The 72,089-nt window shown below is 45.4% G+C and overlaps 2 protein-coding genes across 9 annotated transcripts; both read left to right on the top strand.

Moving 5' to 3' along the window:
* Positions 1 to 24,542: 24,542 nt before the first annotated feature.
* On the top strand, positions 24,543 to 47,017 carry LOC136541711 (uncharacterized). 8 transcript variants are annotated; one of them, XM_066533735.1, is made up of 19 exons: positions 24,543 to 24,758; positions 26,759 to 26,977; positions 27,183 to 27,249; positions 28,535 to 28,718; positions 29,809 to 29,861; positions 30,450 to 30,538; positions 31,723 to 31,959; positions 32,562 to 32,626; positions 33,457 to 33,517; positions 33,595 to 33,712; positions 33,784 to 33,865; positions 33,956 to 34,028; positions 34,100 to 34,161; positions 34,299 to 34,394; positions 34,712 to 34,866; positions 35,513 to 35,609; positions 35,727 to 35,804; positions 42,020 to 42,123; positions 46,742 to 47,017. In XM_066533735.1, the coding sequence occupies exons 1-19, from the start codon at positions 24,752 to 24,754 to the stop codon at positions 46,752 to 46,754; spliced, it is 1,860 nt and encodes a 619-aa protein (XP_066389832.1). In that variant the 5' UTR covers positions 24,543 to 24,751; the 3' UTR covers positions 46,755 to 47,017. The 8 variants fall into 8 exon arrangements, with proteins under 8 accessions (XP_066389832.1, XP_066389834.1, XP_066389831.1 ...); XM_066533737.1 differs by lacking the exon at positions 46,742 to 47,017 and adding an exon at positions 42,220 to 42,558; XM_066533734.1 differs by lacking the exon at positions 46,742 to 47,017 and adding an exon at positions 42,215 to 42,558.
* Positions 47,018 to 50,683: 3,666 nt separating this feature from the next.
* On the top strand, positions 50,684 to 52,128 carry LOC136541710 (aquaporin PIP2-6). The gene is made up of 3 exons (XM_066533733.1): positions 50,684 to 51,399; positions 51,507 to 51,647; positions 51,733 to 52,128. The coding sequence occupies exons 1-3, from the start codon at positions 50,791 to 50,793 to the stop codon at positions 51,841 to 51,843; spliced, it is 861 nt and encodes a 286-aa protein (XP_066389830.1). The 5' UTR covers positions 50,684 to 50,790; the 3' UTR covers positions 51,844 to 52,128.
* The last annotated feature ends 19,961 nt before the right edge of the window (positions 52,129 to 72,089 follow it).

Genomic DNA, 72,089 nt, shown 5'->3' with positions numbered 1-72,089 from the left:
AATTCATATCTCTCATTCAGATCAAGACACACCAGGAGGATTAGATCTTGACCTCTCCAATGTAGTAGATTAGTAGCTCGGGAGTGAGGGTCAAGTTGGGTTCATGCTCAAGTTCTGGATCTAGTCTTGGAGGCTCAGCAAAGTCTTGTATCTTCACTTCTACATCTTGTAAGACTTATTATCAATTTATCATATTCTTATCTACGTGGCTATGTTTACTTTGAATATATATCTTGCTTAGTTAAAGGTTATCAATACTTTTATGTGTGGGTTCATAGAGCGCTTAGCTTGCTAGTTTACCGGTTAGGCTAAGTAGCCGAGTCTCATGTAAGCATGGTGCTTATACGATGCTCTGCCTGTGAGTGCACCCTGTTCTCTGGTTGGGTGGTAGCAGCGGGAGGTGACAACCCCGTCTATCCTTTGTAGTCCACTCCGAATTGAGCAAGTTCTTAAATTGTAGGACCGTAGTCGCGTTAGTAGAGTTATCTATTGTGGGTACTCTACCGTCTAAGCGGTGTCCCAAAGTGCACAAGAGTAGAGTTAGTCTTAGCTATAGTCGGGTATATATACTTTGATCCTGTAATAAGAATATCATAGGTGAAAGGATCAAGATGCCAAAGAGGGGGGTGAATTGGGCTAATTCTAAATTTTTGCAATACTTAAGTCCTACACTTTGCCCATTTCACTCCTTGTGCCTCAAATATGTTTTTATTGTTTTCCCGCACAAAAGTTTTGCACCCTAGGTTCCAATCCTACTCTAGCATGGTAATTCTAGGAATATAAAGACATGAAATGAATTGCTTAAATATAAATACTTAAAGTAAAGAGAGGGAAAGGAACACGACGATGTTTTCCCAAGGTATCGGAGAGTCGCCACTCCCCACTAGTCCATACCCCCCTTAATAGTACGGCCAGAGGAAAAACAAAATCCTAAACTACTCTAAGTGTCTCTTCAACTCCAAATGACACTTAGAACTAGCCATCATTAACCTTGTCGTCCATCCTTTAAAAACTAAAACGAATTCTATCGATGGGGGCATGAAAACCATAATTGCCCAATCAATTTTCATTACAATGACCTAACTTAAATTGCCTCTACAAAACATACGTTAGTCATAGTAATCTCGTGTCATCATTAATCACCAAAACCCAACTAGGAGCCTATATGCTTTCAATCTCCCCCTTTTTGGTGATTGATGACAACACAACCTCGAGTATGTAAAAGAGATGAGTGAGGTTTTTAGCATGCTTGGTTCATATAAGCTTTTGATAATAAGAACAAAGAGGTTAGACATGCTTATATGACCCAAGCCAACATGGTGTACTCAAAAGATATGAATTAAGCATGAGTAATGAAGTAAAGCTCATTTGAATCGGAGTAAAACGTGAAAGCAAAGCAAATGAGCATAACCAAGTGACATGACATATATACATATATCAATGTAGAGAACACACATGTCACATAAGTCTCACCATCACATGTATATAATATAATGCATGAAAGTAAACGTGAATGCATAAAGTATCACACACAAAAGACCAAAAGAATCGAATCAAGACCATCTCACATGCTCCCCCTAGATCTAACATACTCGCTCCCTCTCCCCCTTTGGTGTCAAGCACCAAAACCTAAGGGTTGGATGGCGAGACAGGAGCAGTCGAGTTGGGCACTGAGGTGCAGTGAGAGATCTGAAACTGAGCTGCATCATACTCTGACCCTGAACTCTGAGCGGTATGACCCTCTTTAGCTAGAAGTGAAGGTGAAGCAATTAGGGTCTGCTCAGAAACTAGTGTGGCCTATGACTTTGGAGGTGTCACTGTAGGAAGTGGAGCCACATCGGCCTCTATCACTGATGCTGAAGCCTCAAGTGTAGGAGTGACTATCTAAGGTGGCTTGGATGATGCAATAGACAACGAAATCATCTCAGTAGTCTTGGTAACTAGAGCAGCTATGGTAGGGATATGGACTCGCAACTCTGGAGATGTCAGCTGCCCTATAGGCTCACTGAAAGTAGCGCCGAGACTCCTAGAGACTGAGGTGTCCGTCACTAACATTGAAGAACTCTAAGATGAAGTAAAGCCCATAACAATAGGAGTAAAGTGTGGACCCTACGTAGTCACTGGTGAAGCAAGCACTAGGACACCTGCTCTGTAGGTGCAGCAAACAGAGTAGCTGGTTGTCCCTAACTCTGAAGCCCACTGGGCTATACAGCTAGAGTCACTTGAGTGGTGGTGGCAGGCTGGCCTATCTGAGGTGCAGACTACTGAGCAGCAACCCCAATAGTAGTGAATACATGTTGCATAAAGCCAAGTAACTGCTGCTGAATCATAAGCTGCTACTACTGCATGGCCTACTGCTGCCGCTGAAACTCATCCTGTCATGCCTAAACCTGAGCAAGTGTAGCTGCGGTCTCCTGTGCCTAGCATGCCTGGTCCTATCTCATCCGCTCAAGTACTGCTTGAAGTGTTGGGTCAGTCTGCGACGGCTGTGGTGGAGCTAAGCTAGAGCCACTAACCTCTCTGTCATGTGGTCGAGGAGCCATCTATGGAATCGGCTAATAGTCATCATCTGAGCTGTCACTCGGGTCGCTCTCGACCTCATCTTCCTGCTGTGCATCAAGCTGCTCCTCCTCTGTCTCTACGATGCCTCTGATGATCTCATCTTGCTGAGCTGCTATCTCTGGTGCCTTCAGGCAATGACTAGGCTGGCAAGGTGTCCTTGCACGACTGTGACATATCATCTGGCTCAAGTCATAATGTGGAAACTTAGTAGTAGCACCTATCCACTCTGCCAATGTCTCTGGGGACTTGTGAGAAACTGCCTTTTGTAGTAAGAAAGTGATCCAATGAGCATAAGGCAACTGACAGTGACCTCTAAAGCCCTCTGCTAGTGTGTCCTCCATCTCTGAGAGCATCACATCCTAAATATCAAAGACAGTCTGAGACACCAAGTGATACACTAGCCATAGCTGAATTCGAGTCAGGCCCTCGCTGTAGCCCATCCTCGGAAGCAGAGTCCTCCTCATAATAGCATTATGGAGCCGAGCAGTAGGTGTAAGGTCATGTGGTGTCCTGCTTGACCCCTTGCCAAATGGCTCTGTGAAGCATGGTCTGACAAGATCTGTAGGTGGCACAAGTCCACCGTGAGGGCGTCTCAGAGGCTCTGACTATCCATAGCATACCTCGTGAAGGTGAATAGGTGACTCTAGAATCCTCAGTATCTCTCTGACCCTTGAGCTCTGGAGCCTATAGTCATGGCCTTTGAAAGCAAAGTGAATAAACCTGTGCCTTGGGTCAATCCATAGAGAGGAATAGAACTCACGAACCCATGATGGAACATAGTGACCAGTCAGTCCAAGAAGATCTATCAAGCCTGGCAGATAAGAAAGGTGAGGATAGATCTGCTTGCCTGTAGCTGCAACTAGAGACTCTATGGAGCAGACCCAATGAGATCTAAAAGCAACACCACTATAGAGATATGCATTATAGAAGTCCTCTTGCAACATAGTGTAGAAGTGCTCTGAGGCACGCTCATCCCGCCTCGGTAGAAACCAATCCTCAAACTGTACGAACCATAACTATTGCACCTATCTGGTTGTGGCTGCCCTTAGATCAAGGTGAACTATCGGAGGTGGACCCTATGGTCTAGGAGGTGGATAAGAACCCTGCCTCTGTGTCTCAGGCCTCGGTGACACCTGAGTGCGTGTGCGACTGGAGCATCAAAGCTGTGGCTGTGCTACCTGCTCTGCCTCCTCAACCTGACCTCCCTATTGAGTGTCCTCTTTCTGCTCTACCAGCTGTGTCTACTGCTCAGTCACCCCCTGAGTCTGACTCTCGTCTGGATGAGGGACCTCTGGAGCCTCCTCTAAAGAGACATGCCGTCCTCCAAGCATGATAGTCTCAGGTGGACTACCAAAACTAGTTTCAATCCTCTCGACGGTGGCCCTCTGAGCTGGTGACAACTGATTGCCTAGGCAAATGCCACCCCTAGATCCACCTCTCTCTGCACACTCTGCGGTGGCTACCACTGTTGTTGCTCTCTCTGTCTCAACATCATCTCTCTTGCGCTTCTTCTTTGTTGTCGTTTTCACCTTTCCTTTTTGCTGAGGAGTCAGGTGAGGCGGAGGCCTTGGATCACTAGGACCACCCTTGACATTCTTGCAACGTGCCATCTCTAAAGCTAACAAGAATCACTGACACTCAAGAGGCTTGGCCTCAATCCATACTCACGGGCTTGGCCCTGAGTAAAACTGCCACTGTCAAATCAACCACAAGAGCACCGACTCGCTACATGATGGAATAGATAGGAAATATAAATAATCACTATATTCATCTAGAGGCGAGAAACCCTAAGAAGCAAGTAGTATATGAGAAATTGAAATCGATAGCTTGCTACCTGATGAAATCTGATGATCCAGCTATCGACAAGCAAAGAATAGGATCATGGGGCACCACTCAGAATCAGCAAGGTTGCGCCTAGGGCTAGGGTTTTGGCACCTAGATAGAAATCATGATGGTGCAGTCATGATGGCGTGGGCACAATGGTGCGGGCACGGTGCAGTGGTGGCATGGTGCGGGTGAAAGCATAGGCGTGGGCACGGCATGGTGGAGCAGAGCAGCGTGGCGGCGGGTGAAGGCGCAGACACGGGTGCGGCGTGGGTGAAAGCGTAGGCATGGGCATAGCGCGGTGGTGTAGAGCAGCGCAGCGACGGGTGAGGGCATAGGCGTGGGCACGGCGGTGGAGGCACGACATAGCTTGGCTGCGCGAGGTAGGCACTAGCGCGGCGGAGCAGAGCAGCGCGGGCACGGTGAGGTGATGCGGCAGCGCGATGCAGGAGGTGTGGGTGCACAAGCTACGCGATGGCGGGACCACAGCAGCGTGATGCATGCGGCATGGGTGCGCGGGCTACGCAGGCTGTGCGATGGCGGGGCCACGGTGGCCGAAAAAGAGCGAGGCAGCAGTGATTAGGGCAGCAGTAGCGGCACGGCGTACGGAGTAAGAACATAAAGAACGATATGTATGGTGGCCCGCGCGTGATAGAGAAGAAAAGGAATTTTAGATCCACTCGAATTCAACTGACCGGACGCACCGGTGGCAACGACTGGACGCTGCCACCCAGAGTCCGGTCAGCAACAGAGAGGTCCAAATCCCCTCAAGTCACGACCGGATGCGTTTGGTGCCCCATGATTGGACGCACATAGAGTCCGATCGATCCTGACATCTTCTTGTTTGTTTGATCAGACGCAGGGCCATCTTCACATCGGACGCTAGCGGAATACTGTTCAGCGTTTGGTCACCATTTTTAGCAAATCTTCAAAGTTCCTTCGCGCTGCCTTTTCCTAATCAAGTCCCAACTTCAATAAGACACAAATAAACACCAATTGGGACTGATCTGAGTGACCTCTCTCAAGCCCTCAAAATTTTCAAAGTATTTTACCTTAGTCTATAATTCTTTTTAGGAAAATATGTAATAAAAGGGGTGAGGAGCACCATGTGACCACACAAGAGGATTTTATGACCAATAGAAGCTTCAAATGCTCTCCCTATTTGTGGACAAACACAGCGGGTGCTCAAAAGATAACCAAAAAATGACAAAGCAACACACATGCACATGCAATGCAATACTTGAGAGTAAGTCTAGTTGCTTGTCAAGTTTGATCCAAGGTTAAGTTCTTCATATGCTTTTTGGCGGTTATCTTAACCATGTTAGACAAGCCCTAAGTGTATTACTAAAAAATTAAACATGTTTTATATTACAATGCAATGCAAGGGACAACACAAGCTCATTTTTTAGTGAAGTTACTAAAGTCAAGCACATTGAGCTCATTCCTCAACCGACAAAATGTAGCCTCATCTAGCGGTTTAATGAAGATATCCACCAATTGATCCTCGGTCCTTACACCTTCTAGTGATATATAATTTTTTGTAACATAATCTCTAAGAAAATGATAGCGGATATCTATATGCTTGGTGCGAGAGTGTTGAACCATATTATTAGCAAGCTTTACCGCGCTCTCAATGTCACACAAAAGAGGTACCTTTTCTAGAACTACACCATAGTCTAGCAAAGTTTGCTTCATGTAAAGAATTTGTGCACAACAAGCACCCACAGCAATGTATTCCGCCTCGGTGGTGGACAAAGCCATACTATTTTGCTTCTTACAGGACCAAGACACTAGTGATCTACCAAGCAAATGGCACCATCTGGATGTGCTGTTTCTATCAATTTTGCAACCGACATAATCCGAATTGGAATAGCCAACTAGTTGGAATCTAGCTTCTTTGGGATACCAAAGACCAATGCTTGGTGTGTGCTTAAGGTACCTAAGAATTCTTTTAACGGCAACCATATGAGCCTCCTTAGGATTAGCTTGAAATCTAGCACACATACACACACTAAATATGATGTCAGGCCTAGATACGGTCAAATATAATAAACTACCAATCATAGAACGGTAGAGAGTTTGATCAACCGATTTACCTCCCTCATCTAGGTCGAGATGTCCATTAGATGGCATTGGTGTCTTGATTGGCTTACATTCATCTATTTTGAACCTCTTGAGAAGGTCCTTGGTATATTTTTCTTGAGAGATGAAAATCCCCTCTCTCATTTGCTTGACTTGAAAACCAAGAAAGAATGTAAGCTCTTCAATCGTAGACATCTTGAACTCCTTTGACATCAATTCACCAAATTCTTTGCAATAGTCTTCATTTGATGATCCAAATATGATATCATCAATATATACTTGACAAATGAAGATCTCTCTATCAAGCTTTTGGTGAATAGTGTGATATCGACCTTCCCAGTGGTGAAGCCCTTCTCAATGAGGAAATCCCGAAGGCGCTCATACCAAGCTCTTGAGGCTTGCTTAAGCCCATATAGCGCCTTGGACAACCTATAGACATGATTAGGATATCTAGGGTCTTCAAACCCAGGATGTTGATCAACATAGACTAGTTCATTTATGAAACCATTTAAAAATGCACTTTTAACATCCATTTGATATAATTTTATTTCTTGATGGGATGCATATGCAAGAAGGATATGAATGGCTTCAAGTCTTGCAACTGGTGCAAAGGTCTCTCTAAAACCCAACCCTTCAACTTGAGAGAACCCCTTTGTAACTAGTATTGCTTTGTTCCTCACAACAATGCCTTGATCATCTTGCTTGTTGTGGAACGCCCACTTTGTTCCAATGACTCTTGCACCTTATGGTCGCTCTTCAAGTGTTCAAACTTCATTACGGGTGAAGTTGTTCAACTCTTCATGCATGGCATTTCTCCAATCCAGATCTTAAAGAGCTTCTTCTACATTTGTAGGCTCAATGCTAGAAACAAATGAGTGATGTTCAATAAATGAAGTAAGTTTTTGAGAGCAGGTCATTACACCCTTTGAAGGACTCCCTATGACAAGATCTTGTGGATGTGCTTGTAGTATGGATGAATTTCTTCTATCAACCACTAGAGGGGGAGGTTGTGGAGCATCAACATCTTGAGCTTGTGCAACCATTTGATCATGGGAGACATAAGTATCTTCATTCTCCACTCTCCCGTCTTTATCATCATCTTGTGGCAAATTTGATAAAAAGGGTGGATCAATCACTTGTACATCATCTCCATCATCTTTGGGCTTGATGTCTCCAACCAGAATGTTCTTCATGGCCTCCCTCAATGGTTCATCACCTACATCATCAAGATTCTCATGTGCCCCTTGGGAGCTGTTAGATTCATCAAATTCCACATCATATGTTTCTTCAACCAAGCCGATGGCATGATTAAATACTCGATATGCTTTGGACTTTGATGAGTAACCAATAAGAAAACCAATATCACAACGTATTTAGAATTTCCCTAGGTGTTGCCGCTTCTTGTAGATGTAGCATTTGCAACCAAACACCCGAAAGAATGAGACGTCCAGCTTCTTCCCAATTAGTAACTCATAAGGGGTCTTGCCAAGAAACTTTTAAAGAAATAGGCGGTGAAAGGATCAAGATGCCTAAGAGGGGGGTGAATTTGGCTAATTCTAAATTTCTTTGAAATAATTAAGTACTACGGTTAGCCCAATTAACCCCTTGTGCCTAGAAAGTGTTTCTATTGATCTACCGCACAAAAGTTTAGCAACCTATGTTCTAATCCTACTCTAGCATCGCAATTCTATGAATGTAAATGACAAGAATTGAATTGCTCAAAGTAAATGCTCAAAGTAAAGAGAGGAGGAGGAACGCGGTGATATTTTGCTGAGGTATCGGAGAGTCGCCACTCCCCACTAGTCCTTGTTGGAGCACCCGAGCAAGGGTGTAGCTCCCCCTTGATCCGCGCAAGGATCAAGTGCTCTCTATAGGTTGATTCTTTGACACTCCATCGTGGTGAATCATCCACAACCGCTCACAACTTGAGTTGGGTCATCCACAAGCTCCGCCGGATGATCACCAAGCTCCCAATCACCACCAAGCCATCTAGGTGATGGCGATCACCAAGAGTAACAAGCACGAACTCTCACTTGACCACGACAAGCCTAATGAGAAGGGTGGATGCACACTTTGCTACTCTTGATCTCACTAATGAGGGCTCTCTTTGGGATTCTCAAATCTCAATCACCTTACTAGGACCTTGCTCTTCTTGGCACTCTCAAAGATGTTTCTCAGCTGTTGAAACGATCATGTAGATATCACTATCACATAAAAATAGTTTGATGCATAAAAGTAAACACATGTATGCATAATAGTGTATCACACATAAAAACCAAATATAATAGATAAACTAAGCTCCCCCTAAGTCTAACATACTCGATCCCTCTCCCCTTTGGCGTCAAACACCAAAACCTAAGGTTCGGTCGGTGGGGCTACAACGGACGAGTGGGGCGCTAAGGTGCGAGGAGCGAGCTGGAACTGTGTGCCACAATCATCTGATCCTGAGCTCTAAGCTGTCTGACCCTCTGTAGCTAGAAGTGACACTGAAGCGGTCTGGGTCGGATCAGGTACTGGTGTAGCTTGAGACTCTACAGGTATGACTGTAGCAGGCGGCTCTGATGATGCAACTAAAGAAGGGAGCGTCTCTGTAGTCCCGGTAATAGGTGCAACTGTGGAAGGACCTGGGACATGAAGATATGGCAAAGTAGGCTGTCCTATCAACTCGCTGAAGGTAGCACCAAGGCTCCTAGAAACTATGGTATCTAGCGCTAATAGCGAAGAAGTCTTAGCCGGTGTGAAGACCATCTGAAGAGGTGTGAACTACGGTGCTGGCACTAGCGAAGCAAACCACTGGGACACCTGCTCTGTAGGAGAAGGAAACTGTGCTAATGGTTGTCCCTGACTCTAAAGCCCACTAGGCTGTAAAGCTAGAGTCATAGAAGTGGTGGTAGGCTGACTAAGCTGGGGCGAAGGCTATGGCGGTGGAGCCCCAATAGCTGTCACAACATGCTGCATAAACCCAAGTAACTACTGCTACATGAGAAGCTGCTGCTGATGCATGGCCTACTACTGCTGCTATATAGCTTGCTGCTGTTGCTGGATCACCTGCTGCTATCGCTGGAACTCATCCTGCCGAGTCTAAAACTATGTAAACATAGCAGCGGTCTCCTGAGCCTGGCGAGCTTGATCCTGCCTCATTCGCTCAAGTATGGCAAGTAGAGCGGGGTCTGTCTGTGGTGCAGGTGGAGCTGAACTGGAGCTACCAGCCTCATGGTCATGTCATCGTGGAGGCATCTGAGGGATATCCCGATAGTCCTCATCTGAGCTGTCGCTGGGGTCGCTCTCGACCATCCCCTCCTGCTAAGCATCTAACTGCTCCTCCTCTGTGGTTACAATGCCCCTGATAGTCTCATCCTGCTGGGCTACAGTCTTTGGCACCTTTGGACAATGGCGTGGCTGGCTAGGTGTCCTCACTACACTATGGCGAATCATCTAAGTCATGTTGTATGCGGGGAACTCTGTAGTAGCACTACTATACTCTGCCAGCATCTCAGGTGGCCTCACAGTAACTACCCTGTGGATCAAGAATGTAATCCAGTAAGCATATGGCAGCTGCCTATGACCCCTAAACCCCTATACAATAGTATCCTTCATCTCTGATAGAAGGAGATCCCAAATGTCAAACACAGTCTGCTGCATCAGAGAGTTTAGTAGCCATAGCTATATGCAAGTCAAGCCCTCATGATACCCCATCCTCAGAAGCAGTGTCCTCCTCATAATAGCATTAAGCACTCTAGCAGTAGGAGTGAGATCACTGGGTGTCCTGCTCGACCCCTCACCAAAACGCTCTGTGAAGCAATGGTGGACTAGATCTGTAGGAGGCACAACACCGCTGTGAGGGCATCTGGGAGGTGCTGTCTATCCATAGCAAACCTCATGAAGATAGATGGGCTGCTCCTAAAGCCTAAGTATCTCTCTGACCCTAGAGCTCATCAGCCTGTAATCTCTGCCTCTGAAAGCAAAGTAAAAGAATCTATGATGCGGGTCAATCCAAAGTGTAGCATAGAACTCATGGACCCAAGATGGAACATATAAGCCTGTCCGTCCAAGTAAATCTGTCAGCCCTGGTAGGTAAGATATATAAGGGCGAATATGTTCACCAGCTGCTGCTATAATGGACTCAATGTTGCACACTCTCTGAGATCTGAATATTGTCCCACTATTAAGGTATGCATTATAAAAATCTTCTTGTAGTGGTGTGTAGAAGCCCTCTAAAGCTCTATCATCCCTCCTCGGTGGGAACCACCCCTCAAAGTCCACAAATCTGAGCTACTGCACTTGCTTGGCCATGGCGACCCTCAAATCTAGATGAGTCACTAGAGGCGGACCCTGTGGTCTAGGTGGCAGACGAGAAACCCTCTGTTGTGTCTCTGACCTTGGTGTGACTAGAGCACGGGTACGACCAGAGCGGCGAAGCTATGGCTGAGGTGCCTACTCTGTCTCCTCGACTTCTCTCCCTCCTGAGTTTGCTCTGCTAACTGTGGCTGTTGTTGTGACTCCCCCCGAGGCTGACTCTCATCAATAGCCACATGTGTTCTCCAACCATGATAGTCCCAGCTGGACCACCATGACGGTGCTCAACCTACTCAAGTGCAGCCCTCGTAGATGGAGAAAGCTAATCTGCAATAACAACACCACTCCTAGCACCTCCTCTCTCTGTGCGCTCTGTGGCTGCTCTCGCTGTATCTGCATTAGGGTACTTGCACTTCTTCGTCGTTAACTTCTTCGTTGCCTTGCCTTTTGCATCTATAGGCTGGCAAGGCAGGGGGCTCGGATCCTCATCACCGGGACCTCCTCCAACATTCTTGACATGAGCCATCTGATGAAGCTAAAAAGAACAACTACCCTAACAAGAATCAACTGCCAACTGTCACTTCCGAGGCTTGGCCTTGATCTGTACTCATGAGCTTGGCCCCGAGTTAACTAACAACTGCCAATGAGACCACAACGACACCGACTTGCTGCATGATAGAATAGATAGGATGTACAAATAAATACAATATATCTAGAGATATGAAACCCTAAGAAAGCAAGCAATAGATACAAAATTGGAAATGAGGGCTTGCTACCTTACGAACTGGCGAATCGACGAGAAGAGGAACGAATCGAAGAATCACCGGATCGGCAATGCGAGGCAAGGGTTCCGACGAGGCAATGCGACACAGTGGTGGCTCGGCTAGGTAGTGTGGCACTAGGGCATGAGCGCACGCTGGTGAGGTGGGGCGCAGTGGTGCTAGGGCACGACATGGGTGCGGCGGCGTAGGCACGCTGGTGAGGTGGGCGGCGGCGGTGCTGGAGCATGGCACGGGCACGATGGGTAGGCAGGGCACGGCGGTGCAGTGCTGTGCCGTACAACGGCATGGGCACGGCGCAGATAGCGTAGACCTGGATGACACCGTGGTCACTAGCGCAGGAAGGCGTGGCGAGCGGTAGCGGCGTACGGACGCTGGAGCAAGGTAGCGTAGGCAGGAGTGATGCGGGGTTAGGTCATGGCATGTACGGCGGTTATAAAGGGTCCTCAACAGAACAGATAAGGAAACAGAGAAGAATCTGGATGCCGCCGCCTAGAGTCTAGTCGATTCTAGAGAGGTTCAAAACCCCTGAAATCACGATCGGACGCGTCCGGTGAACCCTGACCGGACGCAACCAAGAGTCCGGTGCAACCTATCTCCTTCATCTTCGATAGACCGGACGCTGAACCACCATCTGATCAGACGCTGAACAGCAGAGTCTGGTCACTCCATCGCAGCAGGTTCACCTCCTGTGAACTGACCGGATGCTGGACTTCAGAGTCTGGTGCAGCGTCCGGTCACTCTTTTTCTAGCAAATCTTTAAAGTCCTTTGTGCTGCCTGTTCCCAATCAAGTCCCAACTTCAATAAGATCCAAATAAACACCAATTGGGACTGATGTGAGTGACCTCTCTCAAACTCTCAAAATTTTCAAAATATTTTGCCTTAGGCTATAATTCTTTTTAAGAAAATAGGCAATAAGAGGGCAATTGAAGATAAACGACAAAGCACCATTCATGCATATGCAATGCAATACTTGAAAGTAAATCTAGTTGTTTGTCAAGCTTGATCCAAGGTTAAGCTTCTTCACATGCTTTATGGTTATCTTAACCATGTTAGACAAGCCCTAGGTGCATTACCATAAAGAAAACATGTTGTATATTACAATGCAATGCAAATGACAACACAAGCTCATTTTTAGTGAAGTTACTAAAATCAAGCACATTGAGCTCATTCCACAATCAACAAAAAGTCGCCTCATCTAGCGGTTTAGTGAAGATATCCACCAATTGATCCTCGGTCCTTACACCTTCTAATGAAATATCATTCTTTGCAATATGATCTCTAAGAAAGTGATGGCGGATATCTATGTGCTTGGTGCGAGAGTGTTGAACCGGATTATTTGCAAGTTTTACCGTACTTTCATTGTCGCACAAAAGAGATGCTTTTTCTAAAACTACTCCATAGTCTAGCAAAGTCTGTTTCATATAAAAAATTTGTGCACAACAAGGACCCATGGCAATGTATTCCGCTTCGGCGGTGGACAAAGCCACACTATTTTGTTTCTTGGAGGACCAAGACACAAGTGATCTACCAAGCAAATGGCATCCTCCGGATGTGCTTTTTCTATCAACGTTACAACCGGTATAATCCGAATCGGAATAGCCGACTAATTCAAATATAGCTCCTTTGGGATATCAAAGGCCAATGCTTGGTGTGTGCTTAAGATACCTAAGGATTCTTTTAACGGCAATCAAATGAGTTTCCTTAGGATTAGCTTGAAATCTAGCACACATACACACACTAAACATGATGTCGGGCCTAGATGCGGTTAAATATAACAAGCTACCAATCATAGAGCGGTAGAGAGTTTGATCAACCGTGTTACCTCCCTCATCTAAGTCGCGATGTCCATTAGTTGGCATTGGTGTCTTCATTGGCTTACATTCATCCATTTTGAATCTTTTGAGAAGATCCTTAGTATACTTTTCTTGAGAAATGAAAATCCCTTCTCTCATTTGCTTGACTTGAAAACCAAGAAAGAATGTAAGCTCTCCATTCATTGACATCTCGAACTCTTTTGACATTAATTCACCAAACTCTTTGCAAGAATCTTCATTTGATGATCCAAAGATAATATCATCAACATACACTTGACAAATGAAGATATGTCCATCAAGCTTCTTAGTGAATAGTGTGGTGTTAATCTTCCCAATGGTAAAGCCCTTCTCAATGAGGAAGTCCCGAATGCGCTCATACCAAGCTCTTAGGGCTTGCTTAAGCCCATATAACGCCTTGTACAACCTATAAACATGATTAGGATATTTAGGGTCTTCAAACTCGGGAGGTTGATCAACATAGACTAGTTCATTAATAAGGCCATTTAAAAATGCACTTTTCACATCTATTTAATATAGTTTCATTTCATGATGTGATGCATATGCAAGGAGGATACAAATGGCTTCTAGTCTTGCAACCGGTGCAAAGGTCTCTCCAAAATCCAAACCTTCAACTTGAGAGAATCCCTTTACAACTAGTCTTGCCTTATTCCTCACAACAACGCCTTGATCATCTTGCTTGTTGCGGAATACCCACTTTATTCCAATGACTCTTGCACCTTTTGGTTGCTCTTCAAGAGTCCAAACTTCATTGCAGGTGAAGTTATTCAACTCTTCATGCATGTCATTTATCCAATCTAGATCTTGAAGAGCTTCTTCTACCTTAGTAGGCTCAAAGCAAGAGACAAAAAAGTGATGTTCAATAAATGAAGCAAGTTTTTGTGAGCGAGTCATTACTCCCTTTGATGGACTTCCTATGATGAGATCTTGTGGATGAGCTTGAAGTAGAGGTGAATTTCTTCTATCAACCATTTGAGGGGGAGGTTGTGGAGCATCAACATCTTGTGCTTGTACCACTATTTGCTCATGGGAGACATGAGTGTCTTCATTTTCTACTCTCCCATCTTTTTCACCATCTTGTGGTACACTTGATGAAGAAGGAGGATTGATCACTTGTACATCATCTTCATCATCATTAGACTTGATGTCTCCAATCGGAATGTTCTTTATAGCCTCCCTCAATGGTTCATCACCTACATCATCAAGATTCTCATGTGCTCCTTGGAAGCCATTAGATTCATCAAATTCTACATCATATGTTTCTTCAACCAAGTCGGTGGCATGATTAAATACTCTATATGCTTTGGACTTTGATGAGTAACCAACAAGAAAACCAATATCACAACGTTTTTGGAACTTCCCTAGGTGTTGCCACTTCTTGTAGATGTAGCATTTGCAACCAAACACCCTAAAGAAGGAGACGCCCGGCTTCTTCCCATTGAGTAACTCAAAAGGTGTCTTGCCAAGAAACTTTTGATGGAATAGGCGGTTTGATGCATAGCATGTGGTGTTGATAGCTTCCGCCCATAGAGCTTCGAGAGTGCTATACTCATCAATCATTGTTCTTGCAAGAGTGATCAATGTCTGGTTCTTCCTCTCAACTACACCATTTTGTTGAGGAGTATATGTTGCAGAGACCTCATGCTTGATCCCAATTTCATCACAATAGGCTTCTATGTTTGTGTTGTCAAATTCTTTGCCGTTATCACTTCTAATCTTTTTAAGCTTCACTTCAAATTCATTTTGTGCTCTCTTGGCAAACTTCTTGAAGCATGATGCAACTTCGGATTTGTCATGAAGGAAGAATACCCATGTGTATCTTGAATAGTCATCAACAATCACAAGACAATAAAGATTTCCTCCCAAACTCTTGTATGTTGTTGGTTCGAATAAGTCCATGTGAAGGAGTTCTAGCACTGTTGTGGTTGACATGAAAGCTTTGGTTGGATGAATATTTGCAACTTGCTTGCCGGCTTGACATGCACTACAAAGCTTGTCCTTCTCAAACTTCACATCCTTCAACCCTCTCATCAAATCATTCTTCATTAGCTTCTTGAGTGAGCTCATCCCAACATGACCAAGTCTTCTATGTCGTAGCCACCCAAGTGTTGTTTTGGTGAATAGGCAAGTCTTCAAATTTGCATCTTCAGAGGTGAAGTCCACTAGATATAGGTTGTTGTATCTAAATCCTTTGAATATCACTTAATCATCATCCTTCTTAGATACAACAACTTCCTTCTCAGTAAACAAGCATTGGAAGCCAAGATCACACAATTGTCCAATGGATAGCAAGTTGAAGCTCAATGAAGCAACATATAGTACATTTGAGATAGAATGATCATTTGTGTTTATACCAAAATTTGGAAGAAGATGTTATAAGGACCCGAAAGCTCCCAAGATCATGTCACCAAGAAATCAATTACGTGCAGATCAGGACCAGCTGATTCAGATGCAGAAAATGGAATCGGCTTTCCATAGATAGCGCCAGCAGATAACAACAGAGGCTACGTTCGGCGCCAGGACGAAGCATGCCGGACTCTACAAAAAGGGAAAGATTAGAGTCCAAGTTATCTTAAATTAGGAATGTTTTCTCTAGGGTCAAAAAGTATAATAAGTCATGCTTAGACAGGAGTCATGCACAGGGCTCGGGTATAAATACCAAACCCCGACTATTATAAAAAGGAATCAATCAATCCAAATACAAGTCAATTACTTTTTTCGGCTCTGGCCACCCCTTAGGAGTAGGAGTAGAGTAGATCTCGGTGAGTTCTTCAGCGAGTATGGCTGCATTAATCCGATCGACCTCCACTGCTTGTCTATAAGTATCGTCATGGTTTATACCTCTGTTCGTATGGCTGCATCGATCCGGTCGACACCCACTGTGGCTCTAGTATAAGCTAGTTATTGACTCTTATTTAATTCAAGTATGGCCTGTGTGATTCTGCCTCACACCCTACTGCTTGAATTAGATCAAAGTCAAGTTATCGACTCTACCTTAGAATGGTGGTCTTTGGTAGATCATTAAGTTACCGATATTGCTTATTGCTTTCATTATTTATCTAATTACAGCAATATCATTCTGCTCGATTGAGATTGATTTATATCGGCCTTATATCTTATTTGACCCATCATTTGCTAACCTAAAACTGATCCAATCTACACCTTAAACGATGAGTTATGTCTTATCGGCTGTTTTATATCAATCTTGATCGTGCATAACGTGCGGTTAAGGCATGTTGCGTCTTGAGTAGATCTATTGGCTAGAGAGAACCATTCCACGACCCATTATCACGGCCTATGTGATTCTGCCTCACACCCCACTATTAGCACCATGGAGTGGGGATCGATATTTAGTTGATCTATTCCTGGTAAGGCATGACTTTAACTGTGCGTTATGCCTGAATCGGCTGTTTTAGCCGATATCGAGCACTTTCACGAACAGTTCATATCATGAGACCGTTGAAGTAAAGATAGGTTGAAAGATATGTTGGCCCCATGATCTTATTATTGTATTATGGCCTGCATGATTCTGCCTCATGCCCCATTGATATTAGTAATGAGTTAGGGTCATTGAGTCTATTGTTATTTCTATGGCCTGCATGATTCTGCCTCATGCCCCCTGGTCATGATGATAGATGAGATCTAACATGTTCATTAGATTTATATTTATTAAACGGTTAAGTGGTGTTGAATTGTTTCTTTATATAAAAAGGGGTTCGGTTAATTATAATCATTGGCTCAGCACAAACCGATCATTGTTGACATCTTATTGCCATTGATTAATATCTGTTCAATTAATGATATTTATCCTAAATGATAACCAATTCTTCTTACACAACCCCATGAGCTCTAATTGATTTATTCTCATGAATATACTAGAATCGACTATTTAGTCGATCTCCTTTCATATCGGCTCTCATAGTCGCACATTCGGGACTATCCGGCAACACTAGCAAGTTCTGCCCTTAATTACTGATGAACTTTCTCTTCTTGTCAATTGCAGGGTCAAATTGACCGGCACGTCTTAGGTGGATCACGCAGGATCGACCACCCCTACGCTGAAGCTAGATGGATCTGCTCCATCGAGCGGACCCTTCTGGCTTGCTGCGTGTGTCCTCGGCACGGGGCAAAAATTCTGTGTCGACACACGTTTCTAGCATGCTCGGTGGGACCCCACAATCGTCATGGCAGTTCACAACAACGACGACATCCTTATGCTACATTATGAAGATCTGCCTGATGGGGATAAGGGTATCATCAGCAAAGCTATAGAAGAGTTTCAGAACACATGTTTATTGTCCTACACCAAAACACATGACAACACAATTGTTTAGAAATTTCTACTACCAAGAGTTCTGTTACACGGGCAGACGAACACAAATGAAGCTAAAGACAGGCGTTTCTTTAAAGAGATTGTGGACAAATCTATTAGTGATGCCATATCGAGCCATAATGAAGCTTTCATGGATATATTCCATAACGCCTTGCAAAAGGCGATTCATGAATTTTCAGTTGGTCAAGGCGGACCGGCTTATTACAACATTCCAGATTCGTCGACCCAGGGGACCAATCAAGTCGGTACCAGCCATTAAGAAGCAACACCAGCTGGTAGTGGTGATGTCCAGACAGTTCAGGGTTCATCTGAACAAACTCAAGGAACTACTACAAATCAAACACAGTACCATCCTAGACCACTAGTACAGCATGTGCAACAGTTGACGGGCCAAAGTCGTAACTAGGTGATCAATTTTGGCACATCAGGCCACATACCATCGTCCGCTCAAAAAATAGCACCGTCAATTCAAAGGATCCGTAGAGATATAGATCCTTATATATATAATTAGAGACTTCAAGCAGCAAGCTAGCAAAGGACTCAGCAGATTGAGATTCCATAAGGGTATCACTATGGCACATATTATAACACCCTCCATATGATGCCAAATCCAGGATATCAAGGCACGCGGAATTTCAATTCACAAATGGGCCAGCAGGTACAGAGGAATCCAAATCCATAAGCTGATGAGTTATTGCTGAGGGTGACTGAGATGATGAAGAATTAGTTCGGTCTGAAGCCAAAAGGGCTGACCTTTTCATACAAACGTCCATATCCAAAATGGTATGATTTGGTCGCTCTTCCAACAAATTATAGGCTTCCAGAATTCGCTAAATTCACTGGCCAAGACAGTACAAGCATGATAGAACATATCAGTCGATATCTTACACAACTGGGCGAAGCGTCAGTTGAAGATGCCCATCGAGTTCATTTCTTCTCTCTGTCCTTATCAGGGCCAGCCTTCACTTGGTTTTCATCATTGCCAGTCAATTCTATTGCCAATTGGGCTGACCTGGAGAAGAAGTTTCATACATATTTTTATACTAAGACCAGAGAAAAGAAGATTATCGATCGACAACCATAAGACAGAAGACTAATGAATCGGGCACTGAATTTCTTTAGAGGTTTTGAGAGACTAGAAACTTGTGCTTGTCCTTAAACTTGGCCGATGATCAACTAGCTGCTTTGGCTGTTCAAGGAATGCTGCTGATGTGGAAAGAAAAGTTGCTGGGATAAGAATTTGACAACTTGGGACAATTGGCTCAACGAGTAGCAGCGCTTAATAGCTAATTTCAGAGTATGCGCAGAGATACCCGGTTCTAGAAGAATACCTTAGTAGCCAAAGCTTATGATCCATATTCAGTCGATGACGGCTATGAAGATGAAGAAGAAGAGATTGCTGCAGCTGAATGGAATTGGGGCAAGAAGACAGTGATGATGCCAAATTCTTGGGGAAGAGGAGTCGAGGAGAGCTATGACTTTGATGTCACCAAATCAGATAAACTCTTTGATTTCTTGCCGGAGAAAGGGAAGATCAAGTTGCCCAATGGTCATGTCATGTTGCCCCCTGATCAGTTGAAGAATAAGAAGTTTTATAAGTTTCATAATGCTACATCTCATTCCACTAATGAATGCAGAATCTTCAGGCAGCATATACAGAGAGCTATTCAACAGGGGAGGCTCAAATTTGATACGCCTCAGAAAATGAAAGTTGATGATAATCCTTTCCCAGGAGATCAAAACATGGTTGATGCTGGGCTATTCAAAGAAAAAACCAAGGTCCTAACATCAACCAAATCAAAAGAAGCTGGAACAGTCGATCCTAAGATGCAAATATCGGCTGACGAGTATAGAGAAATTAGGAGACATTATACCGAGCAAAAGAGCCGATACAAGTAGGGGAAGACGTTAAGAGTAGAGACGACAAAGCCGTGGGTCACATCTCGGATTCTGTTGAATAAATGGCAGCGGCAGAAGGAAAAGGATTATCAGAGTCGGTTAAAAGATCAAGCATACCAGCATCAATTGAAGCAAGAAAGGTATGAAAGGGAACAAGCCGAATTACATTGGAATTGTCCTTTCTTCAGATATTGCTAGAATGAAGGTTTGAAGTTGCCTACTAGACATGACTGTCTAGGATGCAGCAATCAATATCGGGAGTATAGGCAGTCTCAAACCAACCGCCGATCTATCCATGCTCCAGACGCATATCATCATAATAACATGGATCGACGCTTAAAAAAATAAAAGTGTTCATGATCGGCTTAGAAAAAGAGTCATTGATCAGGACTGGGCTGATCATGAAGAAGAAGGCACTGAAAGAAGATATGTGTGGCAGGAAAGCCAGTGGTGCCCAGGAGGTTTAACAAGAAGCCAGAAGAGAAGGGTGCAACACCTAAAGAATAAAGAGATGGAACAGGCTCAGGCATCCGATAAGACTCAAGTGTGGCGTACCAAATAGATAGCCGATAGAATGCAACCATTGGCTAATATCCAAATGGCTTTTCTGTTGCCAGCGAAATTTAGAGCTCTGGCAGATCAAGAAGTTTATTTGGATTTCGATGAATCAGAGTAAGAGGAGATAGTTGCCAAGTTGACGGTTGTACATCAAGCAATATTTGATAAGCCAGTCAAACATCGACACTTAAAGTCATTATATATGAAAGGTCTTGTCGATGGGAAGCCGATGAACAAGATGTTGGTGGATGGAGGTGCTTCTGTCAATCTTATGTCTTACACTACTTTTTGTAAACTTGGCAAAGGACCAGAAGATCTGATGGAGACTGACATGATGCTTAAGGATTTTGGAGTTAATACATCTAAGACCTGGGGGGCAATAAACGTCGAGCTAACAATCAGAAGCAAGACTCTGCTCACTACATTCTTCATCATCAATGGGAAAGGGTCTTACAGTTTGCTCCTCGGTCATGATTGGATTCATGCAAATTGCTGTATACCATCAACCATGCATCAGTGTTTGATTCAATGGCATGGGGATGATGTCGAATTGGTTCACGCTGATGAGTCTGTGAGTATCGCAACAGCCGATCCAGTCTTTTGGGAACTAGGAGACTTCGAATGTTTTTCTGACAAGTCATGGGAAGGAGGCTTCATTAAGATCAGCAATGAAAGTCAACAGCCAATGCAAGCGATCGGCTCTAAAAGCTTGTTTTAGTAGAAAAATCACGACTTCACGTCGGCCATTGGATTAAAGGAAAAATAAGCGTTGAGTCTTGGAGATGGATTTAGGCCGATGTATGTGAATGCTGAGTCAAAGTGTGAGTGCAATTCAGAATTAATGGATTTCTTAAGAAGTTCTGTTTCGCTTAATAGGATGATTGACCTGGGTTCATTAACCGTTCGACCTTTGATATAAAAAGTTCTGTGGTACATTATCCTGACACCCGGTCAACATTTGATAGCCGATTCTTGTGGAGTGATGTGCATGTACATCTCATATGCATTGATCTTCCCCAATATTTGAGTTGGTGTAGCGGTGAAAAGATCACTTTGATGAAGCACCATCACAATATGCCCATATTTGTCAATGGGGAGGACACTCAAGATTTTTTTTACAACATCGGAGGATTGTATTTGTGAGTCCAAGCCCATTGACTTCCTCTACAACATTCAAGCATGAATACATCTCATTGGCACTTTCTCTAGGAAGCATCTCAAATGAATTAATCTTTTTCATCACAAGGTGATAGTGTTCCTCACACTCACTCTTGGTTCCCTCATGGAGCGCACAAATGTCCGACCATAGTGCATGGATGTCTTTGTAGTTCCGCATACGGTTAAAGACATCCTTGCAAAGGCCTCTAAAGAGGGTGTTTCTAGCCTTTGCATTCTATTTCTCATAGTTAACCTCATCGCCTTGAAGGTTGGCGGGATCCTTTGGTTTTGGAAAGCCTTGTGAGGCGGCTCTAAGAATTCCAACATCTAAAGCCTCTAGATATGCCTCCATGTGAATTTTCCAATAAGGAAAATCATCTTCCTCAAAGATAGGAGGGGGTTCATCCTCGTGGGACATCTTGCTCTAGGCAGTTAAGCCTAATTTAAGGAGCACGAGGCTCCGATACCAATTGAAAGGATCAAGATGCCCAAAGGGAGGGTGAATTGGGCTAATTCTAAAATTTTGCAATACTTAAGTCCTACACTTAGCCCATTTCACTCCTTGTGCCTAAAATATGTTTCTATTATTTTTCCGCATAAAAGTTTTGCACCCTAGGTTCCAATCCTACTCTAGCATGTCAATTCTAGGAATATAGAGACATGAAATGAATTGCTCAAATATAAATGCCCAAAGTAAAGAGAGGGAAAGGAACATGGCGATGTTTTTCTAAGGTATCGGAGAGTCGTCACTCCCCACTAGTCCTCGTTGGAGCACCCGTGCAAGGGTGTAGCTCCCCTTTGATCCGCGCAAGGATCAAGTGCTCTCTACGGGCTGATTCTTTGACACTCCGTCGTGGTGAATCGCCCATAACCGCTCACAACTTGACTTGGGTCATCCACAAGCTCCGCCGGATGATCACCAAGCTCCCAATCACCACCGAGTCATCTAGGTGATGGCGAAAGGTGGATGCACACTTGCTACTCCCTATGCACTAATGAGGTCCTTAATCTTGGATTATCAAATCTCAATCACTTCACTAGGCTCTTGCTCTCCCTTGCACTCCAAAGATGTTTCTCAGCTGAACAAATGGGTAAGAAACCTCACATGGACCAGATGGAAGTGTTACCTGCATGGATCTGATAGACAACATTGGTGTAGAGTTCTTTCTTAACCTGCAAAATGGAAGACTAAAAAAATGGACCTAGGTCCACTAGTATTAGCAGTCTAGAAAGAAGTGTTGCGGAAGTATTTAGCCTTGAGGACAGCAGTGAGGAAAGGATTTTTGTTATTCGCAATGTCATAGGCAGCATGAGTGAGTAGACTTCTGTTAACAGTATAAAGTTCTCTGATGCCTAGACCACCATTTTTCCTTTTGCTGGCAAATGTGCTCCCAACCCCTAAACCCCGGCCCATCAGAATCTTCTGATGACTGCGTTGATTTTTTCCACGAAATTCTTGGAGAAAAGAAAAGTGGACATGTAGTAGTCAGGGATGGAGAAGAGAACAGATTTAATGTAGGTGAGCCGACCAGCGTGATTGAGCTTGTTAGCTTTGACCGTAGTCAACTTGGCTCTGAACTTGTTGATGATAAAGGCATAAGCTCTGTTCCTGTCATTGTAGTTGAAGATGATGGGATGACCAAGGTGCAAGGTGTTGGGGAGGAGATCACGGACATGGAAGATGTCTCTGATCTGAGCTTTGGTGTGGCTGTCAACGTTCTTACTGAAGAGGATAGAGGACTTCTGGAGGTTGGGAGTCTGAGCAGAGGAGTTGCAGAAGTCTTGAATGATGCGACGGTATATGGCATGAGATGCATCACGTAGAGAAAAAGAGATAAGACAATATCTATTTTGTTAATGTTGTGCATGTTATCATATTAACCTTTGCTCCATCCCTCTTAATAAGCCTTAATCTATTTGAAAAAAAAATGAATCACTTATATGTATTGATAACAAAACACTAAGAGCAACTCCAGTAAAAATCCTTAAATCATGATTTTTATTTTTGTTTTGTGGACTTTTCTCACTTTTTAAGGTCCACCTTATCATCTACTCTAACAGGAGCCTTTAAATCCCTTATAGTAAACCCTGGCATATGGGGTTAACTCCTTATTCACCTATATCTATCATCATTAGAATCGACTGAGCTATAAGGTCATGGGGAGGAAGGCGAGGAGCATCGGGGACGGCAAAGGAGAAAGGAGCCATGGCAGGGTCGAGTGTCTCGCCGTGAGGAGAGGAGCCGTGCCGGACGAAGGGGCTCCGCCAAGGAGAGAGAAATAGGACGATGACTGGGTGAGTGGAGGAGGGGGGGGGGATATTTTCCAGGAAGAAGTAGAAAACTTTCTACACACCTCTAGAGATATTTCTATAAGCTCTAATATTTTATTTGTATTCTTTGTATCATAATCTATTTATAGGTGTTTTTGGATTTTTAGAAGCTTAGAGATATTTTTCTATGGTTTCAAAGCCTTACAAAGTATTTATTGCTCTCTTCGTTTTAGTTTTTTAGATACATTGCTTTATATATGTATCTAGATAGAAAAAGCAAAAACATCTTATAATTTGGAATAGATGGAGCATATTTTCTAAAGAAAAAAGACAACAGTTCTGAGAATTCAGGGTAATATGTGTTGTTTTACTTGAGAAAAAAATCAGATTAACGATGATAATTCAATGGGATATAATATAAGATACAAATGCATGTAATCGAATGACTTAGGGCATGTATGGCCCAGCCGCACCTTCTAGTACGGCTACCTTCATAAGCCTAGCCTTAAGCATTTCTCTCTAAAAAGGGTAATGACTTCAAACCTGGCTAGCTCCTATAGTGCGACGGGCGGTAGGTTTTTAAGGCTTGGGTTCCTCCTCCACAACATATTGCACTGTTTACGTAAGGTGTTTTTATCTCTCTATTTAGGCCTCGTTCGTTTCTCGTCGTTCCTGCCAGAAATGATTCCTGGGAAGCTTGGCCTATACAAATTGTATAAACGTTCCGGCCAAAAACGGTTCCATAAAGTCATTCCCTGCGTACTGAACGTGGCCTTAAAATGATCTGCAAGCTAGAAAAAACCACGATTTAGGGCTCCTCCCACCCCTGCTCTCTCTAACACTGTAGCGCGAAGCCGAAGCCCACGGAGCCGGAGCCCAACAGGGGCTTTAGTTGGGCCGAGAGAGAGAGAATTTTCCTCTCTGTGGCCTCACTTCTCCTCAGATCGATCGTGAAGGAATCACGGCGATTTCACCGAATTTTCCCCTGCGACTTCCTGCTGGCGGTGCCGCACCTCAGCTCCACCGATAACTACAGAAAGTACACCCATCGGCTCCAACGACCCCTCCACCGCTGCTCCGCTTCCCTCCCTCGTGCTCGCCGCCCCCACTGAGCTCCAAGCCGAGGAGGCGGCCTCCGCCAGCGCGCGCAGCCATGGCAGGTGAGTTCATCCCCACTTCCTCTACTGCTCCCACTTCTCTAATCCGTGCTGCGGCGCTGTATAGCTCTTTCGATTTGTTCGTCCGGGTCGAATAGTAGGCGAACCCGCTCCCTATAAGCCTCGGAAGGTTCGGGAGGGTACGCGCGTGGGCTTCAGATATCGTAGCTGAACAGGGGGCCTACATGTGGACGTTGTTCCTCTAGTAAGATGTCTCGGAAATCAGGGGAACTGTTTGGAAGAGAAACTGAAATATTATTTTGGTATTATTTGACTAGCAGGAGAAAAACCCTTAGCATGTCCAAGTCCAATAAACATGGTCTAAACTTAGTTTTTTTTTTTTGGGAAATTTACATATCATTTTAGGCAATAATGTTTATTTGTATATATTTAAAACATTGCTCTAAAAATTGTAGAATGAAGCCCGGAACTTTAAACCTAAAACTCTTTCTCAGCCTGTTCCTATGTACTCAACGTCTTTAATTAAAAGAGAACAAAAAACAAGTTAGCGAACTAGTCCACATTCGGCCTGACCTAGTAACACGTGTCCCACACAGACCTTAGGTCCGAAAACTTAGGCCCGGGCCGTGAATTTGCCGTGACAGGCGGCTTGCGACCGTTGTCGTATTTGTTATGGACTCTTTGAATTAATGTTGGCCTTTAGATGATCATAACATCTAATAATGTTGGTTGAGTCATGGCTAGCCTTGGGAGAGGTGCAGGAACGGCTCGAAGGAATGGCTTATGGAAGAATTTCTTTTAAGACTATGTAGAGAGTAGAGATTTGAATACCACTCTTGCCTGTTCCATCCACAATTGCTTAAAGGATAAGTCCAAATACTGGCTACAGAAAACTCAATGTTTCCTTTGGTTATAGTAAAGGATAGGATGATGCCTACCCCACCCTGTGCCCTTTGTAAGGGGAAAGAGAAGAATGAGGTTGGACACCTTTTGCTGTCTGTCATTGAGAACAAGGAACCTAAACATTGGTGTGCATTCATTATGTCGAGAGAACATTCTTTGCTAGGCTAAGCACACCTTTCATTCAATATTTGTATCAACATGTCAAAGAAAAGATTAAGCTAGCAGTTTGTTAAGATACCTTCAGGCTCTGAATTGTTGATAAGTGTACTTAATGTGACCGAATATTTAACATATTTCAATATGTATGCTGCTTCTCGTTAATTGTTTGTTTCTGTGGACTGAGTACATGATCCTTGCTTCTGTCAATTGGTTATGCTGGTCCATTTGACCTAACACCCAATGTTACTGGTTATGTTTGAAATTAAAAGGGCAGAAAGTTTGCAACAACCTCTTCAATATCCTTCATTATGTTTGTAAATTTGTTTAAATAAATTACTTCAGAATGATACCTTATTAGAAGACTAGTAGCTGTTGATTTGCGATGCACCTTTCTAGTTATATGAGGTGGCTGGGAGCAGCATTATCTATAATAATGTCAGTAACTGTCAGAGGATTGTGGAACAAGGGGATCAACATGAACACGCTCTCACTAAGAGTTGGATGTAGAGAAGAAAACACAGAATATCTATGGTGGTGCATGTGTGGTCCAAAATTCGTCTGGTCCCACATGAGGTCCCTTTTCTGTTTTGATCAATTAGCGGATTTGTAAATTGAAATCAACACTTCAGCCTTCACGTGGTGTTGGTCCTATAGGTTGTGAATATATCCGCCTCTGCCCAAAGAAGATGTTCATAATCATGATGCATATTCAAGTGAACCATTCCACCCTGGCTAAACCACATCCCATGAATAAAAAGCACATTAGCTCACTTGTACCTAACTATCCAAGTTCTTGTGCCAAGTTGAGAAAAAAAGTTTTTTGAAAGCAAGGGAACAAATTTTAGCGATTTGCATTTAGCTGATGAAAATTTATGTATTCATCCATGGTATTTGAGAACAAACGAAAACAAACCAATTATCTTGTACAATATCTTAATTGATATTAGAGGGAGATCTGATAGATTTGGCAATTTGTGCAGCGTTATCAGCGAAGACCATACAAAATGCATTCTTGGCACAACACCCACGGACTAGGCATGGTACAAGATATCCCAGTGACTTTTGTTCGCTCAATACCCGCAGCTCGCATTCCTTCCAGGAATGTAGATTGACAGTGGCTGATTCTTCAGCCAAATGGTTAAATACCACATCGACACTATGGACTAGCTTCAACAAACAAGCAGGCATTAGCTGCAATGGTGTGTTCTAGGCTCTCATTGATCAGGTTGCTCACTAGTGTTACGTTAGAAATTGTTTTTGCTTGTTCACTTTGAAGATTTTATTTCAGATAATGTGTAACTATCAATGTCAAATCACAGCTTGGGTCCTTATTTTAGGTATTAGTATGTTTAATATGCATGCATGTCCAAGTGTGAAATATTGCTTACAGTAACTTCATTGCAGCTGCTCAAGGTGGCACCGTTGCCCCTTCCTCTGAGAAAGTTGAGTTTCTGAAGCTTCAAAATGGCAGGTATATAGGTCCTTTGAGGCTTTGACAATCTAATTTGTTTACAGTGATATAGTCTCATTTTACTTTGTAAATATAATATTAGAAAAATTAGGACTGAATGTTGCATTTTAAATACCATGTAAGTGTTACTGAGTTGCTCAGCTGTTTTGACAAAGGTCCTTTTGTGAGTGTTAATTGCTCAGGTGTTTTGACAGAGGTTCATTTTTTTTGGTATTTTGTGCACAGTGGTATGGAATGGTCAGAGTGGACTTTATGACATTAATTAACCTAGTAACAGGGAGGGGCTGGGACTGCGAGTTCATATGCTCCCTCGGTTCAATTTATAAGGCGTACTCTAACATGGCACGGTCTCCTAAATTATACTTTGATCATTTGTTTATTTTATATTATATTGTCTATGATTATAAGGTTATGATTATTGTAGTACATTTTATTATAAATCTAATAGTATCAAGTTTGTATTACAATAGTTAAAAATTGCTGGCCAAATTATTGGTCAAAGATTATAAAGTTTAACCATTGACTTATGCGAAATGTCTTATAAACTGCACCGGAGGGAGTAGATGCTGTTAGTTTTGTGTGTTTATTTTTTTTCAAAGAAAGGGGCTATAACTATGTTTATAGAAGGTAGTAATAAAATACCTTTGAGCAATAAATTAGTGTTCTTCTGCAGAATATTACAGTTTTACAGATATTCAGCAATATACAGTTAAGCCTTTTGCTGTTTGCTTGCATGGATCATTATATTAGTAGAAATCATACAGATGAAGATATGTGTTAGCATGTGCGATACATGTCATGCATGTTATCCTATGTTCTGATCCGCTCCTCTTTCGACATGAATTAATTACTTGACACTGGTGTTGGCAGGGGCAATCGGTGCTCTCAGTTGAAATTCTTATTTCTTCTCTGTTAACCTGATGTATTTCTGTCTTATGCAATTTTGTAAAATCTGACACCAAACGCAATACCTTCTTCATTCCATGGACCATAGATAAGAACCATTTGATCTAATTTATGGGCCTTTGATGATCTATTTGGAGTAATGCAATTATTGTAAACTATAATGTGAAATTTGGTAGAACAAAGTTGATGCCATTTAAAAATAGCTTTATTTATCTTTTTTTAAAATAATAGCTTTTAGAGACAGCTATGTTGGGACTGACTACCACATTTGTTAAAAATGCTAATGAGTGAATCAGTTAAACACTTAAAAAGATGTTCTTAGTTTGTTTTAAGTACAGTTTATATATGAAATGCTTTTATCGAGGCTCTTTTTTGGCAGTGATATTCGGGGTGTTGCTGTTGCTGGGGTTGAAGGTGAGCCTGTCAACCTCACGGAACTGGTCACTGAAGCTATAGCTGCAGCTTTTGCTGCATGGCTGTTAAACAAGAAGAAAGCAGATGGTTTGAGACGTTTAAGAATCTCTGTTGGACATGATTCACGAATTTCTGCACATAAATTGCAGGTGGATCCTGTTTTTTGTTCATTTAATTAATCTTATGAACCAAAATTACACATATTTTAATCCTTTATTATTGGGTACCAAAATCCTGTTTCAACTAGTGATAGTTCCATAGTTTGGCCTTCTTCTCCCACAGGGTTATAACAAGCATCTATAACCATGTGACAAATATTTCAGTACTTGTATGTTTGTTGTGTTGCAACTTTCTTCTATTGATAATCAATGAAAGTCACTAGTATTTGTTTCTTTTTTTTTCCACAACGGCAGAGCCGAATTTCATTACTTGACAGCAACAAAATTACAGAAGTTGTTTTAACCGAAAACTAGCTCCATGTCTAGCGAAAAGCCACATTGGCATGAACACACAGGGTTCACCCAACTGGCACAAAACTCTAGTATTTGTTTCTTGGTGGCAAGTTCTTGTAAATATGAAAACTGGGCAGAATCCCTTCTTACATGAAGGCATGTGCATGCTTAAATTGAATTTATGGTTTGATGTTGGTGAAGTATAAGCAAATTAATCATTTTTCCTCGTTAGCTTAGGCTTTTTTGTTTACCTGGTTGGTGCATGAAACTCAATATGGTATAAGGGTCAGAGTTCTCAAGTTCGACATTGGCAGGGACAATTAAATAAAATAATTGAAGCAGGCTCCTATTTCAGCATTTGCCTAAGGAAACATGTATATGTCTGTTTGTTTGGTGGTGTGTGTGTATGGGGTGTGGTGGTGGTGGTGGGTTGGGGTGTGTGGGTTGAAATATAAGTACACCATTCGACTCAAATAGATACATTATGCCTCAAGGCAAGAGTTGTCTTCTTTGCAGTAATAGATGCATTATGCCTCAAGGCAAGAGTTGTCTTCTTTGCAGTTTATTACAGGATTAGGCAGTGATCTGATTTAGATTCACCTTGTTAGTATGTTCTACTTCTAACTCTTTTTTTTTGCATTGTTTTTATAAATAATTAATTATAAATGCATCTTTATGGTAAAAACAAAACAAAAAATATTCAGATTTGACAAGTTTACGATGTTTGAGCAGCACACGTGCCATTTGTTTTTTGTGTTATTAGCTACTAACAAGTTATTGTTGTCAGAATGCAGTTACTTATGGAATCACTTCTGCTGGACATGATATCCTACAGTTTGGGTGAGTTGAACCTTTATTTTTGTTTACATACATTTATGCAAGATCTTCTATGTTTATAGAGCCATTCAAATTTAGACACCAGAAGCGTGTTCTTTGATTCCCTCTATCGAGTTGCATGCACCGACCAGTTCAACCCAAAAACTTAAGCTGATAGGGAAGATGGGAAATTCACTTTATATTCCAACACTCCCCCTCACGTGGAGGTTCCCTCAGACCTCAGACGTGGAATAGGAGCGGGCAACAATTATTTTATTTAATTGTGCCTACCAGGATTTGAACTCAAGGCCTCTAGCTTTGATACCATATTGAGTTGTATGCACTGACTAGTTCAACCCAAAAGCTTAAGTTGATGGGAAAGATGGGAAATTCACTTTATATTCCAACACCCTCGTCATGTGGATTCTTTCCCTGATAAATTGCACACATCAATTCTTTGGAGTCCACAATGAATAATTCTAACCATACAAAATGGTTTCAATAGCTTCTCTGCTTTGATAGTTTCCTCATAACTTCGTTACCTAATAATCTAACAGCTCAAAACAAGAAGACAGATATTCAGTTCTGACAATAGATTATGCATATATGTAGATTGGCTTCAACACCTGCAATGTTCAACAGTACACTTACAGAAGATGAGAGAAGTCATTTACCTGTTGATGGAGCCATAATGATAACAGGTATTTTCTGTAGTTTGATGTGGACCATTTTAAAACAAATTTCTATGTACAAAATTGCAAGGCCTTTGCAAAGGCATACAAACTTGCTACTTGCCACATGAGTTATGTCACTAACACTATTTTTCTTCATCCATTGGAGTTTCGTTTATTTAGTTTGAGCATGGTTGATCATTGTTACTTTGTAACCTGATTACCTTGGATGGTCCAACACTTGTTTGATGTGCCAAACTTTTTTTTAATTGCGCCATGCAACTAAACGGGATTCATGACATCCATAATTGCCAGTACTTTAGTGGATGTTTCTGAGAGAACTTATATATCTCCTTATGCGCAATGGTGGGACTTCAATATCTCTGATTTTCTATCTTGGTAACAAATGACTTCATCTGGTTTCGGATTTAAGAAAATCAGCTCATTTAACTCTGGTATATGTAGAAATGTAGAACCTGGCCAGATGTATCTTTTGACTTATTGCTACCTTCTTAAATCAAATGAGGCATCATTGTATCATAGAAAAAGTCCAATTTAGCCCACTCCTACTTTTAACGAGTTCCAATTTCTGTCAGCTATTAGCGCTCACTCTGAACTCATTTCAGAGATGATTATTGTTTGCTAATCAATTCACTGCTGAACCTTGGTGCCGGTCTCTGCCAGGCTGCTTGGATTGCTTCAACTTTGGTTTATGCTTGGATCTTTGATTTGGGTACCCTTCAGGATGCAGAAATCCAACTTAGCATATTCGTATATTACTTATATATTGTTTGATTCCTACACTGGCTTCTTGTGGTTTTCCTATGTTATCCAATCCTCAATTCTGCACCTGCTTGTTAGCTTTCCATTGTGATCCAAACATTCCCTATAAATGTTATTGGATGCCAGGAGAAGTTTTAGGTTCAAAAGGAAGATAAATAAATGCAACTTAATTGATGATTTTCATATGTAGTTTCATGATTATTGAGTATGTTCTATTCTTCTCTATAATCTTTGTGATATTGTGATTATATGGAGTTACGGACACATGGTATTATAAAATGCACATCTACTTATGAAGTTTGTTGTATACATGTGTGCTCATTTTTTGCAGCTTTCTGTTCAAGCCACAAGTTTATACCATTTTCACTTTTCACAAAGTGTTTGGAAATTATATAGGGGAGCTAACTTTTTGGGATTGTTCTACTTTACAGCAAGCCATCTTCCCTACAATCGGAATGGTCTCAAGTTTTTTACAAGTGATGGTGGGCTAAATAAAACTGATATCAAAGATATCCTGGAGCGTGCTTCCAAAATATATGAGGAATCTACACATGGTAACCTGAAAGAACAGGGGGAAGCTTCAAGGGGAGTTGTGGCTAATGTTGACTACATGTCAATTTATGCTTCTGATCTTGTACAAGCAGTTCGTAAATCTGCTGGAGACAAAGGTGCTTTCATGTGCTATATTTTAAAACTAATTTTTGACTTACTAGACTAGTACACTGTTGGATTTCTTGTCTGACACATTAACTTTTCATGTCCAGTTATCCACTGACAATTTCTTCAATCTATTTGATTACTTTTGTGTGCTCAATCAAATTCAGTTAGTTATACCTTTTGTCCTCCACTTGCACTTTTTAGCCCCTTAGGGCCTGTTTCGATAGAAGGTGAGGAGATCCCCTTCCATCTAAACAAGCCCTTACGATTTGTTGCAATACCAACTTATTGTTTGAGTTTTTCTTTATCTTATAGTTATGATTTGTAGACACCATCTTATTTTGCATATACACCATGCCAATTTTCAACATTTTATATTCTTAGCTGTTTATTTTCTGCACTTCTTTACAAACAGCAGAAATTATCTTTTTGTTTCTGGGTAATCAATTTCTACTAGTGTTCAAACAAATCTGTCCATGTGGGTGATAGATATAGTGAAATTTTCTGAAATGATTGAATGTCAAACATTAATATGACACAACTTATAGCCTTCAGGGAAACAAACAAATGAAACAACTTATGATGGTTATGTTTTTTTTTTCTTTGGCCTTAGAAAAACCATTGGAGGGACTGCATATAATCGTTGATGCAGGGAATGGTGCTGGTGGTTTTTTTGTGGTAATGTGTTACACTTCTAAAGTCCTGTACCAATGTACATCTTTTAGCCTTGGTTCATTTGTTATGTTGTATATCATTACCTGCGGTCAAATGGTTGATCAGTCTATTGAAATGCTTCACACTCTCCTCTCTGCAGTTTAATATAAGGCTCTGTTTGGCATTGAGATGGATTATTGAATATTGATGATATTGTTTGGTGGAACTTCTTTTAAAAATACTAATGTTGGCTAACTGTTTTTATTCTAATCTATCTTGCATATTAATATGTTTCATCTTACACAACACGTGTGAGAAAATCAACAACTCAGCAGTTGTGTAACACATTTTATCTAGACTTAATTGGATTTCCCTAACAATCTATGACATCTTCGTTATTTGCTTCCTATATTGCAGCCTCAAAAAATAAAAGACTTAATTGGATTTCCCTAACAAACTATGACAAAAATAAGTGCAGCATGGCACAGCAGCCGCAAACAGACCCTTAATGTAACAGCTAGAGAAATCAAATTGTTTAAGTTTGAATTTTCAACCATTCCCCCCCTCAGAACACGCAATTTCCAACCATGTAGGATAGCAGATAACATTAACATTCAATTTTCATTCAAATGTTCAGTCGAGAATTTCAATCTGCTCTATATAAAGCAAGTCGGTATCTATCCATTTCTAAAACTCCATCCTAGAGTAATTTCCCAATTCAGAGTTCTACATTTTTCTTTGCTTGATTTTCCTTTTACAGTGCCAAACTCTCCACTGAATACATAGGAGTGATACTCCTGAAACAACTAGCTATTGATAAAAGAATGGTTTTATGTTTGTGGTTTTTGTATCAGGATAAGGTACTCAAACCATTAGGAGCTGTTACTACTGGAAGTCAATTCCTTGAGCCTGATGGTAATAGCTTATTGTTTTCTTCATGCAATTATAATACTTTTGGCCTTTCTCCCATTTCTTATACACCACTTACTTAGGTTTGTTTCCCAATCACATTCCCAACCCTGAGGACAAAACTGCAATGATGTCTATTACACAAGCAGTTCTTGATAACAAGGCAGACTTAGGCATCATATTTGATACTGATGTCGACAGGTACAATATAGCTAGTCTTTGAGGTTCTGCTGACGTCTAACAGGTTGGAGCCTAAACCTTACCTTTTGCAGGTCTGCTGCTGTTGATTCGAGTGGTCGTGAATTGAATCGTAACCGATTGATTGCTTTGATGGCTGCCATAGTTCTTGAGGAAGTAAGATTCTTTTCTGAGTTGCAGTTATAATGTTTTATTTTGTACTACTTTATTGATTGCCACTAACTAAGTCCATTGCTCTGGTGCTAGCATCCAGGAACTACAGTTGTGACAGATAGTGTGACTTCAGATGGATTGACTGTATTCATTGAAAATAAACTTGGTATGTACTGTTCATAATGTCGTGCTTTGGTTGAGTAAATAATCATTTACTTATCTATTTTTTTTCTTAAGGAGGGAAGCATCACCGTTTCAAACGAGGTTACAAGAATGTAATAGATGAGGCTATTCGTCTGGTTAGTTTACACTTTTCTATGTAATCGAGTTAGTCCCTGGATCCCCCCCCCCCCCCCCCCCCCCACCACCACCACCACACACACACACACAAATTAACTAGCAGTAGGATGATATTTACAATATAGAAAATTTTCAGAATTCTATTGGTGAGGAGTCACATTTGGCCATGGAAACAAGTGGTCATGGAGCACTGAAAGAGAACCACTGGCTTGATGATGGAGCATACCTTATGGTAAGGACCGTTGGTCTACTACTCATTGAACTTTGCGAACAATGCAAGGGGGAATAATATGAAAAATGGATAATCACATCAACATTTCATGCATGAGGAAAGTTTGTCTTTTGTATTACCTGGTAAAGAAGTTTGTCCATGATGTTATGTTCTTCACACATTCAATCTATAAATGATAGATGTATGAGGCTAGTCCTTGTTAGAGTGACTCATATTACTTTTAAAATTTGTGGCGTTCTATTTTTCGTGGTTTCATCAAAAACTAGGACTGCATCTTCTTTTGCAAATATGAGACTTAAATTTCTCCTTTCCTTTAGGTCAAACTTCTGAATAAACTTGCTGCTGCTAGAACACTGGGTTCAAGTATTGGTAGTAAAGTTTTGACTGATTTGGTCGAGGGTCTTGAGGAAGCTGCTGTAACAGCTGAGATAAGATTGAAGATTGATCAGAATCATACAGATTTGAAAGGAGGGTATGTTAACTCTGAAGTGTTTTTTGGTTATTTCTCAAGGACATCATTTGTGCACTAGTAGTTTTCTAGTATTGTGCACTTAAACAGAAACGATCTTTGTGAATGAATGGTAAGTTAGCTGAAACATGAGATGTTCTTATTGACTGCAGTCGGTGAATTTTTCTGGAAACTGAAAAAAAGAAATATGATAGGTATCGTTTTTGAATTTTCCATAACCAAACGTGTAATCCTTGATATTGAGAACTCAAGTTCACATATCCCCCTCATTGCTCATAGTTGTATACCTGTTAATCTTGTGATTTTATCTAAGCAAACCAATACTACAATTCTCTGACTGAATGCATCGTTTCTGGCTTATGGAAACATCTAAGTTTAGTTAGGGAAACAAGCTGTAATGTGAAAATAGGATTGGGGGCATCAGTTTACTCCTGGTAACATATTCCTTTTTGGATGTTGGAGGTGGCTATTGTATAACAATGTTTAGCTTTATTATAAGACTAATAAAACAATGGGTCATTATAGGTAAAATAGGATTGGGGTGACAGTAACTCAATTAAATGCTTTGCCCCTTTTGTTTGACATGTTATCACAGTGGGTCGTACAGCCTGTGAAGATTTTAAACATTTGTGATTTGATTTCTCTACAGGTCCTTCCGTGACTATGGAGAATCAGTCTTGAAACATTTAGAGAATGCAATCAGCAGAGATCCAAATCTCCATAAAGCCCCTAAGAACTATGAGGGCGTATGTCCATATTCTTTGCTTTGTTTTTCGAAACTTCAATATAGATCTTGATGTATAATTTTTCTTCTGCGAGAAAGCTGGATTTCTGCTTATTTTATGGCATACTACTATACACAGGTAAGGGTTTCAGGATATGGTGGTTGGTTCCTGCTGAGGCTCTCTCTCCATGACCCTGTTCTTCCCCTAAACATTGAGGTAGTTCTTTTCCTCTCCTTTGTCAATCCTTATAATGAAGATAATTGAGAGTCATGTGATGTGTGTCATGTACGGTCAAACGTACACCAGACGCCGGCGAGCGCGTGACGTCCGGCGCGCAGCTGAACGCGCGGCGGAGCGTGCAGAGCTGAACCGCGCCAGGCAGGCAGCAGGCCAGAGCGCAGGTCAGCCTCTGATGGAAAGTGGCTAGGCTAAGTTAGGAAAGTAGAGTTTTTAGAAAGTCCTACAATCAAGGAGCTCTCTCCATTTGTGTTGGCAGTGGCCTTATATTCCTATGTACTCGTTGCTATCAGATTAATCAAGAATTCAGTCATCTTCTACCTCCATTCTCTTAAGCCTGCGGTTAGGGGGGAATAACCCCAACCGGAGAAGACGGCCGACGGCTACGAGCTACGTAGCCGAGGCCCTGCCAGTCAAGGGTTCGAAGCTCTTGACAGCTTGGTATCACGAGTCCGGCGATCTTCGCCTTCCTTGTCGCTGCCTGCAACCCCCACCACCACACCACCACCATCACCAGCCGCTTCCACCACCTCCATCAACATGTCTGAGCCAACCCTCGCCGACGTCATCAAGATGATGAAGGACATGCAAACCGACATCTCCAAGTTGAAGGAGAAGTCCGAGTCGTCGTCCTCCAGCGGCGCCATTCCTGAACGCCCTCGCGACACCGACCGCCCGCCGAAGTTCCAGAAATGGGATTTTCCGCGGTTTGACGGCAAGACCGATCCTCTCCTCTTCCTCAACAAGTGCGAATCGTATTTTCGCCAACATCGTTCCTCGGCGGAGGAGCAGGTGTGGATGGCCTCGTACAATCTCGAGGGCATCGCGCAACATTGGTACATCCAGCTTCAGGAAGATGACGGCACCCCGTCATGGCGCCGGTTCAAGGAACAGCTCAACCTGCGCTTCGGGCCGAACAGCCGGTCCGCGCCTTTCTTCGAGCTCACCGAGTGCCGCCGCACCGGCTCGGTCGAAGAATACTCCAACCGGTTCCAGGAACTCCTACCCCACGCAGGTCGAATGGAGGAGGCGCAACGGGTCCAACTCTACACGGGGGGGCTGCTGCCGCCGCTCAGCCATTCGGTGCGGATCCTACAACCCCCCACCCTCAGCGCCGCGATGAGCCTGGCGCGGGAGGTGGAACAGCTGGAGGTCGCCCGAGTCCAGGCGGCGGCACGGCCGGCGGCACGCGGCCTTCTACCACCACCACCGCCTCGCCCAGTGCTCCAGGCGCTGCCAGCACCGCCGACCCCAGCAGCGCTGCCTGCGCTGCCTGCGCCACCGGTGGGTGGCCATCCGGGCCGAGCCGAAGGCAACAGGCGCCTGTCACCAGAGGAGATGGCGGATCGGCGCCGTCAAGGCCTGTGCTTCAACTGTAATGAGAAATATTCTCGTGGCCACAACCGTTTTTGCAGGCGCATCTTCTTTGTGGACGGAGTGGAGATCGACGAGGCCGGGGACGTGGCGGATCAGGCCGGGGCTGAGACCGACGCTCCCTGCTTCTCCCTGCAGGCCGTGGCCGGGATCGCGCCGGGGGACACCATGCAGATCGCCGTCACCCTCGGTCAGGTCTCCCTGGTGGCGCTGCTGGACTCGGGGAGTACCCACAACTTCATCTCCGCGTCAGCAGCGCACCAGTCGGGCATTCCGATCCAGCAGCGACCCCGCCTCACGGCTATGGTCGCGAACGGAGAGCGGATCACCTGCGCCGGCGTTCTTCGCAACGCGCCACTCCATGTCGCGGGCGAACCCTACCCGGCTGATCTCTTCGTCATGCCGTTGGCCGGGTACGACGTCGTCCTCGGCACCCGCTGGCTCGGCGCGCTGGGGCCGATAGTGTGGGACCTCGCCAGTCACCGCATGACGTTCCAGCGCCCGGGGCGCTCCATCTCCTGGACCGGCACGCCCAGCATCAGGGAACCAGCGGTGCGCACCACGACAGGGGGAGACGCGCTCCTGGAAGCCCTCCTGGACTCGTTTGGGGGGCTCTTCGCAGCTCCTACAGGCTTGCCCCCCAAGCGCGCCCACGACCACCGCATCCTCCTCAAGGCCGACGCGCCGCCGGTGGCTGTCCGGCCGTACCGCTATCCGGCTGCCCATAAAGATGAGCTGGAGCGGCAATGCGCCGCTATGATTGACCAAGGGATCGTGCGCCGCAGCGACTCCCCGTTCTCGTCGCCGGTCCTCCTGGTCAAGAAGCCCGATGGATCATGGCGCTTCTGCGTCGACTACAGAGCTCTGAACGCCCTCACCATCAAGGACGCGTTCCCGATCCCGGTGGTGGAGGAGCTGCTCGACGAGCTCCACGGCGCCAAGTTCTTCACCAAGCTCGATCTACGGTCGGGCTACCACCAGGTGCGGATGCGGCCGGAGGACGTGCACAAGACCGCGTTCCGCACCCACGACGGCTTGTACGAGTTCCTCGTGATGGCGTTCGGGCTTTGCAACGCCCCCGCCACGTTCCAGGCATTGATGAACGACGTGCTCCGGCCGTTCCTCCGGCGGTTCGTCCTGGTATTTTTTGATGACATACTCATTTACAGCAAGACGTGGGCAGATCACCTCCGCCACCTCCGAGCCGTCCTCGACGAGCTGCAGCGACACCAACTCTTCATCAAACGCTCCAAGTGCTCGTTTGGCGCGCCATCGGTCTCCTACCTCGGCCACATCATCTCAGCCGCTGGAGTGGCCATGGACCCGGCCAAGGTGGCTGCCATCCACGACTGGCCGCCGCCTCGCTCCGTCCGCGCTGTCCGGGGATTCCTCGGCCTCGCCGGCTACTACCGCCGCTTCGTCCACAACTACGGCACCGTGGCTGCCCCGTTAACGGCCCTCCTCAAGAAGGATGGCTTCGCCTGGGATGATGCAGCCATGGCTGCCTTTACAGTACTCAAGGCGGCCGTCTCGTCCGCCCCGATCCTCGCCATGCCCGACTTCAGCAAGCCCTTCGTGGTGGAGTGCGACGCGTCATCCACGGGTTTCGGCGGGGTGCTGGTCCAGGAGGGGCATCCAGTCGCTTTCTTCAGCCGGCCCATCGCGCCCCGACATCGCTCCCTCGCGGCGTACGAGCGTGAGCTCATCGGCTTGGTCCAGGCCGTCCGGCACTGGCGACCATATCTGTGGGGGAGGCACTTCGTCGTCAAGACCGATCATTTCAGCCTCAAATATCTCCTGGACCAGCGGCTTGCCACGATCCCCCAACATCATTGGGTTGGCAAGCTGTTGGGCTTCGACTTCGAGGTTGAGTACCGCTCGGGCGCCACGAACACCGTCGCCGACGCCCTGTCCAGACGGGACACGGAGGAGGGCGCGCTGCTGGCCATCTCAGCGCCCCGGTTCGACTTCATCGAACGGCTGCGGCAGGCCCAAGCAACCGAGCCGGCCCTCGTCGCCATCTACGACGCCATTCGCGCAGGCACCAGCGCTGCCCCATGGTCCCTTGTGGGCGGGATGGTCGCCTGGGAGGGGCGCCTCTACATCCCGCCTGCCTCGCCGCTGCTGCAAGAGATCATGGCAGCAGTCCACGACGACGGCCATGAGGGCGTTCACCGCACCCTGCATCGTCTACGCCGAGATTTTCATTTTCCCAACATGCGTCGTGTGGTGCAGGAGTTCATCAAGGCATGCTGCACGTGCCAGAAGTTCAAGTCCGATCACCTGCGACCGGCCGGTCTCCTCCAGCCCCTACCAATCCCCTCGGGGGTGTGGTCGGACATCGCCATCGACTTCATCGAGGCGCTGCCCCGCGCGCAAGGCAAGACGGTCATCCTCACTGTGGTCGACCGCTTCAGCAAGTACTGCCACTTCATCCCGCTAGCACATCCGTACACGGCGGAGTCGGTGGCACAAGCATTCTTCGCTGAGGTGGTCCGTCTTCATGGCGTACCGCAGTCCATTGTATCGGACCGCGACCCTGTCTTCACGTCAGCCTTCTGGACCGAGCTGATGACGCTGACCGGCTCCAAGCTGTTCATGTCCTCTGCCTTCCACCCGCAGACCGACGGGCAATCGGAGGCAGCCAACAGGGTCATCGCCATGTACCTTCGCTGCTTCACCGGTGACCGTCCCCGACAGTGGCTCAGGTGGCTTCCGTGGGCTGAGTACACCTACAACACGGCGTATCAGTCTTCGCTCCGCGAGACGCCGTTCCGGGTGGTGTACGGCCGCGACCCGCCCACCATCCGCTCCTACGAGACGGGCGACGCGCGCGTGCCAGCAGTGGCGCAGGAGATGGAGGAGCGGGCGGTCTTCCTCGACGACGTCCGCTACCGGCTCCACCAAGCCCAGGAGTCCCAGAAACGCTCCTACGACCAGCACCACCGCCAGGTCACGTACCAGGTTGGCGACTGGGCGCTCCTCCGCCTCCGGCAACGGCCGTCGGCAACCTTGCCACGTTCTACAGCGGGCAAGCTTAAGCCCCGCTACGTCGGCCCCTACCGCGTCGAGGAGATCATCAATGACGTGGCTGTCCGTCTCCAACTCCCACCCGGCGCAAGGATCCACGACGTCTTCCACGTGGGTGTACTCAAGAAGTTTGTGGGTGCTCCACCGGCAGAACCCCCAAGTCTGCCGGCTACGCTGAACGGTGCAGCGGTGTCTGCTCCTGGCCGCGTCCTGGCGGCTCGTTTGGCCAGAGGCGTTCGCCAAGTCCTCGTCCAGTGGCAAGGCGAACAGGCGGCGTCTGCAACATGGGAAGATTTCGACGACTTCCGCGCCAGCTTCCCCACATTCCAGCTCGAGGACGAGCTGGCTTTCGAGGCCGAGAGAGATGTCATGTACGGTCAAACGTACACCAGACGCCGGCGAGCGCGTGACGTCCGGCGCGCAGCTGAACGCGCGGCGGAGCGTGCAGAGCTGAACCGCGCCAGGCAGGCAGCAGGCCAGAGCGCAGGTCAGCCTCTGATGGAAAGTGGCTAGGCTAAGTTAGGAAAGTAGAGTTTTTAGAAAGTCCTACAATCAAGGAGCTCTCTCCATTTGTGTTGGCAGTGGCCTTATATTCCTATGTACTCGTTGCTATCAGATTAATCAAGAATTCAGTCATCTTCTACCTCCATTCTCTTAAGCCTGCGGTTAGGGGGGAATAACCCCAACCGGAGAAGACGGCCGACGGCTACGAGCTACGTAGCCGAGGCCCTGCCAGTCAAGGGTTCGAAGCTCTTGACAATGTGCGCATACTATAGGCACCAAGTAACGATGATGCGATTAAACTGGGGCTTGCGGTTCTTGCTGCTGTGAATGATTTTTCAGCACTGGATGTGACGGCACTGAACAAATTCGTGCAGCAGTGAACATAGGGACATTGGCATCATTCTGTGAGCAGCTTCGCATGGTGTCTTACTCGGCCCGGTCATGCGTGGCACGAGTATCATACAGAAATATACCTGTTTACACAGACTTTTTAGTCTGGGAAGGACAAGGGAGGTTCCAGTGACTTTTCTTCTAAGATGAATTTTTCGTGTTTATACCAGCTATCTGATTAAGAATATGAGTGCGTACTGGTGAGGCTGGTCTTTACCTGAGAATAAGATTTGAGTTACCCGAATAAGATCAGGAGGCTTGCTGTGATGTGAGGCCATGAATTTGGCAAAAAGAACCTCTCGATTTTTCATTAACGTTTTCACCTTGATTTGAGTTACCCATTCGCTATTCTTTGTCAGTGCCTTATCGTAACATTTCTTATGTCTCTGCATGAGGGATGCCGCCGAGCCTAATATGGCTTTATATTTACCTTTTTTTTGGAAGAAGATATATGGTAGAACACATTGGAATTTTTCGGATAACCTTTTGCTTTCTTTACGAAACCCTGGTAGGATACAATAGCAGCACACCTGTACAGTCTAAAGAGTGTTCACCGTATTCTCGCAAATTTGCTACGTTTCGTTGTAAAAGAAGAGCCCGGACGTATTACAAATTTGTCGTTTGGTGTAACATGAACGCCACCGACCGCGGATGGTGGCATCTGACGTGGACACCAGGCAAGGCATGTGCTGTACAAGTCTGGGCCCACGTCCACCGCCTCGCCACTGTTAGCTGACAAGAGAATCTCGAACTTGTCCATGCACATGCATGTTAGTCTCGTATTCAGTACAGCTACTCAATTGACCTAGGAATTTGTTGTAAACGTTTTCTTCATATAGACGAAGGAATTTGTGAAGTTGTAAACGTTTTCTTAGCAACGTTTACAACGTTTTCAGGCATCTATGAAGGAATTTGTTGCAGTTATATATATGCGACATCTAAGCTTTGTCCAGGAGAGCGATGAGGCTGCAAGGGAATTTGTGAAGTTGACCCATCTCCAGTAAGACGCTCGTCAGCAAATGCCCTCCAATATCATCTTCACAGTATCTTTTTTATTTGGTAGTGATCCATGGAAGCTAACTGCATGCTAGTACAGAGCGGCATAACGAATTACTAGCATGAGTGATCAATCCATTGGAAGAGACAGAGCGGGTGAAGACGGCCAGGAAACACACAAAGATCCGAGTCATGCATCACGCTACACCTCACAAGCTTCAACTGCTCCGCTAACTCATAAGAATCCTACGCAAAAGCCGGCTGGGGTCGTCTGATCCTTTCGTTTTGGGACGGTGCAAGAACCTTTTTTTCTTTTAATGACGAGAAGCCTAGGCTTAGGACTAGTTTGCTAACTTGCTGCTATTTCTTACGTTCCATTGAAAAGCTAACTAAATGTATAACAACAGAGAGAGAGAGCTAGTGCCTTGCTTAAAAGTAATCATGCCGTACGTGCTAATTAACCCTGCATGATTTCGAGAAATAAGTGAGAGTAGATCTTGTGGGCAGCAATCAGTTATTGGACTACAAATGTTTTCCATCTGTTTTTTTTTTCGGCGGGTACTCCTTCCATTCAACATATGAGGTGCCGCAATGTTTTTTACGGAAGTGAAGGGGATTATTATATTAATACTCAGCAACGGTACATCGCTAAAGTACATATAAAAAAATCTAAAGTAAAAAATAAACATTATTCTTACTAAGCCATTTCATCTTCTTCCCTGGTGGCTTTGATCGCTACAACTGATGCTGCAGATGGACGTAACATCATCAAACATATAATCCTCCTCATGCCAAATCTGCTGCCAAACCTTAAAACGTTGGACATATCGTAGCCCACAAGATCCAACATTATGAATCAGACCAAAACACATCTAAATCAATGAAAAAACATCGGTGATTGAATCGTCAGGTACAGGGCATGCTCCGTGGCCATTGATGATGAGGTTAGTGACTCTGAGCGAATATCTCCGTGGGAAGTGCCCATGAGCACACTTGTCCTTGCAGATAGTAACCACAAACTGATCTCCTGCCGATGAAATTGACTCCCGCAACAGCAACCTTGTTGTGGCCATGGTCAAAGTCATCACAGATAACAAGTTCCCAACCAAACATCATTGATGATTTATGTAACAACCCAAGTTTTCCAATAACCAAAAATCTAAACTTAAAATTTTTTTTCCAACAAAACCCATGTATGGTGAGTGAGCATACTAGGAAACCACCGACATAGTTGCACAAGTAGAACCCAAGGTAGAATGTTTGAGCATATGCATTTAATTAACAACATGAGTTGCTTCTTTTGGGATTTATGCTTGTTAATAAAATTGTGACCAACACCTTTTTAATTAAACTTGATGTGTGTGCTTCCAAGGCTCTAGCCCAAATGAGGACCCTAGTAGACCTAGTGGGCCCACCTAGACTTGTATACAAGTATGGGCTACACTTATACGAGTATAGAAACCCTAGAATGGAGATGGGAATAGAAATTAGAAAATAGAAAAGGAGAAAGGGAGGGCAGGCCAAGCAGCCGCAGCAACCCAGCTGCAGTAGCCCAAGCCAACCGCAGCCGGCCCAGCGTCGCGGCCCACACCCGCGCCCGCGTCGCGACGTGCCGCTGTCGTCTTCCCTGCTGCAGCTGATGGGTGGACCCCGCCTGTCATCCCCTTCCTCGCCCTCTGCTTTTGCACCGAGTAGAGCACGACGCTGGAGGAGGGAATCTTCCCCGCCTAACCGCTCGCAGCCGTCCGCCTCCAGGCCATTGGGCACCAACGCACGGATGGACGCCACGTCCACGATCCGCGGCGTCTGTGCCTCCCCCAGCCCGCGCCGCGCCGCGCGTGACGTCCGCCGCCACGGCCCCACACCGTGACGCCACCCCGTCCTTGCCTTGATCGCCCGCCGTTCGAATTGGGAGCACTAGCGTCCCCGCAACCACCCCGCGCACCCCAAAACCCTAGCCTGGGAGCCCCGATTGTCGTACATGTACCGCCTCCATTCCTTCCCGCCGTTCACCGCCATCGCCATAGCCGCGAGTGGCTATATAAGCTGCCCCGGTGCCCTAGCGCCTCTCCCATACCCCGCTGCCACTCCGTGGCACCGCTACACCCACGCCAAGCCAGAGAAGAGAAGGAGAGGGAAGGAGAAGGAAGAAGGAGAGGAGCCAAAGCCGCTGGAGTTTCGTCCATGGCCGCCAGAGACGAGGACGACGCCGGACGTCTTCTTCTTCGCTGCGGATCGGCACGGCACAGCTACCTCTCGACACGGCCACGACTCGCCCTGCATCGCTATCGTATCTTCCCCGCCACCACGGTGAGCTCCGCCATCACCCCTCTGCCCACCGCCGTGCACGTGCGCCATGATCACCAACTTGGTTTCCCCCTTGGGAAGCCCAAGGCAGCGCCTTTAGGCTGTCACCAGGCACCTCAGGTACACGCGCACCCGCACGAGTCACTACACGGCGAAGTCGAGCCACATGGGCTCAGGAATGCTGGTGCCATCGTGTCGCACCCGCGTGCTCTCCATGGCCAGACCCCGCCATGGCGAGGTTCCGTTCCGGTCACCTTAGGCCGGTAGAGGTAGGGAGGATGTCTTAGCGAGTTTTGCCTTGTCGAGAGGCGCATCGCACGCTAGAAGAAGGAGGGGAAGAAGCCCCAGGAACCGCTGGTCACGTCCGCCTCACCGGGCCACCGTGTTCCCATGTTACCACCGTGCCGTAGATGTTCCCATTGATTCTGGACGCCTCGTTGAGCGAGGAAAGGCTGATGATGTTCGCCGTGACACTGCGCACCTAGCCATCTAGTTGGTTGACCACCTAGGCTGCTCTAGACCCTAGTTCACCATCACCGAAGTCCCCCCGGAGCACCGCCGTGCCTTCTGCTGCCGAGCGGACTTCGAGGTGAGAGATGGTCATTGGCGCCGCCCTTTGTGACGCACCACGACCCCAATCACATGGAAAGGAGCCTCTTTTCGGCTCCTGTTGCGCTAGCCATAGCGCCGCCGTTGTCGTAGCCGGCCATGGCAAGCCAAAAGGCCCTGCCTCTGAGCCTTTACCGTGTCAACCTAGCCGTGAGGAAACCCTAGGAGGCCGTAGAAGCCCCGCTGAGCCCCGACGCGCCTTGTTTTGCCGCCACGGTGAGGAGCAGAGCGCCCATTCCCCCTGGTCGCCGTTCCATGAGCTTGATCCACCGTGAACTAGAGAGAGAAGGAGGAGAGGTGGATTTGGTCCACCGCGGACCCAGCCAGCGGTCCTTGGACCAGCGTCGTGGGTCCACCATAAGCCGCGCCCATAGATGCGAGCCCAGTAGCAACCCACCAGTGCCACATGGCTAGCCCTGCTGGCCGACATGTGTCCAGGCCGGCCCGCCCCAGATCGGCCCAACCCAGCTCAATATTCGGCCTGCCAGGCCCTGTCTGAGCCCGATCAACTGTTGACCGTGGACCCGGTCCCACCTGTCAGTCACTGCCGAACTACGAGCCAATCTAGAAGTGCCACGTGTCATCACTTAATTAATTCAACTCTTTTTTTTAGAAAATGGATTAAACTTAGAAAATTCATAGTAAATTCATCCGACCTCAAAAAAATATGAAACCAGTGTCCAAATTGATTGTTTGTGAGTGGTTAAGGCACATGGTGCCAATAATGTGGTAATAACAGGGGAGATCTTGGCGTGCGTCTTGGGTGTGTGGTGAGGGTTGAGTCGATCGGGCAGGATCTTACGATGAGTCATTGGACGAGTCTTGCCGGGGGGGTGCGACCTAGGCATCCCCTACGAGAGGTACCTGTGGCGGGTGCATGTGAGATGAGTAGATCCCGGGGTGGAGTGTCTTTGTGGGATGAAGCCCTGGGATGGAGGTGCCGTCGAGGCACGGGGTGTTGGTTACCCCCATGTGAAGATATCCTGTCTGGTCCCCCTAAGGACTGGTATGTCGAGAGAACTGAATCATAGGACCCTACGTACACACCACTCACTCCTGAATGGGCGGGGGACGGTTACCCGACCAACTAGGATGGTGCCACTATTGCTAGGTTGGAAGTGGATAGTGTAGAGAGGTACGAGCGTATGGCCTACACCCTCCTAAGACAGCGGCCCGGTACTACGTTTCACAGTCTTAGCGTTTTAGTGGACTCCAAGGTGACCCAGGGCTGAGTGGTAGGGTGGCACCATACCGGTTGGGAGGCAATCGGTATCATAGGCTTGTGGTTCCAGGTGTACACGCTCTGCAGAGTTGATCGATCTATAGGTATAGTCGAGTCCTCGGATATGGACATTCCTATGACCTATGCTTCCCTTGATTAGTGAGTGGAGTCATTTCTTCTCTCCCCCTTGGGTTTGGTGTTGGATTTCGGCTTTGGCCGTTGAGGCAAGGTACGAGAGGGAGTTGTCCTTGCCTCCTAGAGAGTGCGAGAGTGATGAGATGTGTGTGATGGGATGGGTGAATGTGTGGATGAGATGGGTTAAAACTTGATGAATTATTATTAAAACTTGACATACTCGCATAGGAAACTACAACCATAAATAGGTCTTTTGCTCTACCCTTGCATTCCACTACCACAAAGCAAACACAAAGCATAGGGTGGGAGCCAGTGGCCAGTACAAATCGTACTGATAATTGTTTGGCAGGTTCCGAGTCTGAGTACGACTTCCAGGGAGATGGTTGGGAGGATTAGAGGTCTTGTTCTACGCTCGAGTTTGGTTTGTGAAGATGGAGTCGACGTCCGCTGCTGTTCTACCTGATGCTGTTCCAGATGCTGTGTGCTCTGAGTGATTCCGCCAAGTGGCGATGTAATAATGAGTAAACCTTGCTATTTGTACTCTCTGTAAGACAGGTATTCGATGTATGACTGTGATATCGACTGTTATTTGATAATGTGATGGAATGATCATCTAGGACTATCACGTTATGTTTCGAATCTGTGGATTTCCCTTCGTGGAAATCATGATTGTTTCAATTTCGCTGGTAAATTTATTTATACTAAACCTAAAGAACTATTTAACGGTAGATGAGGGATGAGGCCTTTCTCTTTCTTTCTACCAGCGGCCTCACCAGAAGAGGAGGAAGAGGGGGGGGGGGGGGGGGGCTAGGTGGCAACTGAGAATTGCCCTAGATGACTAGATGGTAGTAGTGGCGGTGGCGGCTTTCAATCTCAGTTTTAGCGGTGAATTATTTAACTATTTCAAAAATTAGAATTTGACCTACAATTATTTATATCCTTTAATGTTTGTAGCAAGAAAATCATAATCATATATAAGATACTACTTCCTCTGTTCAAAATTATAAGTCGCTTTGATTTTTTTTGGTACATCCACTTTGTTATGTATCTAGAGATAATGATATGTCTAGATACATAGCAAAATCAAGGTAACAAAAAAGTCAAAGCGACTTATAATTTAGAACGGAGGAAGTACGTTCAAACACACATCCAATGATATCGCTTTTGTGTAACAAAATGCACATCTTGTAAGACCAATTGTTAGTCAATTAGGAGGTTGGATCTTAAGACAAGTGTGTTTCTTATGAAAAAATAAATGGAGGAAGTAAATAGCTTGTGGCAACAATCTTATACCATCTTACTCGATACTAGTACTCTTTCCATCTTAAATTGTAGGTTACTTTAGCTCTGTTATAAGTCAAACTCTTACAAAATAAAGAAATGTATTAATATCTACAACACCAAATTAGTTTCATTAAATTATCCATAAAATATGCCTTCGTTAAATTGTCCATAAAAACTAGAGAAGTTTGAGTTACGTACATGAGCTCGTTGTTACTAAAAAATCATACGTGACGCTGCATAAGACAGTCTATGAGACCACTGATATATAGTAATGTAGCTGCCCTTATATGAATTCCTCATAAATTGGGAAGAATCGCTTATAGTAGAAATTAATAAATCAGGCGTGCGTGCGCGCACTATTACAACTGCAGCGCTTGGGCGGCGCACACTGTAGCAATGCAAACAAGCACGTACGCAAGAGCATGAAGTTGCCATGTAGATGCACATGGAGCAAGCATCTGGCATATCCAGGCCCAGGACACAAGCAAGAGACGTAGGAATTCCCATGCATGCTGCCCCATCCACGGATTTGGCAACAAGGATACATGAAACCATGGGCTGTTCAACCCAACTACGACGAGCCGTTGGATATAGGACTCGCTGCAACTTTTGTTCAGTTGCCGGTCATGTCATGTGAATTCGCCTCAGATTCTCATCCTTTTGGTCGGCGCACGCAGGCACGCCTTTTTCACCCCACAAACTCGATCGTCATGGATCTAGCTACTTCGGCCAAACATTTCCTGACAAGAAATCAAGAATCCGTAGCCACACACACGTATAATACTATATATATATACACACACTCTAGTACCATATTGGCACCAAGACCATGACATGATCCATTTTCCAGTACAAGTGCATTATTCATTATATATAGTGGTGACGATTCATCAAGCGTTTTTGTTTTGTCCGGCCGGCGTGATCACTTTCGTGGACGGGATTCAACCACCGGCACAAATACGTACGATCGACAGCACTGCCCAACGTTGATCAGTGTCATTAGCTAGCTAGTGTGGCTAAGCTTTTCTCTGTCTTTGTTTACTTTACTCTGTCTGTGAGACAGTGATTGTGACCTAATTCTGTGTATTCCATCGGGAGGCTGCAGGGCGAGGCAGCCCTGGCCACAGGATGAGCCGAAATGGCGCTGGTGGTGGGCCACGGGGGCCGGGATGGAGATGGATGAGCTAGTTTGATGTCGTCAGTGTGAGTGTGAGGGTGGGAGTGGAGGTCGGTGCAGGGCGGCTCTATGCGCCAAAAAAACAAGCAATCATGCTTCCTTTTAGTACTTATTTTTTTTTGTTCTGGTGACTGGTCCATTTATCAGGTCGGAGCGAGCTGATCGATCAATTATAAGGGAACTACTAACTGCTTCTTTATTTGTTTATTTTGTTGTTAGGATGCCAAAACCTTATCCATCATTATGAAAAAAACGCAAGAGATCGAGAAAGGCATGGAAAATATGGGAGGGATATTCTTGAATAATAAATACGACCATACATATAGAATTATAGATTAAGTAGTACAAATTATGTTGGCCTTGCTGCAGAAAGTATGAAATGAGTACATTGCTGCTGAGCCATATTCTCCTATATATTCAGGTGCTCGAATTTTAAGATGATTTCAAGCCACACTCTTGTACCACTCACGTAAATTGTTACTTTTATGATTTATTATTTATCTTTTGTCTAACACATCAAATTTTTGTCCTCGTCTGGCTATAGAAACAATTGTAAGTTGTTAATTTTCTTTGTGTCAACACAAATTAGATTTGTCCGGTTTGTGCTTTTGTCTAACAGATTTTTTATTCTCAGAACAAAAAATTGCTGATTATGCATACAGAAATTGCAACGAACTAAAATTACAGTTTTAATATAAAATATATACAATAAACACCGACTGAAAAAACTAAAATTCAGGCGCTTATTTTAGCAAGTCCTGATACTATTGGTTGCCCATGCTAACTGAAGCTAATGTTTGACCGGGATACAATAATTGTGGGTAAACGAAAAAAAAAAGGTTTAGGTTAGTGAGAAAGAATTAAAACACATGTGCATTCGAGCTTGAAATCGTAGCATGCATTTTGTAAAGTGAACCAGTAGCGGATCTATAGCATTCTTTGGTACTTACTGTACCTGAATAATTTCGTGGCCGTGGGTACGCAGAGTCCAAATTGTTTGGCCTGAATTCTTCAGTGTAACAATGGTTTGGCCGTGGGTACAAGGGTCAGAAACATAATATCCAGAACTGAGAAACAGTGAAAATTCAGCATAGTTACAAGAGTGCACAACCTAACAATGGAATACTACTCTTATATTTATTTAAAACACACCATTATTGGATTTTGCATTCTGTATGGTATGTTTAGTATTCTGATCGAGTGCTCTGTTTTTTCAGAATCTAAATCATGTCTGCTTGTTATATTGAATTGGTAATCTGCATATATATAAGCTACTTAAGCCTTGTTTGAATGTAGTCGGATTCACATCAATCCACGTGTGATGGGGTGGATTCCATCTACTCCAACACACGTGGATTGAGGTGAATCCGGCAACATCAAAACAAGGCCTTAACATTTTTCAAATAAATGTAAAATACTGCAGAATCCCATGTACATCATGTAAAAGAAAACAATAATATTACATTCCAAATGGGGCATTAGAGTTTCATAGTAAAGGTGAGCTATCAATATGAGAATGCTTTCCCTCTACTATACAGTAAAATCCAAATTCCTGCTATATTTTATAGAAAGTTGTGGGAAAACAAAAATGAGAGATTCATTAATCTCAAACAATGAGTTTTGAGATGGGTCCTTACCTCAATGATGACATGTCCAGCGGGAAGTATGAACTTGCAAGCCATGCACATGGAAACCTTCTCTGCCCCACGCAGAACATCTACCCATGAGGCCATGAGCACCAAAAAATTCCATTTTTTTTAAATGCATTACACAGCTTAAACCTTCATGGATGTCCTCCTACATAAACCCCTATAAATACCCTCCATGACAGCCCTAAAATAACAACACAAGCAAGCAATCACAGCTTCTCAACCACCTCTTGCTCTCTTGCAAGCTACTAGCTCATAACTCAAAAGCTTGTGAAGCAGCTCAGTCAGATGGGCAAGGAGGTGGACGTGTCCACTCTGGAGGCCGGCGGTGTCCGTGACTACGCGGACCCTCCGCCGGCACCGCTGATTGACATCGACGAGCTCGGCAAGTGGTCCCTGTACCGCGCCGTGATCGCCGAGTTCGTGGCCACGCTGCTGTTCCTCTACATCACCGTGGCCACCGTGATTGGGTACAAGCACCAGACGGACGCGACGGCGTCGGGGACGGACGCGGCGTGCGGCGGCGTGGGCATCCTCGGCATCGCGTGGGCGTTCGGCGGCATGATCTTCATCCTCGTCTACTGCACCGCCGGTATCTCCGGTGGCCACATCAACCCAGCCGTCACGTTCGGCCTCTTCCTGGCCCGGAAGGTGTCCCTGGTGCGCGCGCTGCTGTACATGGCCGCGCAGAGCCTCGGCGCCATCTGCGGCGTCGCGCTCGTCAAGGGATTTCAGAGCGGATTCTACGCGCGCTACGGCGGCGGCGCCAACGAGGTCAGTCCCGGGTACTCCACCGGCACGGGGCTCGCCGCCGAGATCATCGGCACCTTCGTGCTCGTCTACACCGTCTTCTCCGCCACCGATCCCAAGCGCAACGCCCGCGACTCCCACGTCCCGGTAATTGTTTTGCTGCACACTCCTTTGATCTGTGTGATCCTGCCCATTGCAAGAACTTGTGCTGTTGCATTGCCTGTTGTTGTATTGATGAATGAGATTATCATCAGGTGTTGGCGCCGCTTCCAATTGGATTTGCTGTGTTCATGGTGCACCTGGCGACGATCCCGATCACCGGCACAGGGATCAACCCGGCGAGGAGTCTCGGTGCCGCCGTCGTGTACAACAACAGCAAGGCTTGGAGCGACCAGGTATCACATCACTCTCCCTAGTCCCTGCACACATTGTCCAAGATTGCAGCACTAATTCACACATTTTTGTTGGTTCTTGCTGCAGTGGATCTTCTGGGTTGGTCCGTTCATCGGCGCGGCAATCGCAGCGCTATACCACCAGATCGTCCTCCGCGCCAGCGCCAGGGGCTACGGCTCCTTCCGGAGCAACGCCTAGGCTCACCTCGTCTTGGTCAAACATCCACGGCCAGCCGGGCCGTGACTGAGCGCTCCCTCCTCCGGAGTTTAAGTTGAACGGAGAGGGAGAGCACAGCCGTGGTTAATGCAGTAGCAGTAGCTTTTCAGTCAGGTCAAGTGTTTAGCTGCTGGCAACGGCAGCTAGTGCAAGTGTTTGTGCGTTTTGTGCTGTGGAAAGCAAGTGTGACCTCGCCAGCGTCTGTGTACCCTGTTTGGTTAAAGTCAATTCAATTTAATAAAGACAGAAATGCATGTGATGGGTAAACTGAGAGCGCCGTTTTTGAGAAGTACCAAAAGTTACGCTTGTTTGATTATAGGTAAAGCTACACCTCACTCGAGTGGAACACTCGATTCTTCTTTTCTCTTCCTCTCTCTCTCTCTCCGGCACCTCCTTCTCTTCTTCTCCATCTCCAGCGGCCTTTGAAGAAATCTTTGGAGAGGCAGACGGTGCGGATGGGAGAGACGGCGATGAGGCGGAAGCGGCGATGACGCCACTGGAGCGGGCGGAGGAGGAGGCGGCCGTGCTAGGTTAGGGCAGGGCGATCATGACCATGACGGCGGTGGGGGGAGGAGAAGATGGAGGTCACTACGAGCGTGGTAGGGTCTCGCCGGAGCTCCACGACCGCGCCGGTGAGACCCTACCACGCTATGGTGGGGCGGTGGGTGGCGACAGCACGTCGGCAGGAGGAAGAAGGTGTGAAGAAAAAATATCGAGTGTCTTGGGCCTCCAAAACACTCGTGTGATGCATAGACAGATTCTTTGATTATTACCCTTACACTCAATCTAGGTCTCAACCTATTTGGTAAAACTTTGCCTTCAACTTTAGGAATCAGAAGCTTGCCTCCAGAGATGTTCAGAGCTTCAAGCCATAGGCTGTCTTCCATTTGTTTCTTTTTTGATAACTAGTCTTCCATTTCATTATTTGCTCCTAAAGCCCAAATGATTCGGTATTTTAGTTAATAAGTTTGATTATGATGGACAAACATGACTTCAGACCAGACCAAATAACACAACACATCTTGACTTTAACATAAGCAGCCACTCGAAGGGTACGAGGTGTATTCCCTAACTTCTAAGAGCATCTCTATCAGATTGAATAAATACAATCTCATCTCCCTATAACCCATCATAAAGTGGATTGAAGATAGAAAAATATGCTCCAACAGATCCCCATCCGCTAAAATTTTTGCTTAATCCCTCGAAACCTCTCCTCAACCCCTCAAAGAAAAGGAAACAAGTAGCAATTTTTCTTAACCCCGTTTCTTCCATCCCCTCCCACTGACTATCGGGCCCACTTAGAAAGTTGTGTCATGTTCCGCATGAGTCAAGAGGAAAGATACGGAGAGAAATGAGAGGAGAGGATAAAGACATACAAAAGGGGAATTTTACATGAGCCTCTAACATGTGGGTCCCATATATAAAGGTGATGTGATTTGTTATTTTTCTACGGTGCACGTCCCCTAAAACCATAAAACATATTTTCTCAATCCTTTATAGGAACTATTATAGGAATGGGGAAAGGGGATCTAGTTAATATTCTCTAACAATGACTAAATAATGCAGTGTCCTATATGAACTAGGAGATGGTAAGGACATGTGTCCATGATCATATCTTTTAGTGTTGATGATTGAGATGACAACATAAGTTAGAAACTAGCATGTGTGTTGAAATTGTGTTAGATAGGTTAGATCCAAATTATGACAAGAATTCCCTAAAGACTCCTTGTCGGGGTTATGATACCCCGTGTATCTCAAGGCACCGATTAGTCAGCCGCTCGGGCGGCCCACGGTACATGAGTTGGTATAAGCCCGAACGACCGAGGCCCAGCTAAGCTATGTGGACCTAGGCCAAGCACTAAGGTAGGGGTTGGCCACGACCTCTTCTCTCTGCTTTCACTGCATGCCGCGCAGCATCACACGACCTCTCCTCTGTCCTGACCCCCTAGGAGGGACGGGGAGAGATCGAACTCTGCCAGGCACGCCCGCTCTAACAAAATAGGCACACCGCACTGACCCCGCAAGTCCCCTCAGCCCGGGTAGACGCCATCCCTGTGCCATGTAGCGAAGACAAGATAACACCACCAAGCAGTGGTGGCCAGTACAGTGACCGATCGTCCAAATACGGTCAAATGAGACAGGTGTATGACCCCACCCACTACGGGATGGGTTTCACGACAGCGGCCTTGACTTTTGAGGCCATCCAAGCTGTAACACCCTAGTATTAAGCATTACATTTGGCATTTGCATTTCATGAGCACAAGAATCATCCAAGCATTCATGAGCATGAGCATATGAAGTTTCATTTCATTTCACTTGCGCCCTCACTCTCTTCCTCTCTCTCTTTCTCGCGCTCCCCGAAGCGAAACCACAGCGCTGCTGTCGTCGTCGCACCTTCACCGAGCTCACTCACTGCCACCACCACACCATTGTCTGATTCCTCGCGTGCACCGCTCGACCATCACCTCCACCTCGCTGACCACCCATTGCCTTAACCTGAGCCAAGGTAAATGCCTAAGGGCAAGTTCGCCGTAGCCGCGCCCTCGCTGGAGCGCCGTCGAGCTTGCGCTCGCCGTGGCCGTGCTCCACCAAGCCATCTCGCTCATGCTTTTCTCTCATTAGGGTTAGCCTAGGCTCACGTCTAGCTCACGCCACTGGCCGTCGAGCCAACGCCGCACACTGGCACCGGAACATGGTTGCTCACCGTCGTGCTCTCACCACCACCATGCCATGCACGCGGCCAAGCTTCACCGTCGCTCCACCGTTGCCTTCACCTAACCCTAGGTCTTCACTAGGTAGCCCTGAAGCCTCAGCAGTGCTTGCCTTGGCTTGCCATCGTCGGAGATGATGAGCTTGCCAAAGCGCAGCGCCGCCGCCTGCCATGGCCACCGTCGAGCTAGCTCTAGCAAGCCTTTGAGCCAACCAAGGGCACCCGTAGATACGGAATGGGTCAGGGAACACATCGGGGGTGACGCTACCGCCGGCAACCTCGCCGTCGGCGAGCTTTTCGTCGGTCAACCGCTGCCTCTGCCTCGGTCTCACTGGCATGTGGGGACGGGTTGACCTACGGGCCCCCGCTGTCATCCACCGTGAGTGTAGTAGACCGGGTGTACATAGCATTTAGGGTTTAGTTGGGTTTTGAATTAATTTCACAGATTTAAATACAAACTTCAAAAATTCATATATAGAACGAGGAGTATCCAAATGGGGTGAACCAAATTTTGTTAGATTCATCTTGAAGTGTAGTATTTGATAAAAATATGAAATCTACTGCTTAGGGTATTTTTCTAGGAGAATTCAATTGAGCAATATACGTGCTTTTAAAGTAGTTTATATCTTGTAAAATGCATTACTTGAGCTAGGTAAGTGATAAAATTATGATTCCAATTTTGCTTGTCTTGTGTTGACATACTCTAGCTAAGAAAAATATTAAACCTATAGTAAACATATTTTTAATATGGTCTTCGTTTTTAATCTTAATTAATTGCTAGATTCTAGTGAAATTAATTGGGTAAAAAATACATAACATATGATCATACAAATTTTTATACATTATTCTAATGCTAGGGGGAAAGTAAGAAACATTTTAAATCTGTTGCTTGACACTTTTCACTATACTAAACTATTTTTGCTAAAATAAGCTGATGCAACTTGTCATTTTTGTAAAGGTAGCTATACTTGTCCAAATGGCATGAAATTTGTACAGTAGACTATTAGGGTCATGTGTAGCCTATTGTAATTTTATTGGAATTTATTAAGCAATGAAAATATTTACTCTATAAATCACCTTATTATCTAAGGAAATTAGTAAATGAATATAAATAAATCACCTTATTGAGAACACTTATGAGGATGCATTCATCGCATCATATCATATTATATATGTCATTATATATGCATTCATGATATCTTATTTCTTTCTCATGCATAGAGGATCGTCCGATGGGATAAATCTATTGAAATTCGACAAAGAGCTGGAGGAACAACAGGATGCACCTCGGGCCGTAGCTCTAGAAGGACCTACCTGAGTGCCTGGATCATAGGCCAACTTCTTTTATTCAAGGCAAGCCCTGGAGCATTTTAAGCCTCCCATATTTTACAAAATATCACTTGAATCTTTTATGTTTGATGCATTAGGTTATAAGAGTGGGTTGGGAACACTTGATGCATAGAACTACCTTGTCCAGATATATACCTTTAACCCTGTGTAGGTTTAGGATCGAATATTTGCTTAGCCATGCTTAGACCGATAGAAGTCGGGTGATTTCCTGTCACCTACGAGATATAGGTGGATACCGAAGCACGGTTGGCTATATTTGCTATCATGGAACAGAACCATGGGGTAATGTAACTGGAGGCCAGGCAGATTCTATGTGTGGGTTGACTCATATGATTCTGTCTGTGCCGATTAAGGACCGTACCGTTGTTGGCGACTCTATCGAGATTGAACTCATGCCTCTCACTTAGCTGGCCGGATAACTCATTCCAATCGTAAAGCCGAGTAGCTCAACTCAGCACTGTCCCTGTTCTATGAAAGTGCACACTCTGGATGGTAGTAAGGATGTGCGGGGAGCCAGACATGAGCCTAAGGGTAGGCCAGGCCTAAACGTCCTGGCAGCTGTTTGTCCCTGATTGTGCGACGCTGATCAAACCTGTGAAATATGGACCTGAGTTGTACCAAAGGTGACCGTTGATCTGGTCTGCCTGGGTTTGTGTTAGGAATAAATTCCTAGTTTGTTGAAATTGATTCGAATCGCCGTCTCTCCTAGACAGTGAGAAACTTGGCTAGTCCCAACATTGTAGTAAGTGTATTATGGAATGATGGTTATGATGAACATGGAATTACTACACCGGCTATGGTTATTATTGTTATGCTACTAAATGATATACCACTTGTTTGGCACAGGTTAGTTGCTAATCTAGAGATGAATAGCTATAATTAACTTGATGACTGAATTATAACTGTATACTTGAATTGGTAAGCTTTTTATGTAAAATATTGTCAAGCTAGCTCCACTTACATAGCCTTGCATAATCCTTGGAGTCACTTTATTTTTTAGTTTATGACGGATAAGTCTAGCTGAGTACCTTCTTATACTCTGGGTTTATTTTCCATTGTTACAGATAATACGATGTATCATGGCTATTGTAAGAACTGCTTCTGTCCTACTATGGACAAGGAGTAGGGCCTTGGGCAAGGCATCTCTTGTTAATCCCTCTCTTATGCTTTTGTGGGATTGTGATCATGAGCTGGCACCGTATTTGAACAATGATGACAAATGTTGGTTTCAAACTCTATTTGCTTCCGCTACTATTTTACCTAAACTGGGTTTGTAATAACTTTTAATCATACTCTGATGTATGGAACTATATTTGTGAACTTTATATAACGTGTGATATGTATGTTGAATCATGTATGATCTTGGTTGTATGTTGGTTGAATCGAGACCCTTCATAGTACTCGACGGACTACCGGGTTTATATGGCCTCAAGTATGACAATACGACCGCTTGTGGGTTGCTATTGTACTTGCGCTCTTATAAATTGGACGGTTCTGCTACAACTGGCATCAGAGCAAGATTCAACATTAATTGTCACATGTGTATTTAAAACAAAGGTTTTTATTTTCCAAAACCAGCTTTTAGCAACTAATAGCTATATATATAGGTGTTTGAATCTAAAGTGTGCCAGTGATCACTTTTTTTATGTCCAGTTAAGGATTTCAAGTGGCTAATTAAGTACTAACTTGGGGGTTTTATTTTAGTCGTCCATACGACATGCTATTGTATGGATGTCATTCACTTGAGTGGTAATGTATGGATCAAATGCCTCTACGCCCAAGGTAAGATGCCATTCATCATCACAGTGGCATGACCGCAAGATGTGAGCATGTGGTCTAATGGGGAGAGTTAGCTTTGATACTAAAGTATATATATATGTCTCGTATATATACGGAGGTATTTAATTATGGGTTAGCTTTGATACGACTGTATATGCATATTTATATGTATATATGGGACGTATTTACTTTCGGGTAGCTTTGATATGGAAGTATATATATGGGTATATATATATATAAGTATTTAGCTTGCAACCTAGAGCCTAGATTTTTATTTTCTGCATATATACTTGTGGGGTTGGGTTGAAATGAAATTCTTGTGTAGGTACATTAACAGTGAAACATGTAGCCCGACTAGCTATGTTATATATGAGAGAACGCATGTATGCCACCGTGTATGTCGTTAGAAGTTTAATTTTCCTAAGTTTGTGAGGACGTATGAAACGTACATGCATCATGATCAATCATTAATTACACACTTGCATTGTTTCTCCCCTTATAAGTCTCTTATTCGGTTAAGTAACTCTTTTCTAGTATAACGTTGTTCTCATGAGAGTTGCACCATTTTGTTGGTACAGATGGCAGCATTAGCTAGGAATGAGACTTTCCTAGAGATGTTTGGTACCCCTTCCCTACTTTGAAGGGTCCTGCATTATGCATGATATACCGAACCGCCTCTCTATTCCTAGAATGAGGTATACCTGGAAAGACAACCATGGTATGAGGTGCAGCTAACCATACTAGCTCATACCCAAGCACCCCTGTGGTAGGAGTGGAAGGCAGAATCTAAAGAAAAAACTCCTTGGGAAGGTGCTTAGGTAGTTGCTTTTGAGGTGCTGAGCCAGATATGTCAGCAACACGGGGATGAGCTTACCTGCAGTACCGCTAGTACTTTTCCCCGGGTAGATCCATCCACAATAGTTTGGGAACAACACAACCGTAATGCATTAATCCGAGACTAGGATGAGCGGGCAGATAGTTCTAGTCCCACTATGAGTGCAATGTTTGCCATGATGAAGATGTTCTATACTCGTCAGGATACCCGAGACTTATGGCAGGAGTCCTATACCACTTGCATGGACAGGCTCATAAGAGCCAAAGCTGCCCAACAGAAGTTGAGGAAGCATGTTCGTAAGCATAAGAAGGCAGCAAGTGAGGCTCGATGGGAAACTGATCAAGCATATGTAGCATTGGGAAATCTCCACACTCAGATGGAGCAAGTTGATCAGTAGAGAGTAGCCGCCCAAGGGGCAAGAGCTGATGATCAGGCAGTGCTAGTAGGACTACAGGAGCAACTAGAGGCCACTCGTGCTGAGGCACTCATAGCTACGTGCCAGCGGATCCAAGCAAACAACCGTGCAGCCCTAGCAGAAGCAACACAAAATAGAGCCGAAGCCTTAGCTGCACAGCAGGACCGTGTCAAAAGGGACTTGCGCCAGTAGCTTGCGTAGACCCAGAACATGGTGGTTGATCTTCAGCATGAGGTGCATTTTCTGAACAACCAACTGCACCCGATCCTAGATGAGGAAGAAGAAGATCCAAAAATGGTTGTCGAAGATGATGGTTGGGAGGAAGAAGAAGTGGAGCTAGAGGATGAGGATGATGCTAGCTCTGACCTTGACACCGAGTATGCTAAAGAATAGAGCCATTTAGTGACTAGTTTGAAGCGTTAGTTGTATCCCTACTATTCATGTAATGGACTTGTAGTTTGAACTCCAGTACTCATGACATAACTTCGGTGTAATATTGGTACTTTGCATGTTAATCAATGATGGGTTGAACTTTGATGAAATTCTAGTTTCATTTTACTGGTTAAATATGACATGCATGTTAACGCGTTGTGAGTACGATAAGTGATCAAATTGGTGTTGTTATATTGCGAGAATGAATTATTGTGCCTCTGTTTTATTCTATGAATTTAAGATTCTCTCCATTAATTTTAGTTTGGCATGATTACACAATTCATCTGCAATCTCCTGACATCAACCAATAATCACTTATTGTTGCAATTTTGCAGATGACTCGTACTAGCGCTGGAGCAAGCACTAGCCAGGGTGGCAATGATGGTGATTTACCACCACCACCGTCACCTTCTATGAATGAGTTCTTCGTGCAATTTCTAGGAAATCAGAGAGCCATGGAGGATACACTATGCCTCATTACGCATAACACTGCTCATGTCTGCCAGCAACATCAAGGGCCGGAACCAAATCAGTACAGTTCATTCAAGGACTTTCAGGACACCAAGCCTCCTATCTTCAAAGAGGCTGAAGAACCGCTCTAAGCGGATGAGTGACTAAACATGATCGAGCAAAAGTTTCGCCTGTTGAGGGTTACTGAGCATCAGAAGGCTGAATATGCATCCCATCAACTGTAGGAACCGACAAGGATATGGTGGACTCATTTCCTATCTTCTCTACCTGCAAACACACAGGTCACATGGGAATAGTTCAAGTTAGCCTTTAGGGGACATCACATTCCCCTGGGGCTAATGTGCATGAAAGCTTCCAAGTTCATGAGACTTAGTCAAGGGACCAAGACCCTTACTGAGTACCTGCATGCCTTCAACAATCTGTCCAGATATGCCCTAGAGTTTGTTAACACAGAGGAAAAGAAGATAGAGAGCTTCAAGAGAGGCCTTGGCACCAAACTAATGAAGACTATGGCCAACTCAAGGTGTGCCACCTATAATGAGTTTGTCAGTGATGCCTTAACCCAAGAGAATCAAAACAACTTACACTCAGCAGCAAAGGGCCACAAAAGAGTAGCTGAGGCAGGTGCCTTAGGGTCATCTCAGTCTAGAGCTCCAGTGGTAGCCATGCCACAGTTCCGTCCACCAACGCCTAAGTATAGGCCTCCTTAGCTAAAAGCTCAAGCCAATCACCCTCATAAGACATTTTGTAGGGCATTCATCGTTGCCATACCTAAGGGCAATGTAGGCTAGGGAAGCTCAGTAGGACCAAGGAACAACCAGCCATGCTTCAACTATAATCAGTTGGGTCATTGGGCCAAGGAGTGGCCCCAACCTAATAAGAATAGCAATCAAAACCTGGGTAATGAAAAATAGGCAAATCTTAAGGCATGTCCTAGATACATGCATTATACAGCCGTGGAAGAAATTCCCGCAGGTGAAGTTGTGACCGCCAGTATGTTTCTTGTTAACAAACATCCCGCCATTGTTTTATTTGATTATGGAGCGTCTCATTCATTTATGAGCCAAACATTTGCATTTAAGCATCATTAGAAGATAATTGAGGTAGACAAGGGTGGTTATAGTATAAGTTTAGCTGGGGCCACTATTTCTACTAATCAATTAGTGAGAGATGTGCTCATCTCTATACAAGAGAGGGAGTACACTATGGATCTTATAATATTGCTAGGACTAGCAATAGATGTGATTTTGGGCATGAATTGGATGAGGGTCATGGAGTTCTAATTGACACTACCACTAGAACAATTATGTTGAGAGAACCAAAGGGGAGTAATGCTTTTCGAGTACCACTTCCCTGGAGTTTTGATCTTCAAAACTTGTCTTGTGCTATCCAAGCCACTACTCTCTATGATATTCTAGTGATTTGCGAATTTCCTAATATATTTCTAGATGAGTTGCCGGGTTTACTGCTGAATAGGATGTTGAATTTAAGATTGAGTTAGTGCTAGGTACAACACCTATCTCAAGAAGATCCTATAGGCTGCCACCAAATGAGTTAGCCGAACTTAAAATCCAGTTATAAGAACTTTTGGACAAAGGTCTCATTCGACCTAGTTTGTCTCCATGAGGATGTCTAGCTTTATTTGTAAAGAAGAAGGATAAATCCTTGCGGATGTGTGTGGATTATAGGCCGCTTAATGATGTAACCATTAAGAACAAGTATCCTTTGCCTCGTATCGCTATTTTGTTCGATCAATTGGCAAAAGCAAAGGTATTCTTAGAGATTGACTTAAGGTCCGGTTATTATCAGATTAAGATTAGGCCAGAAGATGTACCTAAAATAGCTTTCTCCACTAGGTACGGCTTGTATGAGTATTTGGTCATGTCTTTTGGACTGACAAATGCTCCTGCCTACTTCATGTACTTGATGAATTCAGTATTTATGCCCGAGCTCGACAAGTTCGTGGTTGTGTTTATCGATGTTATCTTGATTTACTCAGAAAATGAGGCAGATCATGTAGAGCATGTGAGAGTTGTTTTGTCTGGATTAAGGGAGCATAAATTATATGCCAAATTTAGCAAGTGTGAATTCTGGTTGAGGAAAGTACCTTTCTTGGGTCATATCTTATTTGAAGATGGAATCTCTATAGACCTGACTAAAGTATAAAAGGTCATGGATTGGAAGGCCCTGACTTCGGTTAATGAAGTTAGGAGTTTTCTAGGGCTAGCTGGCTACGATCGTCATTTCATTTCAGATTTTCCAAGATAGCTAAGCCCATGACCAGACTACTCCAGAAGGATAAAAAGTTCAATTGGACTCTAGAGTGTGAAGCCACTTTTCACACCCTACAGACCTTGCTAACTATAGCTCCTGCTCTAGCACAATCTGACATTGAAAAGCCTCTCGATGTGTTCTGTGATGCATCGGATATAGGTTTGGGGTGTGTGCTCTGCAAGAAGGAAGAGTTATTGCCTACGCTTCTCGATAATTGTGAAAGCATGAAGTCAGTTATCCTACACATGATTTAGAGCTCACAGTAGTTGTTCACGCCTTAAAGATATGGAGACATTATTTGTTGGGAAACATATGTCACATATATACTGACCACAAAAGTCTCAAATGCATCTTCACTCAACCTAAGCTGAACATGAGACAACGTAGGTGGTTAGAGCTAATCAAGGACTATAATTTGGAAGTGCACTACCATCCAGGAAAAGCTAATGTTGTAGCAGATGCACTTAGTCGGAAATCTCATTGTAACACCTTAGAAGCCTTGTTGGAAGATGAATTTAATTTGTTACATCTTGTTGTGCTGCACAATATCACTGTCAGTTGCTCACTTGAGAGCAAAATCATAGAACTGTAGAAGACAGATGTGGGTGTGTTCCACATCAAGCAAAAGATGAAAGAACAGGAAACCAAGAATTTTAGGTTGGATGAAAGAGGTGTGCTATGGTTTGAGGACCGGCTTGTGGTACCGAAAGACCGAGAACTTAGAAATCAAATTTTAGATGAAGCTCATTCATCCAAGTTGTCTATCCATCTGGGTAGTAGAAAAATATATCAAGATTTGAAAATCCATTTTTGGTGGACCAAGATGAAGAAAGAGATCACTGCCTATGTCGCTAGGTGTGATAATTGTAGTAGAGTCAAGGCCATTCATTTGCAATCTATAGGATTATTTCAGCCATTGCCTATTGCAGGCTGGAAATGGGAAGAAGTAAGTATGGACTTTATTACAGGCCTCCCGTAGACACTACAAGGTAACAATTCCATATAGGTCATTGTAGATCTCCTCACCAAGTCAGCACATTTTGTACCGGTTAACAGAAGGTATCTAGCTCGAAAGTACGCTGAGCTATACGTTTCTCAGATCACGAGACTACATGGAGTACCAAGTACCATAATCTTAGATTGGGGACCACAGTTTATAGCTTGCTTCTGGGAACACTTGCACCAAGCCTTGGGAACTAAACTAATCAAAAGTTCAGCATACTAGCCACAAACTTCTGTACAAACCGAGTGAGTGAACCAAATCTTGGAAGATATATTGAGACCTTGTGTTATATCCTCCAAGGGTTCATGGGAAAAATGACTACCTTTAGCCGAGTTCTCCTATAACAACAGTTATCAAGAGAGCATCAAGATGACTCCTTTTGAAGCCTTGTACGACTAGAAATGTAGAACTCCCTTGAATTGGATTGAACCCAGAGAAAGAAGATATTATGGCATTGACTTTGTCACCAAAGCTGAAGAGCAAGTACGCATTATCCAACAGCATATGAAAGTAGCTCAGTCTAGACAAAAGAGTTATGCCGATAAAAGAAGAAGACCACTAACCTTTGAAGTGGGAAACTATGTGTACTTAAAAGTTTTGCCCATGAAAGGAGTGTAGAGATTTGGAGTAAAAAGGAAGCTTGCTCCTAGATATGTAGGCCCATACCAGATTATTGAGCGAAAGGGAAATGTCACCTACAAGTTACAACTTCTCCCAGAGATGAGTGCTATATTCAATGTCTTCCATGTTTCTTAGTTAAAAAGATGTCTTTGCATACCGAATGAAGCTATTGCACCCACCAACATTAAGCTCTAATCGGATTTGACCTATGAAGAGAAACCAACCCGAGTGTTAGAAGAAATGGAAAGAGTAAATCGAAGCAAAGTCATTAAATTCAACAAGGTGGTGTGGAATAACCACAGTGAACAAGATACCACATGGGAATAGGAGGATTATTTGCGTGAAGTCTATCTCGCTTTTTATGAAGAATGGTAGGTCTTGCAAATCTCGGGACGAGATTTCTATAAGGGGGAGGGGCTATAACACCCCAGTGTTAAGTATTGCATTTGGCATTTGCATTTCATGAGCACAAGCATCATTCAAGCATTCATGAGCATGAGCATATGAAGTTTCATTTCATTTACCATCTCTTTGTCACATGGGATGTTGCTCATATACTTAATTATGCTTGTGATCACATGTGACCAATGTATGAGATAGTTGTTAGGTCACCAAAATACCTTAGACACATCTAGAATGATATTTGGAACAATGTTTATATTCATGACTTAAGCCAAATTTTCTTCTAAGTGTTGGTTCACTTTGTAATGCCATTTTCATGATGCTAGTTTGACTAAAGTTCAACAGTAGTTTAGAGAGCTTGCAAGGCTGTGTGACCTAAATAAAAGTTGTAGTTCTTGTCATGAGTAACAAACTTTATTTAAGGGTAATGAGATAATTTAGTGCCTAACTTAGTCAAATAGAGCTCACAAGTTTCAACTTAATGCTATTTGTAACTTAGAAAATTTTGCTAAGTCCTAAACCGGTTTATAGTTTCAGAGTACCACAATTTGGAGCACTGTTGTTTGATAACTAGCTCGAATTAGTCCACGATCATTATAGCAAAGTTGTAGTACTCACGTAGCTCTACACTTTGTATTACTGAAGTTTTCAAAAATTCACCACGAATTAGGAGATAAAGGTTAGCGAATAGGGCCGTTTCAGTCGGCCTAATGACCTTTTCAAACTGGCCGGACGTGCGCCGGTCATGGCCGACCGGCTCAGACGCCGCGCACCGCGTATCACCGCTCGCCTGCCCGCGCGTCGCCATGTCAAGAGGGAGAGTGAGCCGAATGCTTCCCATTTCCACTCACTTGCACCCTCACTCTCTTCCTCTCTCTCGCTCTCGCACTCGCCAAAGCGGAACCGCAGCGCCGCCGTCACCGTCGCACCTCCGCCGAGCTCGCTCACTGCCGCCACCGCGCCATTGTCCGATTGCTCGTGCGCACCGCTCGACCATCACCTCCTCCACCTCGCCGACCACCCATTGCCTTAACCCGAGCCAAGGTAAATGCCTAAGGGCGAGTTCACCGTAGCCGCACCCTCGCCGGAGCACCGCCGAGCTTGCGCTCGCCGTGGCCATGCTCCACCAAGCCATTTCGCTCATGCTTTTCTCTCGTTAGGGTTAGCCTAGGGTCATGTCTAGCTCACGCCGCTGGCTGTCGAGCCAACGCTGGTACACCAGCACCAGAACACGGCTGCTCACCACCGTGCTCTCACTGCCGTCATGAAATGCATGCGGCCAAGCTTCACCGCCGCTCCACCGTCGCCCTCACCTAACCCTAGGTCTTCACTAGGTAGCCCTGAAGCCTCAGCAGTGCTTGCCTTGGCTTGTCGTCATCGGAGACGATGAGCCCACTGAAGTGCAGTGCCGCCGCCCGCCATGGCCGCCGTCGATTTAGCTCCGGCGAGCCTCTGAGCCAACCAAGGGCACCCGTGATGCGGAATGGGTTGGGGAATACATCGGGGGTGACGCTACTGCCGATGAGCTCGCTATCGGCGAGCTTTTCACCGGTCAACCGCCGCCCCTACCTCGGTCTCACTAGCACATGGGGCCGGGTTGACCTACGGGCCCCACTGTCATCCATCGTGATTGTAGTAGACCGGGTGTACATAGCATTTAGTGTTTAGTTGGTTTTTGAATTAATGCCACAGATTTAAATACAAACTTTAGAAATTGTGCTGTTGCATTGCCTGTTGTTGTATTGATGAACGAGATTATCATCAGGTGTTGGCGCCGCTCCCGATTGGATTTGCTGTGTTCATGGTGCACCTGGCGACGATCCCGATCACCGGCACGGGGATCAACCCGGCGAGGAGCCTCGGCGCTGCCGTCGTGTACAACAACAGCAAGGCCTGGAGCGACCAGGTATCACATCTCCCTCTGCCTAGTCCCTAGCCCTACACACATTGTCCAAGATTGCAGCAGTAATGCAAACAATTTTGTTGGTTGTTGTTGCTTCAGTGGATCTTCTGGGTGGGTCCGTTCATCGGCGCGGCGATCGTAGCGCTGTACCATCAGATCGTCCTCCGCGCCAGCGCCAGGGGTTACGGCTCCTTCCGGAGCAACGCCTAGGCTGACCTCGTCTTGGTCAACATCCACGGCCAGGCAGGCCGTGACTGAGCGCTCCCTCCCGGAGTTTAAGTTGAACGGAGAGGGAGAGCACCGGCGTGGTTAATGCAGTAGCAGTAGCTTTTCAGTCAGGTCAAGTGTTGTAGCTGTCGGCAACGGCAGCTAGCGCAAGTGTTTGTGTGCTGTGGAAAGTGTGACTTCATCAGTGTATCTGATTACCCTGTTGGCTTGCAGTCAATTTAATAATTTAATTTAATAAAGATGAAAGAATGCAAGTGATGGGTAAACTTGAGAGCGCCCTTCTTAAAAAGTACTACTACCAAAGTTACTCTTACTTGATTATTACCCTTACTCTCAATTCAGGTCTCAATCAATTTGGCAAAACTTTGCCTCCAACTTTAAGAATGAGAAGCTTGCCTCCAGAGAAGTTCAGAGCTGCCATAGCTTGTTTTCCATCTCATACTTTGCTCCTGAAGCCCAAATGATTTGGTATTTTAGATAGTCATTTTGATTATGGTGGACAAACATGAGTTTAGACCGGACCAAATAACACAACACATCTTGAATTTAACATAAGCAGCAACTCAAAGGGTACGAGGTGTTTTCCCTAATTTCTAAGAGCGTCTCTACCAGACTGAAAGAATACAATCCCCTCTCACTATAACCCATCGTAAAGTAGATTCAAGGAAAAGAAAAATGCTCCAGCGGATCTATTTTTCCTAAAATTTCTCAATCCCTCAAAACAACTGCTCAATTTCTTAAAACAAAGGGAACAAGTAGCAATTTTTCTCAATCTTCTTTCTTCTTCCCCCTCCCACTGATTCTCGGGTCTAATTAGAAACGTCGTGTCATGCCCCAGCACTCCCCATGCCGCTCCCGAGCCATGCTGGCGAGCTCTATGCACCATTGCCACTGCAAAGGTAGGAGGCTGCCACCATGCCACGCTACCCTACGCTCCACGCTGCCCCACTCACATACGCCGTGCTGCTAAGGCGCCGCCATCACACCGCACTGCACGGCACCATCCCACACCCGGTACAATGAGAAAAGTGTCTACTAGGCACATGAATCATAGAAATATTGAATTATTCTAGGGGTGCATTGAGAAATGAATGGAATAGAAGACCAGGCTGTAACACCCCCACATCCAAAAACTACTTATATGGTCTAGCCCCGCACGTGTAACAGTTCCTATATTCGCGTAGCATTTCTCATATACTTTTGTCGTTGCTTCATGTAAAATGATTAACCCAGAGACAAAAAGTGCTACGTTTGGAACGTTAAGGATTATAAGCTGACTCTTACCCTCCTAAACTTTTAAGGTGATACTAGACCCACCAACTACAACTCCACATGTGCTACATGAGTCAACTTCACAACTACTACAAGCTCCTAATGGGCTGGGTTGTTACATAGGCTATTATATTGCAGTGACATTGTAACTAATTATAAGAGAGATGTATAGCTAGACTAACATATGTACCACATGTAACACATGAAGCCACACTCCACAATGGGTATAAGGTGTTTCCCTAATTCTCTATACTAAATACTCCTTACTTCTTGTTACAAAAAATGTTTTTTTTTCTAGAGTATACTTTTACAAAAACTAGATTCAAAACAAAAAAAAACCTACCACTATTGGTTTTTATATCCATACTCAAGATATTAAAAGTAGCAAATAAAGTTCAACGTGGTTGAATTGAGAAAACTCCAAAACGTCACATATTTATGACCAGAGGAAATATTCCGTAAAACAAAAAAAATACAGTTCCAGATAAGCTGGTCTCCAGAGCTTGACCTGTAAAGGTGAGGTACACAAACAAACCGAAAATCTTGTGGTGCTACTAGCTACTGTCATCCACCGCGCAGGGTTGTAAACGTGGCTTAGCTTTTATTTTGCTTATCAACTCTGTGATGGTGACCTAATTTTATTCCATCACGATTGAGGAGGGTGTCATCAATTAGTGAGCCTGCCCTGGCCTCCCTGACCACGGGATGAGCCCAAATGGGAGCTGGTGTTGGGCCTGGGAGCCTGATGGAGATGGATGGATTTCAGAATATGATGTCACTGTAAGGATTGAGGTTGGTGTTGGCCGGCTCTCCTAACCAACTAACCAACTACTAGCAATCATCGATCATGATGTTTTGTTTACTAAGGCGAACTAGCAATTGCCTCTCTTCTCTTAGTTTAGGGTGCCATAACCTTACCAATCATTAATAAAATAGAAAAGAAAACAGTACTAAAGTTAGCTAAAGAGAAATAGTTATTTGGTTTAATAAATTTCCAGTAAATGATCCGGCGCTTCCTGTTTCCTAAAAAAAATAGTTATGCGGTACAAGTTGTGCCATAAAAGTTTGTAAGATGTATCTAGCATACATTTTTTTTGACAAAGAAATCTACCACACAAGTATACAACCATACATTGATTTCATAGCTTGACTTTGTTGCAAGTATCTCGTTTGAATGCTCGTATTCAACACTTTAAAGCATAGGGAGGAAAGTTCGTCTTGTGAGGACGACTGATAGGCTTGAGTGCTAGCGACCTGTTAGGCAACCCGTCTGGCGGCCCTCTCCCCCCTCCCTTCCCCTCTCTCCTTCCTCCATGACCGCGGATCTACACACCTTCATCAGCCTCGCCTCTACAGCTGGCACTAGCAACGGATCCACCCCGTCTAGATGTGCCGCCAACTCCACGTCGCTGGCTCCGCCGGTCTGGCTCCAGTGGCCCCTTCTTCCCCCCTCCCCTCCCTTCTCATGTCGCGTCTGGTCTCCACCTGTCGTGCACTTCTCTACAGAGCGCAAGCATGGACGTCGGCACCAGTGGCGCTCACGGGCCGGCCGGCCAGCCGCCAACACCGCCTGCAGGGCCTATGCCTCCCCCATCGCCAGCTATAGGCGCACCAGCCCCCTCGGTCACCCACCCTCCGTGGTCACCTGTCGTGGGGTCGGAGCTACGGCAAGGATAGTTGTTCGAGTCGGTGTCAGAGTACGGGTCTTCGGTGGCTCGGGTGGACTCAAGAACACAAGAATCACAGAGATGATGCAACGGTTTATCCTGGTTCACGCCAATCGATGCCCTACATCCAACAGCTAATGATCCTTATACTCAAGAGCACCCAAAATCGGGGGGTTACAATAGAGTATAGAGAGAGATTTGGTAGGGGGTTAGCTTGGTGCTAATCCTAAGGTTACCTCGCCGCCGGTGGATCATTCCCTCATTGGAGAGAAGGAAGATGACGAGATGCGGTGGAGGAGCTCTCTGTGCCCATCTCTCTGGGTGGCTCTGCTCTCGGTGTTGAGCATGAGCGGATGGAATGGAATGTAATGATCTATCTTTCGATCCTCTTCCCCCCTAGGTCCGACCTTTTCCCTTATATAGCGAGATAGGTCGGGTACATGGCAGTTTGGGGAGGTGAGTCTACGGTCTGCATGTGCCAAAGTCTAGGAGGGTCTTGTAGCGGCACTCTATGGATCGTGGCGGTGTCGTGGAGCCAAACAAGCCTTGGGCATCGTCCGACTGCTTTATTCTAACACTCTGCGTGTCAGGCTGTGTCAACTTGGACTGGCCTCTCTAGGTGGACCTTCTGGTGTCTTCTTGGTGGCGAAGGAGGTCAGCTCGATGGGCTGACGTGTGGGCCCAGGAGCAGCCCAGCCCCTGGAGGCCGAGGGAAGCTTGTCTTCTTGTGTCACGCCCTGTGCATGTCCCTGTCGCGAGAGTGGCCGGCAAGGCCACACCCGAAGCACAGTGTCTAGGAACCCTCGAGCCTCGGTAGCTTGGGGCTTGTCTTCTTGCGCCTAGACCTTGGCTAGCATAGTAAGTAGGGTAGGAGCCAAGGTTCGAGCTCAAGTGTGTTGTCGATTGGGACCCTAGTGCTCGGGCGAGCCCCCAAGCCCTGAGTGGGGGCTGAGCCATGCCTAGGCTTGGTCAGGTTTCTTCGTTAGAGGGTGCACGCGAGCGTACCCAATGGGTATATCCTCTGAGCCCCTGGGCCATCCCCAGAGGGGTCGGTCGGGGGGTCCCTTCCGTTGGGAACCATTGATCCCGAGTCTTAACATACCCATATGTTAGGATCTCATCAGGAGCCCCCGAGCGCTTCGTGGCCTCACTTGGCCTGATTCGTGATGGTGATGAAGGGCTAAATTCGATCTTCTGGTGACCAAACTAGCCATGGCGGGGACGGTTTCTGCTAACGGGAGTGTGTTGCCCTGCGTGGGGCCATTTCCCTTAGTGTGATAGGGGCGCTTGGCCATCAGGGCCAAGTGGTAGTGGTGCTGACCCCTTCTCTGCTCCTATGTCACAAATGTCTATGACCCAAGCGAGGTTTTGGCGAACTTGTCTAGGATTTACTGACTTTAGGCCCTGGGGCACCCTTCCTTTTGGTTGAGACCTACCATGGGTCGGGTAATCGAGAGCATCTGGGCTCTGGCTCAGGGCCACCTAATCACCCGGTGCGCCATGCCCTTTTAGGGGCTTCGACAGTAGGCCCTAATCCTCTCGGGATGGCCTCTTGGGCTGACCTTCTGCAGCCATAGGTTGGGGTGCGAGGAGTGCACCGAGCTCGGGCGGGGGGGCTTTGTTTGGTCCATCGCTCAGTGGCTCCTAACCCAACTCTGGGGAGTTGGTTAGTTTTTGGTGGTGCACCGCTCGAGCACCCATCGATCGGGGGCTCAAGTTGCTCTATCTGGGGAGCCGACGCAGCCCCTAAGGCCATTGTGAGGCCTCCTTGTCAGCAGGCATGGTGTCTTCTGGGCACGTCCCATTCGCTAATGTTTTGTGCATGCGGTTTGATGGCGTCTGGGCCATCATGCCTGATGGAAGAGTTAAGGCATGCGCGCCCGCGCTGTCCCACTTCGTTTGGGAGATGGGATGTCGGGCCATGTGGAGCAGATTTGGTGGAGGAGCCGTGACACTTGGTGTGCGTGGATCTGGGCTATTGATGACGGCTGGTTGGCCCAAGGGGGGTCGGATCCCCTCAAGTCCCATGAGGAGGCATGCGCGGAGTGGGTGGCACGCTTGGTGGAAAGTGGAGTAGGGACTTGACTCATTGTCAATGCCCACTTGACTCTGCCTTTACTGCACGGCCACCATCACGCAACCGCTCTAAGGCATGTTGCAAGGATTGAAGGGACGCCTGGCCAATACCCTGAGGCCTCTTTAGCCACCGATGGCTAATCAGAGGGCCCGGAGCCACTCACAGTGCATCAACTGGGGCTATAAAGAGGGATCCTAGGGACGTGGCGCCTTCTATCCCCCTCTGGCTCCTTCTCTTCTTCCTTTTAGATCCAATTCCTAGTGGCCATGGAGATGATGAAGTGCGATGCTTCCCTCCGAGTGAGCCTGGCTTCCTCCGTCGGGCGATCACTCCCACGAGGGTGGAAGGATTCCAGCGAGGCCCCAGGCATGACTCAGAGTTGAGGCAGTCATAGGATTAGGGCCCCTTGTGGTGGTGTTGAGGAGCATGCCCTACGAGGAGGTCGGCTAGTGGCTGACCTAGCCTCTTGACCTACTCCCTCGACCTTGTTGGCGAGAGTGATGGAGGAAGGCGCATGAGGGCATCACGGCGGCGTCTGCAGGCTTCTAGGCGCCTGTGAGGCTCAGGGATACCTAAGCCACATATTGCCGCTCATGATCCCCCAACCATCCACCTGAGCTCATGGTCGGGCCAGACGTTGCGCTCTTTGGTGGGCTTGGGCAACTAAGGTCCGGCCAATCTCCAAGTTGCAGCTAGGAGATCTCTGCCTCTTCATAATGCACTTCGACCCTCACACCGGTGATTTTCCAAGCTCTCGACTTGGTTTCTTGACCCCCTCCCTTGGCTAGT

Source organism: Miscanthus floridulus, chromosome 3 (assembly GCF_019320115.1).
Source record: "Miscanthus floridulus cultivar M001 chromosome 3, ASM1932011v1, whole genome shotgun sequence".
Classification (NCBI taxonomy): Eukaryota; Viridiplantae; Streptophyta; class Magnoliopsida; order Poales; family Poaceae; genus Miscanthus; species Miscanthus floridulus.
This window is presented reverse-complemented; position numbering and strand designations above follow the sequence as displayed.

What these genes read in the sequence shown, in the direction of transcription:
- LOC136541711 (XM_066533734.1), top strand. An exon ending in TTTGATACTGATGTCGACAG is followed by an intron (nt 33,713 to 33,783) that starts GTACAATATAGC and finishes TACCTTTTGCAG; the next exon opens with GTCTGCTGCTGTTGATTCGA. An exon ending in TAGATGAGGCTATTCGTCTG is followed by an intron (nt 34,162 to 34,298) that starts GTTAGTTTACAC and finishes GAAAATTTTCAG; the next exon opens with AATTCTATTGGTGAGGAGTC.
- LOC136541710 (XM_066533733.1), top strand. Translation starts at nt 50,791, where the DNA reads ATGGGCAAGGAGGTGGACGTGTCCACTCTGGAGGCCGGCGGTGTCCGT. An exon ending in CCCGCGACTCCCACGTCCCG is followed by an intron (nt 51,400 to 51,506) that starts GTAATTGTTTTG and finishes GATTATCATCAG; the next exon opens with GTGTTGGCGCCGCTTCCAAT. An exon ending in GCAAGGCTTGGAGCGACCAG is followed by an intron (nt 51,648 to 51,732) that starts GTATCACATCAC and finishes TTCTTGCTGCAG; the next exon opens with TGGATCTTCTGGGTTGGTCC.